At 37.0% G+C, this 60,948-nt stretch overlaps 5 protein-coding genes and 1 pseudogene across 6 annotated transcripts in view; all 6 read left to right on the top strand.

Annotated features, from left to right (window-relative positions):
- Positions 1-2,345: 2,345 nt before the first annotated feature.
- Positions 2,346-5,703, top strand: tnni4b.1 (troponin I4b, tandem duplicate 1). Its single transcript, XM_060885129.1, has 6 exons — positions 2,346-2,460; positions 2,749-2,790; positions 3,201-3,332; positions 3,415-3,504; positions 4,849-5,022; positions 5,101-5,703. Exons 3-6 carry the CDS (start codon positions 3,228-3,230, stop codon positions 5,185-5,187), a joined length of 456 nt encoding a protein of 151 aa, XP_060741112.1. The 5' UTR covers positions 2,346-2,460; positions 2,749-2,790; positions 3,201-3,227; the 3' UTR covers positions 5,188-5,703.
- Positions 5,704-5,978: 275 nt separating this feature from the next.
- LOC132855832 (troponin I, slow skeletal muscle-like) lies at positions 5,979-9,033 on the top strand (annotated as a pseudogene).
- A 4,360-nt stretch (positions 9,034-13,393) lies between these two features.
- On the top strand, positions 13,394-16,187 carry LOC132856156 (troponin I, slow skeletal muscle-like). Its single transcript, XM_060885610.1, has 6 exons — positions 13,394-13,530; positions 13,602-13,733; positions 13,842-13,931; positions 14,221-14,394; positions 15,374-15,463; positions 15,622-16,187. Exons 2-5 carry the CDS (start codon positions 13,608-13,610, stop codon positions 15,458-15,460), a joined length of 477 nt encoding a protein of 158 aa, XP_060741593.1. The 5' UTR covers positions 13,394-13,530; positions 13,602-13,607; the 3' UTR covers positions 15,461-15,463; positions 15,622-16,187.
- A 1,001-nt stretch (positions 16,188-17,188) lies between these two features.
- On the top strand, positions 17,189-20,347 carry LOC132856157 (troponin I, cardiac muscle-like). Its single transcript, XM_060885611.1, has 5 exons — positions 17,189-17,233; positions 18,912-19,043; positions 19,130-19,219; positions 19,680-19,853; positions 20,015-20,347. The coding sequence occupies exons 2-5, from the start codon at positions 19,014-19,016 to the stop codon at positions 20,102-20,104; spliced, it is 384 nt and encodes a 127-aa protein (XP_060741594.1). The 5' UTR covers positions 17,189-17,233; positions 18,912-19,013; the 3' UTR covers positions 20,105-20,347.
- A 1,876-nt stretch (positions 20,348-22,223) lies between these two features.
- bpgm (2,3-bisphosphoglycerate mutase) lies at positions 22,224-27,899 on the top strand. The gene is made up of 3 exons (XM_060885743.1): positions 22,224-22,332; positions 24,944-25,566; positions 26,733-27,899. The coding sequence occupies exons 2-3, from the start codon at positions 24,966-24,968 to the stop codon at positions 26,906-26,908; spliced, it is 777 nt and encodes a 258-aa protein (XP_060741726.1). The 5' UTR covers positions 22,224-22,332; positions 24,944-24,965; the 3' UTR covers positions 26,909-27,899.
- Positions 27,900-36,378: 8,479 nt separating this feature from the next.
- cald1b (caldesmon 1b) overlaps positions 36,379-60,948 on the top strand; it is a 28,959-nt gene continuing 4,389 nt past the window's right edge. For both annotated transcript variants that reach the window (XR_009649346.1, XM_060884550.1), the window contains exons 1-14: positions 36,379-36,532; positions 46,925-47,036; positions 52,492-52,629; positions 53,342-53,783; positions 53,987-54,727; positions 56,188-56,229; positions 56,457-56,524; positions 56,649-56,907; positions 57,107-57,241; positions 58,174-58,217; positions 58,328-58,403; positions 58,494-58,634; positions 58,725-59,036; positions 60,765-60,833. Coding sequence is in view for 1 of the 2 variants with exons in the window: in XM_060884550.1 (XP_060740533.1) it covers positions 46,963-47,036; positions 52,492-52,629; positions 53,342-53,783; positions 53,987-54,727; positions 56,188-56,229; positions 56,457-56,524; positions 56,649-56,907; positions 57,107-57,241; positions 58,174-58,217; positions 58,328-58,403; positions 58,494-58,634; positions 58,725-59,036; positions 60,765-60,833 (2,541 nt within the window). In the remaining variant the exon portion in view is untranslated. The remainder of the gene's footprint in view (positions 36,533-46,924; positions 47,037-52,491; positions 52,630-53,341; positions 53,784-53,986; positions 54,728-56,187; positions 56,230-56,456; positions 56,525-56,648; positions 56,908-57,106; positions 57,242-58,173; positions 58,218-58,327; positions 58,404-58,493; positions 58,635-58,724; positions 59,037-60,764; positions 60,834-60,948) is intronic.

Here is a 60,948-nt window from a genome sequence, read left to right as displayed (position 1 = left end):
AGTTTTGTGATAACTTTTTTACAGAATAATTAGTAAATATGTTCTCAATCCATGTTAAAGTCCACAAGTGAGCAGGTAAGGGTCCTTGAGCTATATCTTGAGCTATATCTATATCCTCACCCCATTTTTACAGCAATGCGGGGCACATACCAGCTGAATACCTTCAGAATTTATGGTCTTCAGAGGCTGATCATAACAGTCACCTCTTCATTCCTCAGTATTTACAAGGAGGTCATTCAATTTACAAGCTTTGGTGATAACGACTGCTAAGTATTGACATGGATTTGTGTTACGATAACAATATATAGTTATATGATTCGATCTTTTCTGCTTGAATGTTTACAAAATGTTAAACAGTAGATGTTTACAAGGATGGCCTTCTTTTTAAACATTTATGATGATTTTTATGTACATCCTGGAGTTAAATACCAAAGATGCCCTAGTCTATGTGTGTGTGTTTGTGTGTGTGTGTGTGTGTGTTTTAGTGTCCCATATGAATGCCACACTAAATGGAGGAGTCAGAGATGAAGGACACATGCTATGTGAAAGGGACACAAACGCATAACAGAAATAATTTAGGTGCTCTATTTTGGTGAGCCATTCACAAGACAACATTCAAATCATAAATCTCTCATCCAAAAATCATAAAATGCCTTTTCTTCTCTGGCCCGACCATCCAGCTCACTCTCCCTCTCTCTCGTCTACATCAAGGTAGGTTTGGATCATGACTTAGCTAATGAGGTAGACATGTCAAATAATATTAGCTGCCTGTTGATTGTGACTAAGTGACTGAACTTACAAAAAATTCGAAGACTTTTGGTGGATAATATAATTTGTCTTGAAACCTCACATTCTTAGAAAAATTAAGTACTAAACTGGATTGTTCACTGTTGTTGGGATGGTACTAGTATGTATTTACATATACAGTGTAGATAACTGGATTTCAAGGATGACTGAAATCTTTACTCTATAAATGTAATTCTAAAAACAAATTAACTTAACCATCCATGCTCCTTCTTAGATAAAAAATACATAATAAAGAAAAAAGTAATATTAAGGAAATGACAAGGAAAATTTCAGTTCCTGTATTTCTAAGAGTGTATGTATCAGTTGTACAAGGATTGTAAAGAACACATGAGACCTGATCAAACTGCTGAGGCTAATTTTTAAATGAAATGTTTTATTCAGTTCTAAAGGTAGTTTCTTCGGTGCTAGTCAGCAATCCTGAATTCAGGGATTGTAATTATAGATCCACACATGTGCTTAGTGTGAGGCGCAAACTGATGTTTAGGAACCGCTGTCAAATGGAAATGAGAGAACTAAAGAGGAAATGCACACTCATGGGAAAAAGATAAATGTGGTTACAAAGTGCAGTTAGTCCGTATAAGATGCTATCTAACGGAATATGCGCTCAACAAACGCCATTCATCTAATCAACTAATGAACTCTTATATATATATATATACGTGTATATATACTTGTATATAATGAACTCTCAGAACCAGGTTTGCTTGCATGTCCGGGATTCATGTATTTCTGTACAGTAAATGTCCATTGTTAAAACAAGTATAGAAATAATATTGAATTGAAATTAAACAAAATGAATGCTTGACCTCAGACCCAGTGCTGCTTTGGACGAGTGTCAACAGGAGACCTTGAGGAGTCACCTTAAAGCCCTTTATTAGCTCTGATTTTATGTGCTGGAATAATTACATAAATGTCACTCACTGAATGAAACGTGTTGGCACGGGGCCATTTTCTCTATATGCCTGACCAAGATTATGCAAGACTTGTGCTGGACTATTTAAAAAAAATAAAAGCCTTGTATGACAACCTTCTTGGGTGACAAGGACAAAATAAAGACAGGCGTGTATGCTGTTGTGTGGTTGCCTCAATGAAGATTTCAGTCCTGGCCAAGATTTTATGGGAGCCCTGGTTGCCATCAGGCAGCTTCAAGGCTGCAGCTGCTGGTGTATCTGGGAGAGAGAAAGGAACGGTAGCAATGTTCAAATATAGCCAGGAGCACTTATAGCACCACCTGACCTTCAATTAAGCAGCTACGATATAACATGTACTGTACAAATACACAGAACAGGACAGAGAACATCATGTACTAAATTACAGATCTATATCTATATACAGTCTGTTGGAATTCAGATAAAGGCATCGGTGTAAGGAAAGGTTTCCAAATGATTACCGACCGAGTTGGACACACTTTCCAACTATGTCAGGACTGAATTAATTAATTATTTATTTTTGTATTTATTTAGCATCAGTAACACTGTGCTTACCTGTTTTTTTTAAAGGGCACAAAGAGAACCATGTCGGAAGGGTAATGTGACAACCTCTTGCTGTTTATATAATAGTACAATTTAATGCTTATTAATCAAAGAGCGGTTTATTCAATTAATGTATATTTGCTGTGTTTTTTTCTTCTCCTGTATTTAACAACACAGACCGGTAAGTTGAACCATAATTTCTTCTCCTTCACTGTTTTTTTCACAATATACAATGCAATTCAACTCTAAAAATGGCTTTTAACCCCTTTAACTCCCAGGACCCCTTGAATTGTGGATCCAATTTTACTTTTAATTTCTCTCATAGCTGCATTTTATGCATTTTGTATTAGTTGAACTGCGGTTCATCGGTACTTCATGATAGGATAGTAATTCAGCTGGGAGGTTAATAATGAAATTCAGTTATGTTTCATTTTCAGTAATATACTTTATACTTTTTTTTCACTTTCAGAAAAAGAACAAAATCACGGCCACACGCCGGCTACAACTAAAAGTGAGCCCCATTCTTATATTACATCAGCGATAAAACTTGATGGGTTGTGCATGCTGTTAAATTGGTTTTCAAAACCAATACTTCATAAAGAGTTTTATTCATTTTATATCCCAGCAAATTGTCAACTAGTATAATTCTTAACATTATCGAATGGTGCATGATGCTTTTTATCCATTTATAGTTACATTTAATGTTGTCTCATTTAGTATTGTGTACATTATAACAGCTATAAACAGTCGTTCCCTCACCAACCCTTCTCTTTTCAATTATTATTATTATTTAGTGATGTTGTAACAGAAGGTTAATCAAGAGCTATATGACCAATCAGAATTGAGAATTCAGCCTGCCTGGTCTAGTGGAGCTCTTTTTGTTCAGTTTTACTGTCTCATTTTTGAATCCTTTCTCAAAAGGGCAAGCTGCTAAAGAAGGCAGCATCTATGCTTGTAGCTGAGAAAGAGCAGAACAAGCGTGACAGGGAAAGTGCCCTGAACGAGAGAGTCCCACCACTCAAACTCTCTGGACTGTCTGGACAGGAGCTGCAGGTAGAAAGTGAATCGCACTGCTGTGAGTAGTGTATGAGATGGACCTCTATAAGATAATAATTTCTCAAACATTTTATCACAGGAGCTCTGCAAAGAACTTCACCGCAAAATAGACACCACTGATGAAGCGCGATATGACCTTGAAGTTAAAGTGGCCAAAAATGAAACAGAGGTACTGTATTGTGCTCACATGTCAGTTTTTGCTAGCAGGACTAAACCCCTAGCAAATTTGCTAGCAGGACTAAACCCCTTTGTCTTTCAAAGATAGAAAGACACCAGCATAATGTTTCATATTGTCTTGAAATGGATTATTTTGGATTTTTGTCAGTCTAACGCAACAGCACCACCAAATGATTGTAAGACAATATACACAGAGTGGTATGAAGAAGCAAGTTGGGTCTGATTTCTTCCCAGCCCAGACTTTAGATTTACAGTATGAAGCCTGTCAGTGACAGACGTATCAGGTGATAACACTGAGTAAAACACTTCCTAACTTAAATCTGATCATCTGGGCTGATATTATACACAAGCCATAAATAGTGCATGAAAAGCACACATGAGTAAAATAGTCATGGGTGGAATGAAGGTGGATTATTTAGTCCATTTTTATTATAATCCCTTTATCCCCCCAAAAAAATAATTAAAAAAATTAAAAGTTTTTTATTTTTTTTTTGGTTTGTACTAAAGGAATATGAAAATCAAGGCATGATGCCAGTGTGGATTCAGATCACTTAAAATCATGAATTTAACTGCTTGTGCTCTAAATCATTCTAATAATACCTTCAATTAAATCTTGTGATGTAATATAATATATTGTTCAACACTAATAATTTCACTGTCAATCTGTTGATCTATATTAGATTTTAGCCTTCATTTAAATTCACCACCAGACATCAGTGTAGAAGACTAATGAATATAGAATGAATATATATATTAAATTATGGTTTGTTATGTTATGAAATATTGGAGTGTTTGCATTTTTGACATTTTATTCCTATATTTAAATCAAGAGTATATATATATATATATATATATATATATATATATATATATATATATATATATATATATATATATATATAGCAGATATAATATGTAAAATAGAAGTTTTCTTAACTTCATAGTTGTGTGTGCATGATGAAAGATGAAAGCAGATACACATTACATGTCTGATGATTACATGTCATTGACATTCTTGCAGACACTGACTGTAAAATCCTGCCATTGTATTATTTACAGTGAAGAAAACTAACACGTACGAGCAATACTAAGAAGGACACAGATGTGCTAGGCAATTAGATCATTCATTCAAAACAAAATTAACCCTTTAATATCCTAGGATACACTCAGTGGGTCTAAACACACACATCTCCACTCTTCTAATGACACACTGTTCCTAATATAGTCACTGTAATGAATAAATCATTTATAGTAGTTCTGAAATAATAAAATATCTGGTGGGATTTGTGTTAATGAGGTTTAGATCTTCAATTACACAAATGTCGTTTTACTGCAGATTCAATCACTGACACAGAAGATTGGAGAGATAAAGGGCACCATGAACAGAACCAAACTGAAGAGGGTAAAGAAATCTGCTGACGCTATGCTTGGTGCTCTGACTGAATCCAAAATGTCATCGAAGGCAGACTTTAAAGCCAACCTGAAGACAGTCAAGAAAGAGGAGGAGAAGGTAAGCTTCAAGGTGACGCTACATCAGGAGATCGCAGTTATGAGCATTCATTTCTCATGAAATGTTTTTTTTCCATAGAAGGAAGAGGTGACTGACTGGCGTAAGAACGTGGAGGCCATGTCTGGTATGGAAGGCAGAAAGAAGATCTTTAATGCCGGTCAATAAAAGGTTTAGATGCAGAATAGTCAGCTGGAAACATTGTGTGTAACATTCTGTCATAATTAAGCAACAATAATTAATTACAAATGCATAGATGGCATAATCGATAACATGGTGCCACAAGAGGAGTGGACATCTTTGTGGAAATGGAAAAAACATTCAAAAAATATTCATTTTGCTTTATCTGTGACCTTCCATGGATTCATGACTGTAGATAAACTGTTTGTGTCCCAAAGTTTTGTTGAGTTTCAGAACTCACTGAGCCTTGTGTCAAACCTGGCTGTTGTCAGCATCTAACTTTGTGTCTTTGTGTTTTGCATAGAAATACACTGTGTGTGTTGATCTGACCCACAGGTAAAATAAATCTGACTAGAGATGGATGAACTGTGATTGAACTTTTGTGGTGTAAACCATGTTACGTTGTATGATGGTAGATTCTGCAAATTTTTCTAGTCACTTGGAAATGCAACTTACAGTGTAACAGCATTCCACAATTAAATATGATGCAATGTTTTAAAGAAATATGCGTGTGTGTGATTGTTTCCATCCAATGTTGCTGTTTAGCTACTGAAATATAGCATAGTTTAATATACTAAAATATATAAGGGTTTGGCGTTCCATATGTTGTTTCACTAAGACACTATTTACATTCATCGAAATCAAACTATGCTTAGAAATCCAATGCAAGTTTAAAGCACAGGTTGTGATTTGCATGGTTGAATCACTTATTCATTCTGGCAGGCTTCACCCCTTGTAGGGTCAAACAATGAGAAAGTCGTTGACCGAGGTAGTGGGCAGGCTAAGTGAAGGGAGCTTCAAGGGGTCTAGTCTATTTTAGATCTCCACTCACAAGAGGCCACTGAAGCCATAAAATCTGAACCGGCATTGTTGCATTGTCACACACTCCTCACTCTCTTGAGCTTTTCCTGCACACATCAGGTATGATTCCACAACTTTATTGAATTATTTAATGAGTAAGAATCAAGTTTGGTGTATGAAATGAAATAATTTGACCAGTAGAATCTGAGCTTGTAGAGGTCTCATGTAAATGCTCTGCCAAGTTTAAGTTTAAGTTTAAAACTTTAAGTAAATTTCCATTTCAAAATTCTTACTTGGAGATGGAAGAAGGATACTGTATATCGCTTGTATTGAAGTCATAGAAGGGCATTTTTACTTGGAAAAGATAACAAATGTCTTGGACACAACCTTAAAATTGTTCTGTTCTCTAAAAAAACATTTTTAAATTCCATTAGAAATGATTACTGCTTAGTCACACAGAATTTTTATATATCTTTTTAACAGGAAGTCAAAATGTCTGAGGCGTAAGTACCTTTCAGTTATGTCAAATTTTTCCTCATGTATGTCATTCATTTTTGATCAACATTTGATCAGGTTCTTTTATTTTTCTCACCATTAATCTACATCTCAAGACCGGTAAGTGAGAAAAAACAATTGCTAAGAGACTTTAGTTGAATACAAAAGCAGTGAAGAATGCAGTATTAGTATGTTTAGTCCGCTAGTAATACTTTATTTATTCTATTACTATTACTAATACTAATAAGACAACTAATATTCTTTATTTAGCACAAAGAGAAAAGAAAATTAACTCCTTAAACTCCCTAAAACATATTTTCATTCCTTTCTATTAATTTTTTTCTATTAAATGCTCTACATCTACTGAATTGTTACTAGTGTAGTATTTGTAGTAGTTACTGAATACTAATTGAATAATATGGCAGGAGTTTAAGTGATTAATATATTTTACTAGTAAGAGTCTGTGCAAGTTCAAGAGCTATATGACCAATCAGAATCGAGAATTCGGCAATAATGAAGCCGTATTCCCATATTTTTAGAAACAGAAACCCAAGATTTCGGCATCCCGAAGGTTGTTCCTGAAGGTTTGTCTTTACATTCCTTACTTCCAGAAGTGGCAAGAATTTCCCACTGGTGCATCTTTGAACAAACTGACAGAAAATATGTTGCAGTAAAATTCGCAGTGATAGTAAGAGCTGCTTCTCTTTTCAGACTAAAATACTAAAGAAAGCAAGTTCACTCCTCGCAGCTGAGAAGGAAGAGAAACAGAGTGAGAGAGAAAGAGTCCTGAGTGAGAGAATTCCCCATCTGCAACTCTCAGGATTGTCCTTACAAGAGCTACAGGTTGGGTTTGAGGATCGATCATATGACAGCTTTTCTATCCTTGTGCTAATAATTAAAAAGCCACTTATTTTATGTGTAAATGTATTTCAGGTAAATAAAGATGTTTAGGATTCTTGCTGATGTTTGAAAATGATTTGAGATATCCTGTTTGTCTGCCTCCATAAAGAATTTTCATTTTCCTTAATGTTAATTCTGGCTGCAAGGAAAATCACGGACCGATGGAAGGAGTCTCCAGTACCAGTGCTTTGTAATCGTCTGTAGGTTTTCCATTATGGGAAAGTCTCCAGGAAAGAGAAGTCTAGACCTCTTTCTGGTTTCTTGGCAACATGACAAGCTGTGTATTTTAATCTTATTGACTATAAAAGATGGTGAGCTGGTGAGGGAACACTTACTGTCATTACAGATGCTTCACAAATGTTACAGATCATTATATGTAATTATAAATGATCAAAAAGTTATAATAAATAATATGTGCAGTTATTAGAAAATAATCCCACGGCTGAAAATATACAGTATATTTTTCTTAAATATAGTCCATTGTAAAAGCTTAATGACACAATCATGTATTTCTTTGTGATTGGTCCTCAGGCACTATGTAGAGAAATCCTTCAAAAGACTGACAGGATAGATGAAGAGCGATATGACATTGAAGTCAAAGTGGGCAAAAATGACAAAGAGGTACAAAGTATTATAAAGAGTTGAATCACACATCTGAACTTTCCATGTTCTTTAGTAGCACATTATTCATGTAATCAACATGCTTACATTTTCTTGTTAAAAAAAAAAAAAATTTCTTCAGATTGCAGAGCTGTCCCATAAAATCTCTGAACTCAAAGGGAAGATGAAGAGACCTGCCCTGAAGAGGGTAAAGATTTCAGCTGATGCTATGCTTGGTGCTCTTCTGGGAGCCAAAATCAGAGAGTCTGTTGACTTTAAGGCCAACCTCAAAACAGTCAAGAAAGAGGAAGAGAAGGTAAACTGCAGGAAAAGGGTCATACAACAATATAAATAATAAGTAAATGCAACTTACAGTAAGAGATTCTGCATAACACACCTAATAATCTAATAATTTTAGAAGATTATTTACTAAACCTTTGGGATTTTTACTGACTATTTGGTCAAAATGGTGCACAACTACATATACTTTATACTTAATATATACTGTACAGTAGATCGATGTGCAAAATTTCTGGGGGAAATTAATTAAGTTATATAAAAAGCAAATGTCAAATGAAATCATCTAAAAAAACTAACTAACTAACTAACTAACTAACTAACTAAATAAATAAATAAATAAATAAATCCTTAATGGAACACTCTCCAGGTCCCTCCTGACCAAATCCTCAGAAAACAGAAGAATAAAAATGATCATTTGAATTATCATTATCACTGAACGCTAGTCAGTCAGAGAAAAGATTGTTACTCACAAATCAGTAGACGTCAAATGACCTGTATCCTTTGACCATATTTGTGTTGGAAAGTGTAGGTATAATGATTCATTTCTGTCTGGTTTCAAGTATTCTTTCCTTTGCTTTCTTTTTTCTCTTTTAGAAAGAGGAGGTGACTGATTGGCGTAAAAATGTGGAGGCCATGTCTGGTATGGAGGGCAGAAAGAAACTGTTTGCCGCTTGACAATAAAACCTGTACTGCTGTGTTTCAGCATCGAAATAAATAAAAAGAGCAAATCAACACTGATGTTAATCATTTCTGTAATCATTTATTCACATGGCTGTATAAATTGACTCGATTGTCAATATTTATAATTAAAATGTGATCATGTAAACATGTTGGTCTATTTTCACTTTGGTTTCACACGGGAATTCATCATCACCTAAACAGAGCAATACAGCAGCACTTTAGTGAACTAGTCTGTAATCTCTCTCTATAAACAGGTCAATTTTCAAAGTTTCAAACTTCATGGTAATATGTCTGTCAACACCATTGTGCTCAGCAGCTCATAGATCACTAACCAGTGAAGTTGAATCCCTGCTTTAACTCCATTTTATAGTTCAATTCAATTCAATTCAATTCAATTCAATTCAATTCAATCTTTTTTGTATATCGCTTTTAACAATGGACTCATAGCAGTTTTACAGAACATAAGAAATATAAAACAAAAAGTTACTTACACAAAGATTAATATTATACAAAAGCTCATTATTAGACATAATTAATTGTATTGTATTTATATTTATCCCCAATGTGCACTGCTTTCTTAAACACTGAGCCCAGCATTTGCTTTTGTAATAAATATAACATTCACATTTTCTGGAAAACAGTAAGTGAGAAAAGAAGCTTGTTGTCTTTTGATTTTTGAAGCTACCTGGAAAAACGTGAATACTCCAAAAATTGACAGTTATCCTATATGTCTAAGTTACATTTTTTATCCTATCAAACTCCATTATCAATAATCAGCATTAACTAACCAATTAAATCCAGTCCAAACTCAAATTATTAAACCCATTGCAAATCAAAGATATATCCATATAAACATATTTATTGTGCTTCAGGGTGAAATTTACTACATCTACAGGTATGTTACTGCTAAGTTGTTACATCAAGGATGGCTTGTGGTGAGAAAAAAAATTAGGTCTCGAAATAGTCTCCTACTTCTCTAATGAGGCATGCTAGTCTGATCTTCACATGTTTGTGTCGTTTAATGAGAATGTTTTTAACAAATATTCGACACAATAATGCAATTGTATAGATACGTAAACCAAATGTGTGTTGTGAATCAGAAATATGTTCTGGTTGATGACTGATCAAACACACTGTGTATATTTCTGTGTCTGAAACCTTATAACAGAATTATTTGATACAACACCAAAGCTCATTAAAACCGCATGATCAGATTTAGGCCAACACAGCATATGAACATTGTATTGTTTGATATTTGAACCAGTGACATAAGGACAAAACCTCTGCTAGGATCCGCTGTCAGTTTGATAGTTTAACGAGATCACAGCACAAAGCCTTTTTAAGTAAAAGGACTTGTTGCATTTGTCCAAATGTTATCAGTGGACATTAGGACTAAAAATAAATCAGAGTCAAAAGGCTGGTGATAATTCTTGACACCTCTGTCATGGACACAGTCCACACAGTGAGCTCATGTTACAATAAGACAAAGTTTCCACCTGCTTCCAAACGTCTAAATAAACCTCAGTGATTTATTTTGATCCCAGATGAGCTGCTTGTCTGTGGTGCTTGGAAGTTCATGCGATTCTGAATAATTAGTCTAATTGGGGAGTTATTTCATGTAATCTCATTCAGGTTAGCCACTAAAACTCCAGATTTTGTCTGTTTATCTTTTTTCTGCATAATTAATTTGTTTACACTGAATTACTGTGTTATAAACTGAAAAGTTCAGAAAGAATTTGAATTTGAATTTGAAGAACTGAGCAGCACTTTGGATTGACTTTCCAAACCAGTTTCCTATCACTCAACAATGATATCTATCTGCAGAACGTGTGTAAAACATACAATTTTTCTCATCGTATGTATAGCATGTGTATAGCATGTGTATAGCATGTGTGTAACTTGCTGAGTTTGTCAGTGTATGAACCCTCATCATGCACCTCAATGAACCTAATTTTATCTCCTACCACCAACAGGCGGCGTCCAAACTCAACAACTGCTGCCTGTGCATGTTCCAAGGCCAATAAAAGTTGTTTTATTACACCACTTAACTTAGTGAATAGTGTTTGGAAGCTATTTGGAATGACCAGTAGAATGTCACAGGCAGAGGTCTATTTTAGTGAGGCACTCACATGGGCGTTAAAAACTATAAATCTGAACGATTTTCCTCTACCCACCTTCAGCCAGTTTGAACACTGCCTGAATTTTCTTCCTCAAAAAAAAGGTACGTCTCCTTTCAGGGATTATCTGGGGGTAAATTTCATTCTTACATGGTCTGATGCCAAATCCTATATGCTTTGAATAATTCTCAAGAGCGCTGCACTGAGGTTATTGGCACTTCTTTGTTGAAACCTTGTTCATCGTTACATTGCTGGACAACAGAGATGGACTCGACCAGAGATGGACTTCACTTATTCAGATGCCACTGAAATTGGTCGCAATCCATGCCAATTTTAAACTATGCTGAAACTCCAAAGTGCTATGTGCAGGAGCAGACGTCTTCCACTGAAGACAAAGACATTGATAAAATGTCACAACGGTTTAAATATCAAAATACAGTCCACAGTCATCTACAGTAATACATTCGAGGGTTTGAGTAATTTCTCATTTGGTAAAAGAGTTGTTTCATCATCATACAGCATTATTCTATACATGTGAAATTTAGTGAAATGTTGTTTGATGTGGAATTTCATCTCTCTTTGTTTTTCTGTCTAAAGTATGTGACTAGGATATTAGAAGAACTGCAACCTATCTATCTTCAGTTTACTTTCATCTGAATGACATAATGTGCTACAGTGCTTGACAACAACAGACATTTAATGCAGTATTGGCTTGTTTGTGATAAAAAAAATGTTTGTGATGTTTTAGCACCATGTGTTTTTAAAAAATGTCATTCAAATGCATTTAAAACTAAGAGGTTATTTACGTAAATTATTTTTCTTGCTTTGTTTAGAAACAGGACTCGCGAGGAGAAATGGCTGATGCGTAAGTGATGCTACAAATGAAACAAATATGAACTTATATCACAATTCTATCAAAATCGTTTTAACTTTTAAGTAACATCCTGCCTTCTTTCTTTATTTCCTCCTCACGCAGACCGGTAAGTTTTAAAATATTCAAATGACAGCAAATGAACCATGATGTCAATATTATGAGTTTCTATCTGGATTAAGATTGAACTTTATAATGCAAAGCTTAGAAAACGTATGTGTGTATTAGATGCGACATATAAAATATCATGCACGTGTTAAACATTGAAATTAACAGCTGTTTTTTTATAGTTACTCTTTCAGAGACACAAACATGTCAAAACAAAACAAAAACCTTAATGGAGTTAAGTTCTAATGGCGCTAAGTTCTTTTAACTTAATGTAAAATAAATCACATTAAATTAGTACTTTTCCAATACAGAGATAAAAATTCCTCAATTACAAGAAACATAGCAATGTGTCATGACGTTGGCAGGGCAGGGCAGACACGTGACGAGGAACGGAAACAGATGCACGTGGCCAAAGTCCGGGCTGAGTCCTGACACAAAGCCAGAATAAACACTTTTTTAATATAAAGAAATCAATTACTGAAAAAGGATTGAAGTTAGACTTGGAAACGTTGTTAACAACATTCCTCCTGGACATGCTTGTACATTGATACACTGATACACTGATACCATTACCTCTTAAAGATCCAAGGGAGGTAATGCATTGGATGAAGCATAAGTATGTGAAATCAAGACAAGATAACTTTAGTTATAGAAGACCTTTAACACAGCAGAAGATAAAAGATGTGTTATAAAGCAATAACAGTAAGAAACATACTACATGACAACAAAAACAGCAATAACAACAGTACAGAATTCATAAAAAAATGTATAAAAAATTATAGAATAATAATAAAGTCTGAATAATAGCTCTAAGAACGCTCGGTGTTAGAGCATCTGATGTTAAAAGGTACAGTAGGATACTTCATAGTTTATGGCTGCTACAGAAAAACATCATCTTAATTTTACAGCATGAACAAGAATGCATAAAAGAAGTTGACTACATGAACTCATCGTATATGGATGAAGAAGATACGGGGTAGTCAGGAGCCATGCAAGAACGGATGTAATACTCACTAACTCCTGAGCAACTAAAACTGCTAACTAGCATAAGGCGCTCAGCTGAAAAACTCATAGGAGCTCATTATGATAGTGTATTTATAGTTTGGTGACTTTAATATCAAGCAGTTGAATTAGCCAGTGCACAAAGCCTAAAAAACAAACATCACAACATCATCATCCATTTAATCAGGTCTATCCTAAGTGCTAACCTTAGCCACCATTGATTCTGGGCGGTGTGCCTTGGTGTACATGAACTGTAATAGGAGGCTGGTTCAGTAAGGTTCACTTTTGTTATACTTCATCAACTTGAGCAATAAAGAACCAGTCTTTACTAAACAGGTAAATGAGGTGGAAAGTTATTGTGACATTTCCTCACATTTAATATCATATTGACTTTGTGTTTTATGAATCCCTCAGAGGAAGTCCAAGATTTCATCAGGACGTCGGCTTGGGTTGAAGGTGAGAATAAATAGTTACACACACAGTCCGTTTACACTCGGTGGTTTTTACTGAATCTGATAATCTTATAGATCAAGATGCTAAACGTAGCGCAGGACATGCTCATGGCAGAGAAAGAAGAAAAGAAGAAAGAGAGGGAGGTCGCACTGAGTGAGAGGATTCCACCTTTAAAGCTCACGGGTCTGTCTGTGAAGGAACTGCAGGTAAACCTACAGTCATTGTAAAGCTCCAAAGTTGATCATCTCATAAAATTTTTTTTCTTCTTCCCTAAACACATGTGTGTGTTTGTTTGATTTTTTCTTTTGGTTCAGGATCTTTGCAGGGATTTGCATCACAAGATTGATGTAATTGATGAGGAGCGCTATGATATTGATGTTAAGGTGTCCAAGAATGAGAAAGAGGTACGAGTATGAGGAATTATTCATGTTGGTTCAGTATTGACCGTTTTATCCTTAGCTCTCAACTGAGAAGAGTTTTTTGATTTTGGAATGGAGAAATAAGATATTTTTCATAATAATAGCATATCCAGGTGGGAAAACAGTGCAGGATGGCAGTCCAGTTCCTGTAGTGAAACAGACGACAGGGAGAGCACATCTAATGGCTCCATCCATCAGTTTACTTTAACACTGCTGCTATCTTTTAAAATAAAAATAGCCTAAAAGTTCACATTTAGGGTGTTTTCTGGAACAGATCGAAGAAATGACCCGGAAAATTATCGAGTTGAAGGGCAAGATGAAGAGGCCTATTCTGAAGAGAGTGAAGATCTCAGCTGAGGCTATGCTCAGCGTCCTCCTGGGTTCCAAACACAAAGAGTCCATCGACTTCAAAGCCAATCTGAAGACAGTAAAGAAGGAGGAGGAGAAGGTAAGACCATTTAACTCTCTTACCTTCTAGTCTGTAATCTCTCTCTATAAACAGGTCAATTTTCAAAGTTTCAAACTTCATGGTAATATGTCTGTCAACACCATTGTGCTCAGCAGCTCACTACATTTCTATTACTAAGAACTATATTCTTAATCTGCACTGATGCCCTGCTAAGAAGCAGTGCCAATTCTGCCCCATGTTCCCAGGGTCTTGTATTTCAGCCCCATGTTGCCTTAATTCCATATTTCACTGAGGTGAGGAAGTCAGTAGCTGCACTGACTACTCCAGTCCATGGAGTGATTATCCTTTAACCTGCAGTTTTTTTTAACTTGCACTATAGCCACAGATTACATTTTTAAATGTATTACAAAAAGACAGTCATATTTTTTATCCATTTATAGATAAATCGAAGTAGTTTCTGGAATTACAGAATAAGAATATAGTCGAACACCCAGACGCCTCTCTTTTTCTCTCTCTGTCTTGAAGTTAATATAGCAAACAATTCAAAAATACAGTCATGAAGGTTGTCCTGTGTTTGAAAACGTATTGTTACAAATGTGCTGACAGTATAAACACTATGTATTCTATAAATGCTATGTACAGGTCTACGTACAGAAAGTTTCCTCATATCAACAATTACAGTTTTTTAGTTTGCTTATTATTAGCCCCATATTATGTGAAGTGTCCACCACATAAATCCCTGTGTTCGACTTTGTGTAAGTTTGTTGTTAACTCAGTTAACACAAAGCCGAGAATTGAGAACAGCAACATCTTCAACACCTTCTGACCAATCAGAATATAGAGCTCAAAATCATTGTAGGATAATCATAAAAGAAACAGCATTAGCCACAAAAGCTGTGAGGACATAGAAATCATGCAATAACAACAACCAGAAAAATACATTCAATAAAAATGAAATATAAAAAAAGGTTGAGACACTACAGGCATTTTTGTCACTGTACTGCTTTGGCTATATCAGAAAGAGGAGGTGACTGACTGGCGTAAGAACGTGGAGGCCATGTCTGGTATGGAGGGCAGGAAGAAGCTGTTTAATGCTAGTCACTAAAAGGTAAGTACTGATTAAGATCTGGTGTAAGAGGCTGAGAGGGGAATGTCTTCAGAGCTCATAATACATAAAAATATGAAAATTATGCCATTTAATTTGCTCCATTATAAAGATTCAGTCTGTTTTGTATGTTGGAGTCTTTTCATTTCTGCACTTTTCAGGTCATCTCAACAATGACCTGGATATTTAGTGAGAGCTGACCGAGAGCTACGTGAAGATGATGATAAAAAGACTAGATGAAAAGTTTGAAGACAGTGACGAGCTTAAGTACTGACTTCTATTGTGATGTGAAATAAAGTTATGAATATTTTCTTGTCTTATTTTTTAAGGCAGGCTTTGGTTGAGAATAGCACGCTTTTATAATTATTTGTGTACACATGCTGTATAATTAAGTGGAATTGGAATCCAGTATAGAGACCTCTTAAAAGTAGAAATTCATGTGTGTGCTGCTATTCTGTAGCATCTGATGTTCTCGTACTCTGTAAAAACTAGACACTGCAGTTCCAGTTTCAACCTAATGATGGTGGCCTAAACCCACTGAGTAAGTCCTGCAGCCTGTTAGAGTCTGAGGTCTATTACTGTTCTGTTAAGACGTTAAAATAATAGTAACTGAACAGTTTGAGCTTTACGTGTTAGAAATTGTAATACTTCTCATAACATTGATTGTAATGTTCAAGACTAAAGTGAACTGTGTAACTAACCATGCAATTAAAATCTCGTGCTTTTACATTTGTCCCCTACATTTTATTTACTCTTTAATATCTACAAACTCTGGTTATGTCTATCTATCTATCTATCTATCTACCTATACTGTGTGAAGATCTATGTTCTGATTAGTTGATTCAAGCTACTTTGCTGACCCTTCCTCCAGTGAACTACTGTCCAGGTCATTGTTCATGAGGCAGGACATTCACAGTCAAGGCGCTGCAGAATGTCTGAACTAGAACAGGAGGTACAAAGGCTATTTTAGTGGCCACTCACAAACACTTCAGACTCTATAAATATGCCTCCTTTCTTTGTTCGCCACACTGAAGTCATCCGTCTGTCCTCTGGAAGGTAAGTTTGATTTTATTTTCATGTCCCAGACAGATCTTAACTGCAGCAGGGTTAAGCATCTGCAATGTGATCTGTTATAAATGGCACTGTTTGCTTTCTGATTAATAAAAATTCTATGCTATATTCTGATAATACAGTAAATATACACTCAATAAATTTGATTATTATCCCCACATAAATACAAGTTGTTGTGGACCACAATTTTACCAACGAGATTTGATTAAACAGGATGTAAGGATGTCATGTGATTGAAGAGACACAGAATGTTAAATAAATAAATAAAATAAAGAAATAAATTTGTTTTAAAATGACCTGCTTTATATGTTGACAGTGAATTTAAAACGACAAGAGATAGACATCATGTCTGAGACTGGGTGAGTAAATCCAAATTAAAAACTTTTTATTTATTTTATTTATTTTTTATGTCTTTAAGTCATCTTTATTTATTTATTTATTTATTTGTTCATTCATGACTGTTCACATCAAATGGATTAAGAGTGGTGAGTATAAAATGCAATTAAAAAAATCATTATTATTCTCTGGATGCTTTTTAAACACAAACTTGACATTAGTTTGGTCACATATCTACATCTAAGACAGACAGAAAGTTTATTCAGAGTCTATCATTTTTTTATATGAATTACTTTTATACTGTATTCTTTATTTCAGAAGAAACAAAAGCCAAAGATTTCTGCATCACGGCGTTTATACTTAAAGGTTGGTATTATGTAACATTTCTAATGTAGCACACATTTAGGGATAGTTTGAAAACTGTATATCACTGTTATTAATATTAGTATATTAATATTAGTAGTGGAGGCAGTTATGGACCCCAAAATTCCCAGAAAATTCAATTTTTTTTGAAAGAAAGAACACATACTTGCAGTTTTGGCCACTAGGTAGCTTGACGTATGCTTACAATGTACACCAAGGCACACCGCCCAGATTCAACGGTTGCTACAGTGTTTTTCCCCCAGAGATTTTGGTGATTTTCTCATAGCAAATGTTATATAGCAAATAAAGAATTTGAATTAGAATAGAATTTGGGACATTTTTTTTCCTTGATCAAATTAGAGCATATTCACTACTCAGTGTCCAAAACAGAAAAAAACAAAAAACATTGGGCCAAACCTTTGATCTTTGTGTCATGTTCATTGAGAGTTTTTTTGCCCTCAGTTTGTTAATCAGCAATTAGTGCTTAGAAGTCTGATGACACTTTCAATTTCGTTGACAAAATGAAGCCACAAGAACGATAACCACATTGTTCCTGGTTTAAAAAAAACTAAACAACTCCTTGATTGACAACGCAAAGTACACAGGACAGGTGAATGATCCAGTTCTGACTGCACCTCCCCTCTGTTTTATATCCCTGATGTTTTCCCCCTAGACGAGTCAGAACCTATGTAAACCAGAGCTATACTTGGCAAACTAGAAAAACAAGGAACCGTAACTGAACAGGGTCACAGTGCTGAGAAATGCAATGCAATGCAACGACGTTAAAAATGACGACAGGGTTTTATATATACATGAGTAATGAGGCAGGGATTTACAGAACAAGACACACAGGAGACAAACTGGACGCAAGAGACATGTGCTAATATCTATCAAGTACTGTAGTGTGATATACAGAGCAGAAGCTCAAGAAAACAGGGAGGTGGATTATTAGGTGTGGTTGGATGTTTTGCATGCGTTAGTTGTATTATTATTTGTGGGCTGTGGATAGGATTACAATGTAGTGAGGTAAGAGGTGGAACTGTGTATTAGTAGAAATAAGTTATGGTAACTTGAGTAACTTCAACATAGACCATTTCTACTGTATTTGCTTGCTATGGTAGTGATTTTACTTTTTCCCAGTTGTTCTTATTGTCCTAATTATGACATTTAAATTGTACAATATTTATGTTTACAAAAACTTCAAGATTTTAAACCTGCTTCATTAAAAACGTTTTATGATTTGAATGTGTATATATAACGGTTTTATTTCACAACGGAATCTAAAGGGTTTGGTACGGTCAGATATTAAATTCAGGACTGGACTGGTTTCAACTAAATCCTGTCAACCTTGTTTGCCAACTCAGCTCTGACCTCAATCTCTAGTCTCTAGTGGTTGTGTATAATTTATGCAGGCTTACTGTGTCATACTGCACATTGATTTGAATTATCATAGTAGTTCTGTATGAAATCACCAGCATCCCTTAGGTTTTAGGAACCATACAGAGAAATAGAAGGAATATGTGAGAAATTAAAGAGAAAATTCATTCAGTCATTCATTCGTTTATGCTAATAAATTTTTGCACACACAAAATAATCTGATATTCTGGAAATTCAACTTATATTCCACCGCTAACTGTACACGGCGCTACCAACACTCATTTTGTTTTACTCTTTATTGCAGACCAAAATCCTGAAGAAAGCTAGCACTTTGCTGGACGAGGAAAAGAATGAGAAAAATATCGAGCGAGAAAGAACCCTCACTGAACGAGTGCCTCCTCTGTCGATGAGTGGCTTCCCACTGCAAGACTTACAGGTGCTTGTTGTTTTCAGTCATATAACCTCTAAATATATAAATCAAATCAATCTGTGTTATTTTAAGCTTCTGTGTTTATTTCGCAGAACCTGTGCAAAGAACTGCATCGCAAAATCGATGTTGTTGACGAGGAGCGCTATGACATTGCAGCTAAAGTTAATAAAAATGAAAAAGAGGTGATTACTGGTCTAACTTTACATTCTAATGCACAGAAGAAGATAGGACATCAATGGATATGTGTCTTATCATCATACACTAGACCCAATGACAAATAAAAGACAGACAGACAGATAAAGACTTCATTTACAGAAGTTTGGAAAACATTGCAGGTTTGGTGGTGACCTTATTGTGATGGACTGAAATTTAATAAACCTAATGCTGTGATACTTAAATTTCTAATGTTGCTGCACAGGTTTTATGCAGGGAATCATGACACTGTTATATAACACTGTTATATAATAATGTTAAAAATAATGTTAAAAATAATATAACACTGTTATATAATAATGTTAAATGTTACCTAAATGCACTAGAACAAATTTGACACAACATAATGACATTTCATAAAGCTTATTTTCTTAAAGGTTAGCTGGAAACTTGAAAATGTAATACACATTCACTTCACTTTTGCTCTAGATTGCAGAACTGAGCCACAAAATCTTCGAACTAAAGGGCAAAATGAAGAGACCCACCCTAAAGAGAGTGCGAGTGTCTGCAGATGCCATGCTCGGAGCTCTGTTCGGTTCCAAACACAAAGAGTCCATTGACTTCAAGGCCAACCTTAAGACAGTCAAGAAAGAAGAGGAGAAGGTAAAAGTACTTATTTTAGAAAGCGGTGGTCTACATGTTGGGCTATGCAATAGGCCCAAACTCAGAGGCTTCAGGAAATATCTGTCTAAATGTTACCGTATTACATTCAGGAGAGGTGGAGCAGGTACTGTGTTTTAAAGCAGTCCTTTACCTTTTTACAGAGAGAGGAGGTTACTGACTGGAGGAAGAACGTGGACGCCATGTCCGGGATGGAAGGCAGAAAGAAGATGTTTGCTGGAACAGCATCGTAGTACCGTGAAATATAAAACTGCAAATAACCGGACTTTCTAAGTTCTGGAAATAAATCTATTTTTGCTCCCAGTGTGAATTTCAACCTGTGACTAAAATAGCTTCTGTGGAAACACATAAAGAACACATTTTTTTTATAATACTTTATGATTATTATATTTTTATTGTATAATAATGATCATATTATAACAATATGTTGTTGTCTATGTGATATACGCCTTATAAAGTTGTTTTCTTAAATGTCACTTTGAAGATGCTTTGGAACATGTGAATAACTTGCATATGAGTTACTACCATTGACACCATTAGAGTATCTGAGTCTCTACCGTTGACACCATTAGAGTATCTGAGTCTCTACCGTTGACACCATTAGAGTATCTGAGTCTCTACCGTTGACACCATTAGAGTATCTGAGTAACTACCATTGACACCATTAGAGTATCTTAGTCTCTACCATTGACACCATTAGAGTATCTGAGTCTCTACCATTGACACCATTAGAGTATCTGAGTCTCTCTACCATTGACACCATTAGAGTATCTGAGTCTCTACCGTTGACACCATTAGAGTATCTGAGTAACTACCATTGACACCATTTGAGTATCTGAGTCTCTACCATTGACACCATTAGAGTATCTGAGTCTCTACCATTGACACCATTAGAGTATCTGAGTCTCTACCATTGACACCAATAGAGTATCTGAGTCTCTACCATTGACACCATTAGAGTATCTGAGTCTCTACCATTGACACCATTAGAGTATCTGAGTCTCTACCATTGACACCATTAGAGTATCTGAGTCTCTACCATTGACACCATTAGAGTATCTGAGTCTCTACCACTGACACCATTAGAGTATCTGAGTCTCTACCGTTGACACCATTAGAGTATCTGAGTCTCTACCATTGACACCATTAGAGTATCTGAGTCTCTACCGTTGACACCATTAGAGTATCTGAGTAACTACCATTGACACCATTAGAGTATCTGAGTCTCTACCGTTGACACCATTAGAGTATATGAGTCTCTACCATTGACACCATTAGAGTATCTGAGTCTCTACCGTTGACACCATTAGAGTATCTGAGTCTCTACCATTGACACCATTAGAGTATCTGAGTCTCTACCGTTGACACCATTAGAGTATCTGAGTAACTACCATTGACACCATTAGAGTATCTGAGTCTCTACCATTGACACCATTAGAGCATCTGAGTCTCTACCATTGACACCATTAGAGTATCTGAGTAACTACCATTGACACCATTAGAGTATCTGAGTCTCTACCATTGACACCATTAGAGTATCTGAGTCTCTACCACTGACACCATTAGAGTATCTGAGTCTCTACCATTGACACCATTAGAGTATCTGAGTCTCTACCACTGACACCATTAGAGTATCTGAGTCTCTACCGTTGACACCATTAGAGTATCTGAGTCTCTACCACTGACACCATTAGAGTATCTGAGTCTCTACCATTGACACCATTAGAGTATCTGAGTCTCTACCATTGACACCATTAGAGTATCTGAGTCTCTACCGTTGACACCATTAGAGTATCTGAGTCTCTACCATTGACACCATTAGAGTATCTGAGTCTCTACCATTGACACCATTAGAGTATCTGAGTCTCTACCGTTGACACCATTAGAGTATCTGAGTCTCTACCATAGAATATATTGACACTATTGAGCCTGACATTTAAAAACTGATCAGATGAACCAGGTGTCAATAAAATTGGTCTTCAAAAATACCAACTGCATCATGTTGAAGAAAACATGACTGTCTTTCTAGGTTTCAAATGACACGATACTAGGTTTAACTTAGATTTAAGCATATCGTTGTTTTTGATATCAGGATATTGGTCTTAATATTATTTGATATCAGTTGAGAAATCAGTTGTGTCTCCTGCACTATTTTGGCTGCTCTTTTATAAAACCGCGAATGTTTTTATTTTAATCTATCGGCCACCGTAGTGCATTAACGCTCGATGTGGTGGAAAGCAACCTTCTCATTGGCTGGAATATAAAGGAAGGGCGGGTCTTAAATAACGTTCCACTTTCTATATTAGTGCGCTAGCTTTTAATAATTGGTGTTTGCACCCTATGTAGTGTACTATATGAGTCATTTCTGCACATTAGGGATGAAACCCGGATGAGTTGCCAGATATTCCAGTTTAAACCGTATATGGTTGCTAGTCTCTTTAAACGCCAGCACTGTCCTGTGGTGAGTGACGAATAATTTTACAGCGATTTCATCAACCACAACCTTTTAATTGGTTAATTTAAAGAGCAAAATAAAATAAAATAAAACAATTTTTGCGTGTTATTATGTGATGTAGTTCGTATCATGTTAGCAATTCGGCTTTTAGACGCTATAGTTAATTACTGCACTACTGGTTTGGCAATCAGTCACATTATGATGAATGTTTCCGCATTTTATTTCCTTTCTCTCTCTAAAGAACTGTATGTTTCGTTTTAAAAACATATGATAAAGCTGTAGGAGTAGGAACGGGGCAGGAAAATATAGCTGGTCCATGACATTTAATCAGTGACCCCTAACCTTTACTGTTAGTATTTACCCTTTTTCTGACCCCAACCTTCAGTAGGTAAAGTTACATTTAGTGTTTGTGATATTCAGGTTTATTTTTCCATATTAAATGTATAGATTGTGGGTTGAGCTGGTTTAATATTTAGATCAGTCCTCATTCTGACTGAAAGTAAACAGAAGCTGATTCATCAGAGCTGAAAGTGAAATTCACTTCGGTTCAATTCAATTCAGTTCAATTTAGTTCAGTTCAGTTCAGTTTAGTTCAATTCAGTTCAATTCAGTACAGTTCATTTCAGTTCAGTTCAATTCAATTTGATTCAATTCAAATGTATTCCTATAGTACTTTTTACAGTCGACATTGTCTCAAAGCAGATTTACAGAACGTAAACGTAGAACAAAACGTTAATAAGATAAGATATGATATACCTTTATTCATCTGACGACAGGGAAATTTCTCTGTTACAGCAACAAAGAGAAAGAAATGCATATATATATATATATACTGTGTAACGTATATAATATATACATATATAAATAAATGACATAATATAATATACTGTACATAACAACACAAAGTGTAAATACAAAGAAGAAACAAAAGAGACCACGAGTATGTAGTTACGCTAAAAGATGAATTGCACACAGGAAATATTGCACGTTTTTCAAAATTTCTGTTATTGCAGGTGTTGAATAAAATACTTTGTCATTGTTATTACTGCAGTTAAAACAGTAATTCAAAACAGTAAAAGTGTGTAATTATGGTGACTGGTTCACTGGGAGCAGCTTTGGTTGTAAAGTCTAATAGCAGCAGGGAGAAAAGACCGTCTGTATCGCTTCAGACACTTAGGATGTAACAGTCTGTCACTGAGGGAGCTGCTCAGAGATGAAACTGTTTCATACAGGGGGTGAGAATCGTTCTCCAGCAATGATGATAGTTTTGCTACCATCCTCCCACCATTTCTCCCACCTCCTGTACAGTGTACAGAGGAATCCCCAGGACTGAGCTGGCCTTCCTGATCAGCTTGTCCAGTCTCTTCCTCTGCAGTAGAGATGCTGCTGCACCAGCATACCACACCATAAAATATGGCTGAGGTCACCACAGATTTAAAATATATAAAGATTAATAGAATACAAAAAAAAAATCAAGATTAATATTAGATATATTTAAACGTGTTTGTATTTATCAGCAATGAGCAAGTCTGAGGTGACTGAGGTGACTGTGGTGAGGAAAAAAAACCCTTAAATGGTAAAGGAAGAAACCTTGAGAGAAACCAGACTCAAAGGGGAACCTCATCCTCATATGGGTGACGCTGGAGGTTGTGATTATAAATATACAGTCTGACAAATGTTGTATTGATGAGGAGGTTGTTGTTGTCAAAGACCACGTGGAGTTGGCGTCTCTTCTTTAGTATCGCAGAGTCTAACTGGATCTGGTAAATCTAATAAAGCAGATTTTTGTTAACCAATTACGAAAAATAATCTTTTATATATACAAAATATTACGTGTAACTTGATTGTGCTCTCTATGTAAGGTGTTTTTAATACTATACAAAATATTACGTGTAACTCGTGTATTTTACATACAGAGCACAATCAAGTTACACATAAAACTGAACACATCAACCTGAAAACTGAAATCCACACTCATGAGGTAGAAATACAGTATAATGGTTTAAATGTACTCTCTGTTTCTGTCTCTATGACCACATTCAGGACATTAACTAACATTTGACTGTTTTGTTTTTTTGCTACTGGTAATAATGAAGCACTCGGTCTGTTTTGTTATACATTATGTCCTCGTAATCTTGTCCTCAAAGTACACAAACATTTGTATTTGACAGTATGTCTTTTAGATTTGTGCAGAACCTCAGCAGTAAGATTGAGAGTCATTGTTCCTGACTCTTTCTGACATGTCATGTAAAGGGAGAGAACACGGTTAAATTGTTACGCTCGCTGTAACCGTAAGACAAACTCCTCGTTCCATTTCAACTTTACTTCATTCAGTATTCAATATATTAATTTACAATATTTATTTTTCCACAAAGCTCCTCATCCATCATACAACTCACACTTCTAAACTACATTCTGGGCTAGAAAGAAATCAGCCTCAGTCTCACTTCTTCATAAGATTAGTTGTGTTTATTTTATAATGTTGCTTTCGGTTCCATGAAAAATCCAAAATGATCCTCCATAAAAGATTTGTTAGCAGCAAATATTCTGATGTGGAAGAGAAAAAGAAAACGTGTATAGATGCCTTGCTTGCCTGTTTAACGTTGAACTCTTTCAGGCTCAAGCCGCACATCTCCTCGATGTCGAAGCACAAGCTGTTCCTGCTGCGGCACGGCGAAGGAGCCTGGAACAAAGAGAACCGCTTCTGCAGCTGGGTTGACCAGAAGCTGAGCGAGAACGGAGTCTTGGAGGCTCAGGAGTGCGGTCGGATGCTGAAGCAGCACGGCTACCAGTTCGGCCATGTTTTCACCTCGATCCTCAGCCGCTCCATTCAGACAGCGTGGCTTGTACTGGAGGCCATGGGCCAAGAGTGGGTGCCGGTCACCAAGTCATGGCGGCTGAACGAACGCCACTACGGCGCTCTGATCGGTCTGAACCGGGCCGAGATGGCGCTGAACCACGGTGAGGAGCAGGTAAAGCTATGGAGGCGGGGATATGACATCACACCACCCCCCATCGATGAGTCCCATCCCTACTTTGCGGAGATTTACAGCGACCGGCGGTACAGCACGTGTGATGTGCCCAAAGAGGAGCTGCCCAAAACGGAGAGCCTGAAGGAGGTGCTGGACAGACTCCTGCCTTACTGGAATGATGTCATCGTTCCTGAAATTAAGAGTGGCCAAACTGTCCTCATTTCAGCTCATGGTAACAGCTGCAGAGCCTTGCTCAAGCATCTAGAAGGTAAGTGTGACCTGTGACACTCTTTTACAGTTTGAGCTGTATTCACAGAGAAGTTGAACGCTAAAGTAGCTCCTATCTGGGTCGTTATTACTGATTATAACTATAACTGATTGAGTTATTAGTAAATCAGTAAAAAAAAGAATAAAAAATTCTGGATAACCATAACTGCTTGTGCTCGACTGGAATATCCTAAATGATTAAAAACCATCAGGTTGCTTGTTACCAAGAAACTACAATGTGTAATTTCCATAAACTCTACTGTGGCAGAAAACTTCATCTTATAGCTTTCACTCTGTTACAAATTAATTTCTCTATACTGAAACCTTCACCACGTCCATTATTACAATAACCGGCTGCAAAGAGCACATTAATATAACCAAGATTCATGTTAATCATACTGCTGTTATAGACCACGATACAACACCTTTTGACAAATCAGATTCAGGAATACAAATAAGCACAAGTAAAGAGCCCTCAAATCAGAATCAGAATAGATCCGTTCACAATATAGGTCTGGAAATGTTTATATATCATCGCTGTCAGGCAGAATCCTCATATCTCCAAAACCGTTATTTTTCAGGAAATGAAAAAAACGCTGTACCTTAAGTGCAGTGCACAGGGTTTAGTCCGCGTTGCAGTGGATTGTCTTGCGCTAAATTCCTGTCCTCAGACGAGCACCAGAACTAGCGGGGGTCAAGATTTTTTTTTCTTTGAGCCCAGTGTTTTGAAGACATTTACCTCAGAAGACGTGTTGATTCGTTGCGACTCTTCTTGAGGAGAAATATGCCGCGAAGCTCTCCCACGGAGTGAGGAAGAGGTGGACAGTTGAAGTGTCCAATGGAGTTATGAGATTATATCTATATAGATTATCTATATAGATTATATATCAAGCTATTTTCAAGACTTTAGATTGGTTAATAACTTGTAAAAATAACAGACCCACGTGGGGACTGACAAATAGCATCGATATGTGAAAAAATATGAAATTGACCAAATTTGGACATACGAGGTTTCCGCCCGACAGCGACTATATATATATTCATATATATATATATATATATATATATATATATATAAATTCACTTTTCTAATTATACACTTGTAGCCAGGTTTATGGTCATTTTTTTTTTTTCATTTTAATTTTCATAATCATTATTTTACACCAGGTATATCTGATACCGACATTGTGAACGTCACTCTTCCCACTGGGGTGCCGGTTCTGCTGGAGTTGGATGAAAATCTCCGGCCGCTGAAGCCTCGAGAGCTGCTGGGAGATCAGGCCAAAATTCAGGCGGCCATCAAAAAGGTGGAAGATCAGGGAAAAGTTGTTGAAAGCAAATGAACAAACTGTTTGAAACGAAATGAAAGTACATGCTGATAAGTTATAGCTCGTTCTTATTTATATTGATGCACTGGACAGGAGAAAAGTTACACTAATGTACACCTATGTATGGATTGTTACTGGTTTTAGTTTTCGGTACAAAGCGGCGGCTATTTTACTCGGACAGGGCAAATAATCGTGTTTTATTCTGTTTGGTGAAATATTAAGAGAAGTGAATTACAGTGGATTTCTATACTGTATGACTCCAGTAAGAAGCCTGCACTTAAACTTGATTGCCGATGTGTTCTTTAGAGATTACTTGTCTAACTGGTCTGAATGGAAAGACCAGCTGTGCTTTTGTCTTAAGTAAAGGAGAGTCCAGGATCCACCCATGTTTACATCGTTTGCATTTAAGAAATGATCGTGTTGTCTTACTCTGATCCGTTAGCATGATGTAATGCTGTGGAAATTATTTGAAGGGTTTATGCACCTCAATGCAATATGTACCTCAACATTACTACTAGTCAGCGCAGTCCTGGTCCAAAAGTGGACCTTTTCTACGCCGATGGTCCCTGATGTCTGAGTTTCCTTTCTTTAGAGCTGTTTCCAGACTTTTTGCCAAGACAATTTGTATAAGGAATAAAACTCAACAGCGCATTCTGTTATAGAAAAATAATCAACAGGTGGAGTGATAAGACCTGATTCACCTTTTAAAGTGGTTTAGTTCTCTTATGTCACAGAAATTTGCAAACACCAACAATTTTTCTATTTATTAAACAAAGACTTGTTGTACTTATTTATGCAGTTATAGAAACATTTTATTTAAATGTTTATAACATTGATAATCTCTCTCTCTCTCCCTGTCTGTCGGTCCGTCTGTCCCTCTCTCCCTCATTATCATTCTCTCTCACTCTCTCTCTCTCTTTGTCTATCTCGCCCTCCCTGACACACACACACACCCCTCTCTCTCTCTCTCTCTCTCTCTCTCTCTCTCTCTCTCTCTCTCTCTCTCTCTCTCTCTCTCTCTCTCTCTCTCTAGTTGACATGTTAACAATAAACAGCACTGGTTTTAGATTTGTTTTTATTTTTTATTATAAAAACCAGCCGTCCTGTCCACCAGCCCCGAAGACTTTCCCATGTCAGAACGCTTACTCATCACTTAACATTTTTCCTTTTTCATTCTTAAATTAATTAGAATAATAATAATATTATTATTTATTGCTGTATTATTTATACACTTGTATGTCCTTATATGAAGTTTCAGAGACATCCACTTATATTCCTGCAAAATGCTGGAAAATTTAAAGTATGTGAACCCACCTGACCTTCACACACACATGCTTTGTTTAACATCGCATTTAAATTCTGTGGGCATTCATATAGAGATGTTTCCCCCTGTGCTTTCTCCCTGTAATAAGCTCCACTCTTCTGAGATGGAGGAGGTCTGGAGGTGCAGTCAGTGGTTCCAATTCATCCCAGACCTCTGTACAGGGCCTGGATTTGTGCACATGGGCATTGTCATGTTTAATAGTTTCACTGAGTGAAATTGTAATGTTACAGCATGCTCATATTACAATTATATGAACTTGATTTAGTTTCTCATTGCCATATTAAATCCTGTACATGTTCTGTTACGCTTTACGAATGAAAAAGCTCTTCCTGTCCTCTCTGGGCTTCAGTCCCATTGCCATTAGTCAACTACTGACTTGCTAATCATGGCTTTCAGTCTCACCGTATATGCTGTACATATGTCTGTTGGGGAAAATAAACTTTTTCTGTCTAGTCTTGGCAACAAGTTTGACAACAGCTGATGTTAATGAAGCTAATGAAAAGAAAATTCTCAGATGGTGTTGATTCATCAACAGCGAATTCTCCAACTCAGTCAGTAATCCATAACAAAGGCCGAGGCTTTGTAAGTGTTTGGATAGAAACATAGCCTCCTCCTGTGTTTTAATTAGAAGCAGAAGATTTCAGATGTTTCTGGCTTTTTAAACAATGACCCTTGTGTTCGTTTGTGTTACGTTTCGGAGGTTAGCTCTGCTCTGTGAAGCAGAAACCACTCTGTTTTAGTTACTGAGAAGTCTTGCACCTTATTTCAGCTAGTAGATACACACTCGGAGAAATCTCTCATTTTCTTAAGAGATTTATTTGAGGTTAAAGGATATTTTCGCTTTCTTTAGCTTCTTCTAACTTGAATCGAAAGTGAGGAATGTTGATGACTCCTGAAAACAAAGTACACACACACACAGCATACTGTTTAACCCCCTGTTTGTTTTAAAATGAAGAGATCATTATAAGCTTCACTGAGTTCTTTGTGTATTGTGTGCTTTGTTTTGTGTGTCTGTCACCTTGTCATAGATCTGTGGGAATTATAGTCTGAGGGCATGTTTTTCTTTTCTTTTTTAAATGTCATGACTACTTATGTACTACGTCTCTAATGCTGATGTACAAAGCTCTGTTTTCTCTGTTAAAAGAAGTGTAAGAAGAATTATAGTATAATTACAGAATTATATCTCTTGGAAGTGTTAATGGAAAAGTTGAATAAAGCTAGTTGTCCTAAATGTGTGTTTAATGTGTCATTGTGTATCATGAATCATTACCAGAAGGTGGCACTGCTTTGCTCTTAAGCATCATGAAATGAAATTGTGTGCATTGAAATGCACTGAAATGTAAATTTGATCTGTTTCCACCGAAAGCATTTACAGCACATGGAAAATGACATTATGTGTACACAAGCGAGTAGTATATCACATACTTGTTTTACTTGGCCTGTACCGTAATGGCCGTGATTCGTCATGTCTGGTGAGTTTATTCTCACATGTACGTGAACCATGTTGTATGAGATGACGTGTAAATCCTGCAGAGCTTTACTGTTCTGCATTTCTCTTCATGTTACTCTCCATAGCTACACATTTATCACATCCAGTCTTGATGACGCAAAGAATTATTAAGCTTATTAAAAATAAGTCTTTCAGGTGGATACGTTTGTTTCTTCCCCAGATCGTGATTTCATGTCATGAATCAGTAGGAAGGGTTGCCAGGTCTGTGCTCAGAAACGGCCCTGCGGATCGGTGAGAGAGAAATGTAGTAGCCATGTAACAGCCTGTAAGCCTTTTTTTTCCCATGGACTTGTATTTATACTCCTCGATATTTAAATTTATTTTCCTTTCAAATACACTAAACAGGGTTTTGTTTGTTTCCTGCAGAGAACAACACAATGTAATGCTGGAAAATATGAATGAAATAAATAACTGAAAATAATAAAATCATATAAAATAATGTAACCATCTGTAAATTCTGATCAGTTACAACAGCAAATTTCTAACCCAAAAGGATTGTATGGATAATATTGTATATATTATTTACTACACTAATACAGAAAAAGCTAACTTTAACTTCAAGTCCCTATTTTTTTTTTTTTACCAGTCTGTTGCTGGAATGGAAATGACCGGCGTATCAGATATTTTCAGTCAGGAAAAACAAACGAATCCTTTTTTGGTTAAAAGTCTGATATAAAATGAGTCAGGACTCTGTTGGCTTTCAGTTTGAGATCTGTGCTTTTCCCTCTGTTGATAACCTGACAGAGTTTTAGTGGCTGAAGATAAACGCCTTCAAATCTTAGCTGCTTATGAACATCTCAGAGAGCAGAAATGAGGCAGCGGTGGCTCTGAGTTGTTGATTAGAAGGTTGGGGTTCAAGAGCCAACATTGTCAAGCTGCCACTGTTGGGCAATTGAGAACAGCCCTTAACCCTCTCTGCTCCTGGGAAGCTGTATCATAGTTGCCCCTACACGCTGACCCCAGCCTCCTCCATTTGGATATGCGAGGAAAAGAATTCCCACTGTGCTGTACTGTATATGTGGTGATAATAAAGGCTTCTACTGTATGTCCCAATTTCATTGGTCATCTTTTACTTAGAAAAGTTTTTTTTTAAAACATGTTTTTTTCCACACGAATCTTCAATGAATGTATTGCCCCTAGTATGCGAGGTAAAAACAAACACAAATTCCTAAAGTGCTGAGTGTCCACCGTGGAATGACGAGACAAAGACATTCGACGCTAAACATGGACACAACAAACAGGCACCAATTCCATTTTTGACCTCTGATAAAAAAAAAAATAATAAAAAAAGTTCATCCAGGAAACTATAGTGTTAACTACAAAATGAACTAGCTAAGTCAGATTCTTAAAGCAGCCGTAAGCAATCCATTCACAAGCTCAGGAATGCAACAGAAAGGAGGGAAGTAATCAGTGACGTGGTTTTGTGATGAAGCTTGACCAGTGACTAAATACGGGTGGCTGTCATAAGAGGGAGTCAACAGTGAAGCCAAAATATCTCTGAGGCTATGTGGTGGCTGTGCATTACAATTTATAACCCTGCCCTTTCCCAGGTTAATGACCCAGGCCAAATTTCTATTTTAAAATTTACAGACCCATAAATCATTTATGGAATTTTTTTCTGTCAAATTTAGTCGACTTTAATATCTCCACTAATATTTTTCGCTAGGATAAATGCATTGTATTGGAGCACAGTACAAAAAGAAAAATTATGTTTATGGACATAACGTTATTAAACAGTAGACGTGTCCAGACTTCACATCCATCACCAAAGGCCTGGTGTGGATGCAACTTTTTATTCCAAGTAAGCAATAACCACACCTGAGAGTAGAGTGTAGGCCAAGTGCAACTGATTAAATCGGTGGAATCGGGCGGCTTCCACTTGCTCGGAAGGAAAACCTACAACAGCACCAGGTGCTTCCGGAAAACACTGGACACTCATGTTTTACAGTATGGAGAGAAAGTTTTAGTACGGAGGCCAAGTTGCTTAGTTTTACACTGTTTAGTGTGACATCATTTAGCTACCTGTGTCTAATACGTACAGGTCAGACATTCTTAGACCACACTAAAAATCTTGGAAATATTTTGTGTAATATTGAAAATAAACTGCAGGTTGTATCCTTTTTAAATATTTCAAACAAACAAAGTGAATGTTCAGTAGCGTGGATATTTAATGGTTAAGAGTATTCACTATTTCTTGGTCCCTCTTTAAATGAACGCAAATGTGTAATATTGACTGTTATGTGCTTTGTAAAAAAAAGGTCAGCCTGGACCTCAAATTTTCACAGCCCTGGACTACAGTAAAAAAATATAAATAAAGCACAATGCTTTACTGCCACCCCAAGTTGTTAATAAATTACTGTAATATTTACAGCATATTTTTTTACAGCCCAGGGCTAGGGTAAAATGTCTATTTTAACTCTGTCCTCAAATCACATCTCTACAAACTGCTGACTTAAATCATTGTAACTCTGTAGATATATATTTGACCAAATCCTTCCATGCATTATCAACTGTATAGCAGCTCTGAAACCAATACACTAATTGTCATTCATTTTTCACCCACATTCCCATGTGTAAAAACCTGGACATGTCACTGGTATTGCAACAGTGACTATTACCACACACACACACACACACACACACACACACACATTTCCATTCCCTGTTTGAAAATAGAGAGACTGTAAAATTCGTACACAAAGCGTTTACCATAAACCATTGGTGTTTACATGAACATTTTCTAACCTTAAACATGTACTGCAGTCCTCAGCAGGAGCCTGCGGCCTCACTCACTTACCAAATATGTCCCAGAGGCAACATTAAAGCTGTCTGATAAATCGAGGCTACGGTCTCACAGACGGTATAAACACACTGCTGCTCTGACAGAAACCTACAAATCATTAAAAAGGTTCTCAGAATGAAACACGATGAGAGCAGACTACGACTGCCAAAATATAAAATAAACTCATACATAAGTGACTTAATAAATGAAATTAATAAATAACCCACATGTTATATGGCTCAATTAAAACTGGAATTAGTCTTGTGTGGTGATATAATGGACGAAGTTTGTACTTACATGCTGGAGATTATTTTTGCTTGCATGATACATTGATTTGGTCTGAAATGTAGATTTTTCAAATGTACTACCCTCATTTATCGTCATTGATTTATCTTGGTTGTAATGGATCCAGATCACATCCCAAGAAAACAAGCAGAAATACACACTAAATGGGGATACCGGTCATTCACACCTAGGGCCAATTTAGCACAACTAATCCATCTATCGGCATGTTTTTGGGAGGTGAGAGGAAACCAGAACACCAGGAAACTAGAGGACCTTGCAGACATTCATGCTGTGAGGGAGCAACTCTACCTGCTGTACACACCATAGTACACTTGCCATCTCCGGTGTGTTCCCACCTGTAACTCACACTGTTCCAGGGACAGACCATGAAGGAGCAAGTACCAAAGCGAGGAACAATTTACATTTACTAATCACTATATGCCTGTATAAACACATTAAATGAAGTATGAAAAACAAACAACCCGACAAATAAATATATATATATATATAAATCCATAAATACACAGAATATAAGTATTGTAATATTTCTATCTATCTATCTATCTATCTATCTATCTATCTATCTATCTATCTATCTATCTGTCTGATTAGAGTTGTCATTTAAATATGCCACTGTGTCTTTGTTCAATAGCAGACTTAGACTGACTGTACATCACAAAAAATAAGACAATTCTAGCCCATATTTGCTATTTTACCTGACAAAAGAATAAATAACTGATTTTATCTTAAGTGAAAATATCTTGAATCCAGTCAGATTTACATTATTTAATTTTGTAAACTACAACAACAATAATAATAATAATAATAATAATAATAATAATACAATTGCATTATTTCTCCAGCATTAGATGAAGACATTACAAAGCCTGAAATTGATAAACACATAGCAATAAGCTTTATAACCTTATATTTTGTCAGAAAAATAGCCAGAATGTGTGGCCAAAATTAAGATAAAACCCAAACCAAATGCAGGGATAAAAAAACACTATTTATTAACAAAAAATAAAAGAACAGGCAGGGAAAAAAAATAAAATAATGAAAACTAGGAAAATGACACAGCAAAGACAAACACAGAAAATACCACGTGAGCAGACAGGAAAAGACGAGGACTCCACAAAGCCACATGCAATGCAGAGGAAATAAATATACATGATTATTAATTAACCAATAGAAACAGGTGAGAAAAGACAAAAACATGTGACAACAGAGAATGTCCAAGCAGAGTCCTGACAGTACTCCAATCCTGGATCCTGCCCGGAAATCCTGGAGAATCCTGATTATGCCGAGAACCAAGAAGGAGCGAAGAAATCACCGTGGATCAGAGGGAGAGCAAGGGTCATTTCAAGGACCAAGGGGGGAGTGAGGAGCATGTGGGAAAGCGTGGATTATGGCGAGGCACGGGGTGGATGAGCGAGGAACACGGCAACAAGGCCAAAGTGTCCCGAGCGATGTCCACCACCGAGCAACAGAGCTGAGAGGCATCTGCTCTGGATCCATCAGACATTAGTAACTACAGACTGATATCACTTCTCTCTTTTGTCAAACATTCTTCGCAAAAGAGAACGCATTGTGCATAATCAACAGATAATCTTAGATACCACAGATTCTGCTCTGATCTCAGCATGTCTTTCAGACATTTCATTGTTGCTGTCAGTCATTTCATTGTTGATGAGAGCTCATCAGTGGAAACTCAATCCCAGCAAAACTGAACTGCTGATCATCCCAGGTGATTCATCCCCAGGACAGGATCTTACAATATCCTTGCACAACGATCTGATCTCCCCTTTAGTCACAGCTTGCAACATTGGGGTAATCATGGACAATCAACTGTCCTTTTCCTTGCATGTTGCTAATGTGACATGCTCATGTCGGTTTCTTCTATACATAAGAAGGTTTCTGCCATTTTTTTGTCTGCACAAGCTGCCCAAATACTTGTTCAGTCTCGTCAAGTCTCTTGTCATATCAAGACTGGACTACTGCAACTCACTGCTGGCAGGTTTACCTACAGACGCAATTTGTCCACTTTTGTCCACTGCAAATGATCCAAAATGCAGCTGCATGACTTGTTTTCATCCTCTATGTTCTCACACTCCACCCCACTGCTGCGATCCCTCCACTGGCTTCCAGTAGCTGCACGCATCAGATTCAAAACACTGATGCTTGCCTACAAAGCCAAAAATGGACCAGCTCCTTTTATGTCAAAGCTCTTATCACTTCTCGCACTGCACCTTCCACCCTCAGATACCAGCATTGCTCAACTGGTCCCACCATCTCTCAAGGTAAGAGGTAGGTATACAGCAAGACTCTTTTACAGTATGTTCTGGTACCGAGGTGGTGGAACGAACTTCCCCTAGGGGTCCGGACATTTTCAGACGACGGGTGAAGACCAACTTCTTCCTGAAATACTAGCACTTTTCCCTTTGTTGTTTGTGTATATTTCTTAGAGAAAAAAACCTGAACAGAATTTTTTAGGTGGATGAAATCCTAAGCCTTTAACCAGTGAACCAGTGTTAATGTATTAATCCATTGAGACTGAAAAGCATTGTTGTACGTCCCACTTGATATGGGTGTTTACCATATACTGAAAATACCAACTGAGCAGACAGAAAAAGACTAGGACTATGCAAAGCTATGCAAAGCGAAGGAAATAAATAGACATGATAATTATTAACCAGTTAGAAACATGTGAGTAAAGCAGAGTCCTGCCAATTTGTTTTATGGGTATCTTACTAATAAGAATTACCATATATATATATATATATATATATATATATATATATATATATATATATATATATATATATATGTCTATATCCAAGATATTTTCAGATGCTAAGTTTTTTCCTCAGTAAGAAGCACTTCTCTGAGTGTTAAGCTGGGAACAAATGTTACTCCTCTGGTCTTTTATGTACTTTAGAGAAAAGGCGCAAGAACTGCACAAGATCCACGTACATTTACTGGAAATTTGCAAATGTGGTTAGACATTATGCGTCTCATATACTGGTCATATACTGTAAGTGTTATTTTTTATACCCCACATTGTTATTTTAACATTTTCCATATTGTGCATGTGGTGGATATATGATGTGCCTTTCCCCATTATAAAGCTTTTATAAAGTGCGTTCATTTTCACGTCATATTTTTGAGATGAGATGCACTTAAACAGGACTTTTTCATCGAAATTCGACTTATTCCACAGATTTACATATGAACCAAAATGTTCCCTTATCCAGAGTGAGTTACAGTTTTTAATTTCAATTTATACAACTGAGCGTTAAGAGCCTACTGTAGCTCAGGGGCCCAGCAGTGGCAGCTTGGTGGACCTGGGATTCGAACTCATGACCTTCCGATCAGTAGTCCAACACCTTTATCATTAGGGAACCACATCCAAAATGCGGTTTATATATATATAAATATATATATATATATATATATTTTTTCTTTTTAGATGGTCTGATCTGGTCTTGCAGGTTGCTTGGCAGAGTCACAGGCTTTTACAGTTTAGAATTAAGAAGAAAGCTGAGAAGAGGAGTCGCGGGAGGAGGAGAAAGAGGAGGAGAGGTTGCTAATAGTGACGAATAGCGGTATGCAGGACAGATAGCGGGAAGGTGGGGCTTCACCAGTGCGCTTTATTTAGCGGGATTTGGGGAAAATGCGCGGATGATCGCGTTCCTTATTAGCGCGCGGCTCTGCGTTCATCAGACTACACTTTCTCAGGTAAGAGTCTCTCTCTCACAAGGGTTTATCTGCACACTAAACATCCCCACTGATCAATTAGCTCAATAATAACACTCAGCTCTTAACTTTCATTTAACTTTATTTGGATAATTAGATTTTTTTTCTTTTTAATATGCATAACACATAAAAAAAAAAAAAAAAAAAACACTGCTAATGCCTAATATGATATACTATGATAAAATATGAGAACAAAGACCTCTTCAATATCTAAAATAAATGATATATTTGCTGTACATATTTCTGACATAATATCTCCTAGGAGAACATCTGTTAGAAACATCTGCTTGACCTATTGTATAAAGTTATACTGCAAACAAGAAACTTGTACATTTCAATTATCCATAATGTTTTGCATGTTCTGTTGATTAACTGCTAATTTGCTCATATCTTATGAGGCAGTTTCTTCTTTTCTTCATTTTCAATAAATTTGGTGTATTTACATAGTAAATAGTAAAATAGTTTGGTGTATTTAAATAGTAGAGAATACTACTCTAATATTTCCTGCAGAAAGGTTTCAGATGCAGTGTCTGTAGGAACAGTGAGCAGCAGATACACTGAGGTCAGATGTAGCGTTGAGGTTGGTTCGGAGGCAGGAAGTTATAAGGTTGACACTGACAGCTATAACACAGAGAGACAGTGTTGGGAAGTGCTGGGTGCAGTGTGTGGGATCAGTGACTGAAGCTGTGCACTCTTACATATGACCATAAGGTGTCTGAAACCTAGTGCATTTAGTGTAGAATTAAAAAAAACAACTGTATCTGGACTTTAATAACTAATGTACCTTGGAACATAAATGGACTTGTACAGTAGGTTTTAACTGGCAGTGTGAATAAATAAAGTTAAGCTGTAGCACACAATTTACTCTTCAGTTTAATAAAATAGGGATGTGAATTTGTTGTAGTTGCAGTGAGAGTATTTGAGACTAACTGATAGACAAATTGGTCTTGCTCAAATAGTATTGGACCAAATGGATTGAACATATTTGCCATCTTTATCACCATCACCTTCATGTAATGTTATGAATGGTTGATTAATATTAAAAAATGTTCTTAAATTGTTGAACTACCTTTTGAAATGACATTTTAACTTTACATACACATTTTACATGTTCCGTAAAGCCGCTTTGAGACAATGTCCATTGTTAAAAGTGCTGTACAAATAAAATTGAATTGAATTGAATTGAATTGAACTGCTGGAAATTAATATTTAAAACATCCATACTGTCATTTTTGACATTTTCTGCAGACTTTGGCACATGCAGACTTATTTTATACAATACATATACAGCACAAAGCTGCATTTACAGGACTACATACACTATAGAGTTGTGTATTAGCGTAAAAATCACAGCTACAATTTTATAGTTCTACTGCTGTTTTAACACTTTTAGAAATATACACTGTAAACACATTAAAGAATTAAAAATCCTAACAAAATTCTCAAATTTTTTTTAGTTTAGATACTATTTGATTTTTGGATGTTTTTGAGCAGCTAGCACTTCAACTTTGCTAGCTAAGTAGTAAAAGAGTGTTATTTAGCTAATTATATTAACACCACTGAGTTGTTAGTTGTTATGGTTTCAGAGCAGATATAAATAATATTCTAGCTTATTATCAGGCAGTTTTCAAGTCAATGCTTATAATTATTTATAATTTATATATTTTAGACGTTGCCAGCAGCCGATTATTTATTTAAGCTAGTAAAGAGATAGGTTGTGAAAAAAATGACAGCTCAGGAAAGTCAGCAGAGTTTAGAAATATACATATAGTATAAAATATCAAAATCTGACCATATAAAGGTGTTTCTCAGGATACCGGACATACATCAGGTTATAACTATACAGTAAGATGTAGTGATCTGCCTGGAGTGAATTAAATATTTTTATGTAGAAATGACATTGATCCGTTGCACTGGGTGATTATACTGTTTGCTTGTGCCAAGCAAGGACCAAGTTAATGAATAATCTTCCATAATTAATTTAATTTGAGATGTTTAAAGTGCAGGACCTCTGCATAGTGCAGCCTAATTAGAGAAGATAAAGAGCTGCCACTTTTAACGTTCCTCAATTATGAGCTCAAAACAACTGATGCGCTGAAACCATCTTCTTTTTGGGTTGTTTTATCAAGAAAACTGCAGATGTTCTTTGATTAATAAAAAATCCTCTTTGAGGTTTAGTCCTTGAACTGTTCCATGCTAGCATGCTGTTTATCATACACTAAGCAGGCGTCTTACAGTGGAAAACCTTTGGAGCTGGAGTACTGTCATGCCAAGTCAGGTCCTTTTCCTTAGATGGTATAAGCCACAAGACTGGAGGACTTCTGCAGCAGAGTGCATGAGCATGTGTCTGGCCCTGATCGATGCTTTGTCTCCCAGGATACAGGGAATGTGTTTCATTGCAATTAGACTCTCTTATAAAAGGATCCTGGTGCTTTTGGGGAAAATCTGTAAACTCTCTGTGTAAATGATCCTATATGAGACAATTACTGGCACACTGAACACTGACAGACTTTCCTGGGTCTTCCCAATTAGGAATCATGATGTCCTTCAAAAAGAAAAAGAAACATTTCACAAAGCTAACACACTATAACATTGACTTCAGGAACTCTGTAATTTAACGTAGGGCTCATGGAGAAAATGTGGATTTGATGTACAACCTTGATCTATTTATGAGGCAGAAGCAAGTTTTCTATCTATGCCAGATTGTTTACGGTCATATTAGACAGCATCAAAATCAAAAGCATGAACATATGATATAGTGGTTCTACAAAAACACACTGAGATGTAAATAGATTCATGACAAAACATTTAGGATAATTTGCATGATATTGAATCATTGAGGGAGCATGTACAAGTTTCTGAGAGCAAAGTGTTGAATATTCCGAAGGAGTAAATTTTCATGTAGTAACTTAAACATGGTCACACTGGCATTCTAAATTCCAGATTAGAGGACACAATTTAGACTTATCAGAAACAGTTGTCCATATATGACCATCCATCCAATTTCTGTAGCAATTATCATACACAGGGTCACAGGGAACCTGGAGTCTATCTCAGGGGACACGGGGCACAAGGTGGTGGACACCCTGGACGGGGTGCCAACATATCACAGGGAAGAATCACACCCACTCACAAACCCATTCACACACTACAGACAATTTAGAGATGACAGCAAGCCTACAATGCATGTCTTTGGATTGGAGAGAAAACTGGAGTAAGGAAGAGGAAACCCCTAAAGCACTGGGAGAACATGAGGTGGGAGTCAAACCCCAACACAATTAAGCCATGTACTTGTATTAGTCTGATGATGATACCAGCATGTTGGTACTTAGCTCCACTTGACCTATATAATTGTTACTAGTTTAGCTAAAGTTGTTTTCTAAAATGTTCAGCTGTTAGTGTCATTTGCAAGTGTTTGTGAAGCGTGCTGCAATTAAAATGTGTCAAACGATAGAAATGCCAGTGTGTGATTTTAAACAGTTTTTGATTTCTGCCCTCTGAGAAACATGAGAAGCCTTAGGCAGTGGCAATAAATCGAAGCAAGTCTGGGAAATATTCACCATGTCACTACAGCGTGTGCCATTTCTGATGAAATATTACAGACTGGTAATGTTTTGTCCTGGGAATATTTTGCGCTGTAGGCTTTGAGTGCCAGAGAGCCACCGTTGGGCTTAACAGTGATCTACACAGCTATATATTTAATTTCCACACTACATCAATCCTCTTCATTTGTACTGAGGTGGAATTTTATGAAAATTTAACTTCTGTGGGATAAAATAAAATGGGTTTAATAATCAGAGTTAACTAGTGAAAGATATCCAGCGTCTTCGTTTAGCTCTTTAGAACCAAAGTTTATCCTTTACACCAGACATGAGGTGGGAATACAGCACAATGTGGATGGAACGACTGTCTATCACAAGGCACATGAGAGATTTAGTTCTAATAATGCACTAGGCTGTACAGTATTTAATGTAGTGACATTGCTGGTGTCCCCTTGCAGGCACTCTGTTGTTTAAAGCCACCATCACCACTGAGATTTTATTATCTCATTAACTGGCCGTTAGCCAAGTATCTAAATATTGAATGAACAGATACAAATATAGATATGAAAAAAAGGCTCACTATTCTGTCCTTTTGCTGTTTGTTTTAGTGTCAAGATTGCTGATGAGACAAAAATCGTAGATCAAGATCCTCAAAAAAGTGGAAACAGGAAAGCGTTCCTTCTTGAGTAGCTGCCTGGTTAGAAAATTGCAGCTACTTGCTTCAATTAAGACAAATACTTTTGTTAGAAATGAAAGGCACGTTCAAACAATACTGATCAGAATTATTATACAACATTCCCTTTTAACAACAACCCTGATGCCCCTCACTGCTAGTATTTCTATCTCTAGGATTTACCCCAGGGAATTTTTTTTAACATTAGTTTAAGTTCATACGCAGTTTAAGCTTGAATCAGAATGCAGGTAATGATACTTATACTTTGGAAAGCTAAATAGATCCATATATGTTGTGTTATACTCCAACTAACCATGGATAAATGTCTTTGGCAAATAAATGTATGTGTAATGATTGTTGAAAAGCAGGAACGGTAAACAGAAATGTGCATGAAACCTAATGCACATACAGTACACATGGGTATATTTGTTTGTATAAGATGGAGCTTCTTTATTCGAAGACATGCAAGTCATCTAGTTCATGGTCCAGTTACACATTAAATAGTGAAGCTTCTGTACAGAACCCCAGTACATATTGGTAAATTAGGTACAGACCCTTCTGCAACGGATAAGGCGCTTAAAAACGTATTGTGTGCAATGCTGTCTATTCTATCTGTTCTTTATTCTCATATAATTACTAAATGTATTATCCAGCTACTTCATATCAAAATGATCTTTAGAAGCAGATAGCAGCTTGCTTGTATTTATCATGACTATTAAGATAAACTGACTGCGTCTGTACTATCGCCTCGCTAATATTGACAAGTGTAAACCAAACTCTTGTGCAAACACATTGTAACCCAGCTCCCGTTGTTGTGACCTTATATGGAGGAGGAAAGCTATCTTTCAAGATATTCCTTAGCAAATATCAAGCATTAACCACTTTATCAAATATCTGATTAAATGCTTTAGTTATGATCACATACACTACTTAAATTATGACAGGTCCCATAGATCACTCTGATTACATGCTGGATCTTTAGGACTGTGTAACTATTTCGAGAGAAGATGCACTTTAAGAGCAGTGTACAGTATCACAGCACATCAGTGTTTTTTACCATGTTTGGTTATGCTTGTACACACTGGAGAGCAACAGACCAAACTAAACCCCTCCTGACTTACTCCACTTTACTGCATGTCATGGAGCACGAGCACTGTCATATTCTAGACCCGTGACTGTTGATTCTATATTTTTTTTGATGCGGAAGTCTAGGAGTGGACATCAGAAGACAGAGGAAGATGGTTTTCAGATGCTCCAATACTTATTGTTCCAAGTATACTTAAGAGGTCGAAGACGAAATAACAGGTGTTAAATGGAGTTGATGCTAATTTCAGATAAACGGCCTGTGATGGACTGGGATAAGCTGCGGACCTTCTCTGAGCCTGACCAGAATAAATCTGTCATGAATCAATTACTCAGTTGCTCTCAATGTGCATCTTAGACCCTTTAGATAGACTCTTTATAGAATCATTTAATAATGAACAGCCTGCTCACAATATCATTTCATGTGGGGGAAAAAACGACTGACTTTGTTGATCTTCAGTGATAAATCAGTGCTTAATTGAACTGGTTTTGAGAGATGGACCATCGTCTGAGCATGCAGCAGCTTTAATTTTCACTCTCATGTGGTGTTAACAGATCCTCTGTAGTCACCTGATGGGAAACCTATCTAACCTTCAACCTGCTCAGTCTTCTTACCGCAGAAGTACATGTGTAGTCTAACATTTGCTTCATTTTGCTGTTTAACAGTTTATAGGAATGAGAAGAATCTTCTCTCATGAAAGAAACCTGTGGGCTTTTCACTTAAAAAATGTAATCACAAGCACTAAATCTGTCAGCACACGACTGCATTTCGATTAGCCGTGAATTTAGAAGCAGAGTGTATTCTTCCCGGTGCACATGCTTCCACGGTTTGTTCACCAGGATACACTCCCTGACCTCAGTAGGACATTCCTGACTCTTGGAAGATGATGACTTCTGGGCTATCCCTCCAGTTATGATTTCTGAAATGATTTTATATAAACCTAGCCATGCCTCCCAGGTATTTGTTTAAGCCTGAGGCGGTTCATTTACACTGGAGTAGGACATTGAAGGAATGGAATTTTGACTCAAACTTTTTTGGAATTTCAAGACCACAAGAGAGAGGAGTCTGGCGAGGGCAATCTGGCCGGCAACTGTAATCAGTGGCAGATGTGTAAATTACAGTATGTCTTCAGCTTGTGTCATGTGGAAATGATTTATGGGTCTGATTCCACCTTGTGGTTCAAAGACAGAGAGCCTGGGAAATCTATAACAAACCCAGAACAGCTCTTCTTTTTTGTAGCGAAATAAAGAAGGCTATATGACTACGGTGGAAAAACTCAAATATAGGGTGCTAATTTGCAAATGCAGTCTGATAAATGGCAAACTTTAAGTGGCTCTGATGCAAGTATTAAGTCATAATTAATCCAAAATAAAAATTTGCTTATTTAAGACTGGAGAAGCCCTGCGATGGGTTGGCACTCCGTCCGGGGTGTATCCTGCCTTGATGCCCGATGACGCCTGAGATAGGCACAGGCTCCTCGTGACCCGAGGTAGTTCGGATAAGCGGTAGAAGATGAATGGATGAATGAATGAATGAAGACTGGAGAAGTTGAAATATAACAGTGATTTTGTTTGAAGTGGAAACAGGCTTACACAAATTTCACTGGTCTTGGGTTGTATGGATTTAGACACATAATTGTTATAATCAATCTATATTCTGGACCTTTATTTACAAATGACCAAATCCTCCAAAGAGGGCACGGTGGCTTAGTGGTTAGCAAGTTCGCCTCACACCTCCAGGGTCGGGGTTCGATTCCCACCTCCACCTTGTGTGTGTGTGGAGTTTGCATGTTCTCCTTGTGCCTCCGGGATTTCCTCCGGGTAGTTCGGATAAGCAGTAGAAAATGAATGAAATCCTCCAAAGATTCTGTGAGTAATGATTTTTGCATGTATTATCAAGCAAGTTTTCACAAATTAGGGAGGACCTTAATCTTTCCTCGCCCAATCATTAAACTCTGTGAGAGCTACACTGTATATTTCTGTGTATTCTACTATTTTAAAGATGCATAAAATTTCATTTTCTGTCTGTGAACACACATCCTACACACATCCTACTCTCTCTTTCCCTGCTGAATAGCTTTTAAAAGAACGGTTCATCAGGTCAGAAAGGCAGAACAGCTCGACGTGTGCACACATTTACTCTTTGGAGCAGAGCTGCAAAGTCAAAGCTGTTTTCTGGAAATCAAACAGCTCCAATGTGGGAAACTGAGCGAAGTGTCCGTCAAGTCCACTTATATCTCCAGCAGACTACACATGTCACCTCAGGCTGAATCGTTCCTTCATAATGGAGGATGAAGGTGGACTGTTAGAACATTCCAGAAAGTTCTCCAGTCGGCTGCAGTTAGATGTTTTAGATAGAGTTATGGTGAAAAATATGTTAATGTGTTAATAGCGTTTCTATTCAATACTTCTATACTATTATATTTAGTGTTCTTTTCCAACATTTACAAATATATTATCGAAAATTTTAATAACCAATATGTTAACAGTGAGTATCATGCAGTATAAGTATCACAAAGGAACGCCAAGCTGCCACAGTTGGGTCCTTGAGCAATGCCTTTAACTTTCAGTTTGTCAGTCTAAATGAGCTAAATGTAAGTCACACTGGATAAAGGCATCTGTCAAATGCCCTAAATGTTTACTGACACCTGGTGCAACAATAATAATCTAATAACTATAGATGATAGAATGTATAAATGAGTTAATAGAGGCTTTTGGGATAGATTTATTTTTATATCACATAGCACATGAGCTGTATGACTACATGATATTGATATTGTAATATAATAACATCATTACATAGTAATGATTGTCAGTGTTAAGAATTGTCAGGTGTCAGTGTTTTTATAATGTTTTTATTAATGACTAAATGTGTAAAACTGTATAAAGACTGTATAATCACTATATAAAAAAAAGTATAATGGACTGCACATGTTTTTGTATTTTTGCTTTGCTTTTGTTAACAAAACTTCAGAATCTATTGAATGATACGTAGTTTTATACTTTCAGCTTGTCTTGTCACTGGTTTGTCTCCTGATTGTGTTTACCTGTTCTGTGTTAATCCTCGTTTAATTTGTCTGTGTACTCTGTTGTTTCAGTGTATTTTTGTTTTGTATTGTTAAGTTTGAGCCTCAGACACCTGGCCATAGATTAGATAGATATCTGATCTCCTAACGACATGACACGCTTCTGTTATGCCACTCAGTTGCCTATGCCAATGTGATGTATTTGTGTTATGATGCAATATTTTTCACCATTACTAAAACCCCTTCCCCAGTCCTAGAGATGAGTGTTAGCGAGTGTAGTTTAAAAAATGTTCCTTATCTAAAATCACTGTTTCAATGTGTTTGAGTTGTAATGAAGTGGAATTCAGGAGCAAGAAAGGAGTCTTAGAGTAATAAAACAGTCAGTATGTAATTGACATCAATTTCCAACAGTGGATTTCAAATGAATCTAGTTTTGGTCTTGAATTAATCAGTAAAAGCAGTTGAGATGATCTCAAAGTCTCTTAAACTGGTTTTCATCAATTTTCCTCTCCCCAAGCTCCTGATACGAAGGTACCAGATATAAACTGTACTTGTTTGCCTTGTTTAGGTTCATTAAGAAAAAGATTGCAAAACTCTGGCTCGTCTTGTTTTCCGGAGAACCCCAGGTTTGGGAAACTCAAACTCAAGAAAAAAAATTAGTTCCTTAACCTCAAGACTGAATCGGGGCTCTCTGGATCTATTAGTGTATGCATCATGAGCATCTTCACAGATCCACCTTCAACAAGCTGGCATATGTGAAGAAAATAACTTTACTGTGCTGTAACCTATATGTGACAAATAAAGTCTTCTTCTTCTTCTTCTTCTTCTTCTTCTTCTTCTTCTTCTTCTTCTTCTTCTTCTTAGTAGACTTATTTTGCAGTTTGATTATGATTCCATCTATACATAAAGTCCTTAATGTTCGGGTCACAGAAACCACAAAACGTACAATTCCATTAGCATATATCTGGTTTTGGTTTAGCGTACTTTCGGTTGAATTATCATTCATTATTTTAAGGAATGAAAGCAAAAATTACTCTATTGTTTAACTAAAGTGTCCATGCAGCTGAATTGTTCATTAGCCAGAATGTCTGGAAGTGGCATGTTTTCGATGGGATCTCTTATTTCTTCTTTGGCTGACCCAGAAAGAAGTCAAATATTGTATTTCCCGCGTCATGTGTTTTGCATTCTGCCATTTCTGCTAGGCCGTGCTGTCCTAAAGATCTTACTTATCCTCCGAGCAACCTTAAAATTGACATTAAAGCTGATCCCAGCTTGCAGGAAACAACATTCGCTCATTTGATAGCTGTCCTGAGAGACCTTCACACTGTACTGGTCAGGTTTTCACAACATTTCAGCTCGTGAATTGGGAAAAACGGTTACCTAGTGCAGAGAATATTCCATCTGAGAAAACAGGTGCGGCGATAGACGGTGATGAAGTGTGTAGCAAGATTATGAAGGAACATGGAGAGAATGTTTTATAGTTCTTGCATCATTACACTGTATCTGAGATTCATAAAGAACGGTTTTAAATGCTTCTGGTGGCTTAAAAGCTAATATTGTACACAATGAACTGTCTGTCATCTTTAAAGCTCTAGTACTACAGATTGTAGAGCTTGATATATCAAAACCCCCGAGCACACACAGCTTTCTGTTTTAATGTGGTAAAGTACATTGTTTTTTATTGTATTTTTACAATATTATTATTATTAGTAGTATTAGTAATGGTGGTGTAGTAGAAGTAGAAGTAGAATACTTTTATTCCCTTTTAGCGCTTTACTATAAAAAACTCTATTGCATTATTACATTTACATCTTGATTCTGTTATTGTTGTTGTCATTGTTATTTACCAAGAAAGGTAGAAGACACAGAGGAAGAAAGAAAGGTAGAGCGAAAGATGACTGGATGTGTAGGGCAATGCATCTTATCAGTATTTCTGCTATTTGTCAAAGAGGAAAAATGTGAACAGGGATGGGATTGTGTTGGACAGGGAGGACATAATGCGATTTTCATGTACATTAATAACCCCTGTGTTGTCTATTGTGTCTCTCAGTGACAGGAGACACGAGAGGATTTTCCACACCAGACATCATGGATGAGGACTTTGAACGCCGTAGGGAGCTTCGGAGACAAAAGCGAGAAGAGATGCAAAAAGAAGCAGAAATGTAAAACACACAAACATACACACACTCACACACACACACACACACACACACACACACACACACAAACACACAGGCTCATTCTTTCACATTCATATGTAAGGAATAAAGCACTTTGGGCCAATTAGTAGTGGGTGGTATGATGCAAGAAGGAGCATGGTGGCTTAGTGGTGTGTATGCTTGCCTCTGGGGTTGGGGATTTGATTCCCACCTCCATCCTGTGTGAGGAGAGTTTCTGTGCTTCAGTGGTTTCTTCCAGGTACACCAGTTTCCTCACCAGTCAAAGACATGAATTGTGGATTTCTGAATTGTTTCTCTTAATTGTCCCTAGTGGATGAGTGTGTGATTTTGCCCTGTGATGGGTTGGGACCTGGGTGTTCCCCGCTTTGTGCCCCTAGACTCCTGGGTCACTTTGGTCTCTTTGGCTGTTTTGTAATTACACTTGGAACACAAAAGCACAGCCTCTTATCACTTATAATATAGCAGCTATTAGTTCCCTCACTTAAACACAGCTTGTCGTATTTCAGAGAAACCGTAAATCTATCCATCCTGGAGACTTTCTATTGTTGGAAAATGTAAAGATACAAAATTCTGACACTGAAACCTCCATCCATAAAGGCTAAATGAATGTTTCCTCACAGAAATCTTCACTATAACAACAAATAATTCTGCTATACAGTTGCTGTATCATCATATCATCAGGGGTCAAAGCATCTAATTCTCCACTCTGAAATTTCACTCTATCGGTTAAAAAAGTAGATGTCAATACTTCTTTTGTACCAATTTATACTTTTAGGTTGTTTTGCTTGTTAAATATTTTAAATAATGTTTTTAATATGATCAATATTAAGATTCAGAAATTTTTCATCATATTATGAAGGTTTTCCGAACTTGTGTTAGCACAATATCTGATTATAATTTATTGTGTATCAATACAATAGGTGACATAATATAGCAATATGATATTTTCATTATATTCCACACCCATATGTATTTTAATGTATTTTTTACTCTCTCTCTCTCTCTCTCTCTCTCTCTCTCTCTCTCTCTCTCTCTCTCTCTCTCTCTCTCTCTCTCTCTCTCTCTCTGTTTGACTTTAAAGCCAAGTTGGAAAGGCCCCGAGTTTCCCAATCTAAACAGCAGTCTCTCAGCTTGCTTCTCTATTCCTTATAAAGCTTGTAGCATCTGTAAATCTTCCTCTGTTGCTCTGTTGGAGTATTTACAGTCCAGTAGCTATGATATTTAACTGTAAGCAAAAAAAAAACAGTATGATCTACAAACACAGCATCGGTTCTAGGGGAGGTATTTGTGACATTAGACAGTGAGACAAATATGTATATTTTCTCTGGTCTTATTTAAATCAGATCAGAGCCAAACCTGTCAGTGATCATTTGCGCTCATTCCATTTCATTGAAAAATTATAGATGGCAAATTACTTGACCATTTATCAGCCGATGCTTGCATGTTTGTTATAATCTAATTAGGACAAACCCTGAACAGCCCACAAGCTGTTAATTTTTGTATTTATTTTCTAGCATGTTTACTCTGTAAATCGATTTTGCTTAACTTCTGATTTTTTTTATTTTGCCTTATAAGGTCTGGCAGGCAGTTGTGTACGGTTGAGGATGACAGACATTCTCATGCAGCATGTCAATGTGTTTCATGTCTGGAGGCCGAAAAACTAACGTCTGCATATAAGGGTGCATATGTTTATATAATCATTTGGAGGCTTGGGAAAACCCTTTACATCCTAATATTCTTACATTTTCTACTATATATAAACTTGAAAACTTACATGAACTAGAATGTATTTCTCCCCTGCATGTATTTCAAAGGTTAAATGAAAATGTTACAATAGAAATGAATTTACATATTGATTATCCGCATCATTTGCATCAATCATCGCATGAATTCACTGAATTCTATTCTGGTGGCTACATTTCTTTTCTTTTACATATTTTTGTTAGTTCATGTATGCATATTGAAACTGTGTGCACTGTCACTCTTCTTGGTTTTGATGATGATGATGATGATGATGACTGCACAGTAGCACGATGGACATTTTGACAGCCAGCATCAATTAATCTCAATTCAATTTAAATGTATTTGTATAGCGTTTTTAACAATGGACATTGTCTCAAAGCAGATTTACAGAACATAAGAAACATAATACAAAAAAAATGAAGATTAATATAATACAAAAATAATACAACATTTATTGACTTAGTTTTTATGTGTGATCGATTTTATCCTATAATCAAACTTTTAATATAAGAATAAATCTCTAATGATGAGAGAGGTATTTTCTAGGATGACTCTGCCCCATCCAGTGGGCTCACTAAAAGTTTTCATGAAATTAGTGGACATTAGTACTGTAGACACTTGAAACATTTTAAATTTGCAGTGTTTTATTAGTATTTCTGTTTTTATTTAGCTTACTAGGGGCAATATTTTCACAGAAAAGTTAAAAAACGTCTTACTAAAAGATTTATTTTGTTAACTTGCTAAGCTAGGACCTCATGCTCTCACCATTAAGGCCCAAATTCAGTTTCTACTACAGGGAACCAAACCAGTCATTTCATCCCCTGTCCCAGATCTGCTTAAAAACAGGAGGAGTGTCAATAAGGGAATCTGGTGTAAGAATTGTGCAAATCAAATATGTAAATCATCAATCCACTGTAGCAAACATTAACAAGAGCAAGTGAAAAAAAGTAGTAAGCAATCAACTGCAGTACTCAGTGATTCTGAAGTGTTTGTCACAGATCCGTATTTGTTCCGAGGTCAATACATGGTTCCAATCTTCCCTCCTGGTTGTATGTCAAGCAGTGTGCTACAAGAACTGTTTTATTATGCAACTACCTTTGGAAGAAAGCAAACATCAAAGCTAATTATAACTAGAGACTAGAGAATATACTTTATTCAAAGCAAATAAAGAATGTCAGCGATATGCGGATAGCTGACACGTAGTCTGAAATAATATAGCAACACATGATATTAGTTACATGTGGAACATTGGCCAGGTTAACAAATTATGAGTTATATTTCATAGAACACATCCAAGTCTTTTTTTCTGCCATATAATGCACCATTGTGAAAGAAAACTATGATTGTTCTAATGTAGTGTGACGATCTGTATGCTATGAGTGTTTAAACAGGAGGTCAGGACTTTTACTGAAACGTTCTCACACTCCACTGATGCTGATAAACAGTGGAAAGAAAGAAAGAAAGAAAGAAAGAAAGAAAGAAAGAAAGAAAGAAAGAAAGAAAGAAAGAATTGATCATTTTTGATAATTGATTGTAGCTAAATAAAAAATGAAATCCTGAAAGTTTCTTTTGGGCTGCAGTCCAACAACCAGATCAAGAAATCATGAGTAAGTTAATGAGAAGAAAATCTCTTGATAAATAAAAATTAAAGAAACTCCACATTCATGCAAGTTCTTGAGAGTTCAAGCTTTAATAAGATTCACTCAGATGCTTCTTCTCTCAGCCCATCTGATTTGTGTTACTGTGCATATTTGATGGTTATATATCATGCATGGACAGGATGATACCTTGCGAATCATTCTTTTGAAAAAATGCAGATGTGCACATCCATGTGACTGTCTCTTTAAATGACCTTTCCAGTTTGGAAATCCCTGACCTAAGGAATGGGATCGGAAAGAATATACAGACTTGTTGTCTCTGTTTTGGATCTTTTCACCATCCGCAACATCTGTAAATCATCGGCAAGAGGGAAGTCGAGAGGAGAAGGAGGAAATAATCCCCATCCTCTATCAATGGGCCATTTCAAACATGCTCTGTCTGTTAAACACTGGCATGCTGTGGCAAACTGAGGCCAGACCCCATTGCTTAAATTGTGGAAGTCAGATTAAATGGCTTGTTCTCTGATCTGCACTGGTGCAATGAGTTTGAGGAACAGAAACAGCCCAAGGCAGGGCAGGGCAGTGCAGAACAAGGCTGTTTGGGCAAAATCTGGCTCATTTCTTGGCTGAACAGTTATGTAAAACAACATTAGCATGCAAAAGGCACTTTCCATTCTGACTACACAAATTGCTTTCTGCCTGTTTCTCTTTCATCAGGCTTAGCAACAGGAATGGCTTTGTGTCTGGTTGGGCTGGATTTTATCCACTACTGCTTGGTGAATACGTTAAATGTGACTTCATACTAATCATCATCACCACCATCATCATCATATTTAGAAATACAAAAAAAAATACTGAGAGTTAAACACAAACAGAATAAGTTCCATGTTCTTATGTGCTGTGCTATAAAATGTGAGATGTATTATATTTTCAGTAGATATTGAATAAGTCAGATCCCTTAATATGTCATATATGCCGTATGTGTAAAATAACAACATACTGGAATATTCTATAATCTTCTGGTTATAGAGAAACAGGAAGTCATGAATGTCTGCATTTGGCATTTGGCAGATGCTCTTATCCAGAGTGACTTACAGAGGTGCTTCTGAAGTCTCTCAATAAATACATCAGTACTTGTTTTCTAGATCACAGAGTAAGAATGTTGTCCATCTAAAACTGGGAGGGAATGCAGTAAGAAGAACACACAGCCTTTTTTTGAAAAAATAAGCAATTTCCAATTTAAGTATTTCAGGAAGAATAGTTGTTCACATGTTGTGACACTGCTGTTCTCACATTGATGCAAAAGCTCATTGCAACACCTTTGTTCCAGAGCAGAGAAGAGTCTTAATTTGTTCTCTAATAGTTAAAATAAATTAAAATAGGAACATGCTTGTTTTTTGGTTTATAAAAATTTCTTGAGCCACTAATAAGTGTGTGCCATGATATATATTATTTTGTGGTTGTTTTAGGGATTTTTTATAGTTTAGATTTTTAAGTGTTAGATCATTCAGTGTGAGATAATGAATCCATTTTTATTTTTTTATCTTTTTTTTTGCTAGTAATTCTGGAGATGACTCTATAGAACCTGGTGAAATGTTTCTAAAGTATTAAAATAACTGTATTGACTAGCTAAATAAAAACAGAGTTCGAGCTTAATTTTAAAACTGCGCTAATCTTTTCTGTACACTGCCTTGTGCTTTATAAGGAAAATGGCACGTTGGTTGTTTTAGGAAAACTTTCCAGACAGTCTTAATGATGTTTTTATCAGAATAAAAACATGATCTATTATGAATATGGTTAATTTTATGTAGCATGTTTAAAATAGTTGTAAATGTAAGGAGCCGAATGTTTTTTGCACAGTAATCACTTAAACTCACTTTGGTAATGATGTTTGTATTCATTCAAAACACCAGCACACATTCACAGCTGTACCTAAATGTGTGTGTGTGTGTGTGTGTGTGTGTGTGTGTGTGTGTGTGTGTGTGTGTGTGTGTGTTAGCATTAATTAAGCATTAAGCTTATGACTTATCTTCTTCCATGTCTTTGTAATATCTAAATAAAATAAGCCAACATGGATACATGTATCTTGCTATCAGGGCAAGCCATCAAAATCTTGAAGATGATGATGAAGAAGCTGCTCGAGAGAGAAGGAGGCGAGCCCGACAGGAAAGGCTGCGCAACATGGAGAACGAGGAGATGACCAACACTGCCAAAGAACTCAACAGCACTGCCAGGTACAGAGTGGTAAGATTTAACACCGCTAACAGGTACAGTTTCATACAATGCTAACAGGTACAGTCTCATACAATGCTAACAGGTACAGTTTCATACAATGCTAACAGGTACAGTTTCATACAATGCTAACAGGTACAGTCTCATACAATGCTGACAGGTACAGTCTTATACAATGCTAACAGGTACAGTCTCATACAATGCTAACAGGTACAGTCTTATACAATGCTAACAGGTACAGTCTTATACAATGCTAACAGGTACAGTCTCATACAATGCTAACAGGTACAGTCTCATACAATGCTAACAGGTACAGTCTTATACAATGCTAACAGGTACAGTCTCATACAATGCTAACAGGTACAGTCTTATACAATGCTAACAGGTACAGTCTCATACAATGCTAACAGGTACAGTCTTATACAATGCTAACAGGTACAGTCTTATACAATGCTAACAGGTACAGTCTTATACAATGCTAACAGGTACAGTCTTATACAATGCTAACAGGTACAGTCTTATACAATGCTAACAGGTACAGTCTCATACAATGCTAACAGGTACAGTCTCATACAATGCTAACAGGTACTGTTAACCTGATGTTTGATGGTGATGTTAACTGAAGCACTTAATTACAGTATGTAATTTTTAGCACAACTCTGATTACTGTAATTTATAATTATTACATCATTTTTGTACATATCTCTTAACCAGTGTAACAGACACATGCTCATCAGCACTGATAACCGCTAGCGATGATGACCAGGCTCTTCTGGAGCGGCTGGCCAAGCGTGAGGAGCGCAGACAGAGGAGGATGAGGGAAGCTCTGGAGAGACAAAAGGAGTTTGACCCCACCATCACTGATGGGGAAGCCACTGTCACCACCACCACCACTGAGGACCGGCCAAGCCGCAGGAGCCATCTCAGGGATGCAGAAGAGGAAATGAACAAAAACGAGGTTCTGTCCTCAGAGACCAACTCCTGGACAGGGAAGGAAGAAAATAACCAGGACCTGAATGTAGAGGAGTCAAAGGTGGAGGTTCAGGAGACCTCCTTCCCTGTGAAAGAGGAACCTGTGTCAGAACCTGCACCAGAGGAGAAGAAAGATGAAGAGGGGGAAGCAGAGAGGCCCTGGAGATCCTTCCACAGAGAACAGGTTATTTCCTCAATATATATATTAATATTTAACAAAAGTTGTTTTTTTTTATTTGTATGAATTGAGAATGTAAATAGTGAAAATGTTGTGGATTTTTTTTATGTTGTGGTTGTGCTAACTTTTGATTTTTGTATGCCTTTTGGGGGGGAAACTCATTGAAAGCATTATGAATAAATGTGTAAATGATTTGCTATATTTTGTAGGAAAAGGGTGAAGAGCAATCTGTCAGTACAAACAGTGTGGCAGAGGAGGAAACAGACACAGTTTTAGACAGTACAGATTTAGAAAAGAGAGAGATTAAAGATGAAAGTTTCTTATCAAAGGAAGAGAATCAGGTCGAAACTGCGAAAGAAGAAGAAAAAGTTGAGGAACCTGTAATATCTAAGACGGAAGAGGAAGAAAAGTCTGTGGAGGAGAAAAAACCGTCAGAAACACTAGTTCAGGATGACAAGGATTCTCTGGAGAACAAGGATATGGAGAAAACTCAAAAAGAAGTATTTGAACCTTCAGTGAAGAAGAAGGAAATAGAGGAAGCTCAGAAAGAAACATCTGAGCCTGTGTTGGAGAAGACAGTAGTAGAACCACTAAAAGACTCAATTGAGCCTACAGCAGAGAAGAAAGAGTTGGAAAGAGTAAAGGAAGATATCCATGAAGCACCACTAGGGAAGAAGGTGGTGTTTAAATTGAGGCAAGAAGAAGAGAAACCACAGATGCTGGAGAGGACAAAGAGGGAGGTTGAGGTGAAGGTTGAACTTCCAAAGCAACAAGTTGAGGAGAAGCCTCCTGTGAAGGTTAAAGTAGAGGAGAAAAAAGTGCCACCAAAGATGATTGAAGAGAAACAAGCAGGTTTAAAAAACAAGGAGGTTGAAGACAAACCAAAATGGAAGAAGGAGGCAGAAGAAAAATCCAAAACAAAAATTCAGGACAAAGTTAAACCTAAGGAGGTATTGAGCTTCCAGCTTTGGGTGAAGCTCTGCAGATCACAGCATGTGCCTCACGCTGAACGGTTTTCTGTATATGGTGTGATCACAAGTTTGTTATGAACACAGCGGCACATATTTACTCACCTTCTGCTTCTCTTTTTTTTTTGCTTTATGATTCTTTTAAAGGTAAAATTCACCCTGAAACAGTGTTTATCTCTTCTTGTGCTGTAGTTTGGTTGTTCCTGTGACATGTTATCTGTTGTCTGCTCTGCTGATGTCACATTTCTAGGAGAAACAGTTAAAGATAACACTTGTGTGTCACTATTAGCTCTTAAAAAAGTGTAGTTGTTCTGATTAACCAATCAGATGATATTAATCAAGTGATTAAACATGATGAGGACAGCAGGACATTTTGCAAGATAGTGATCTATAAGCTGATGAATGGAGTAGCATGAAATGAAAGTTTATGCTTTGGTTAGCTGATGTGATGAATAGGACTAAAGGACTAAAGTGTCACTTTAGTTTCACTTGGTAACCGAATGGCATTCTGGGTAAAGGAGGAAACCGTTAACCAGAGTGAATTTAGACATGTTGGGATCAGATGAAACTAAAAAAAATCAACTCTGAATTTCACGATAAAATAAAGTCTTCTTTTCAGGGAACGGTGGATTAGTAGTTAGCTCTTTTGCCTCACACCTCCAAGGTTGATTCTCTCCTCTGTTCTGTGTGTATGTGGAGTTTGTATGTTCTGTCTGGTCTTGAGGTTTCCTCTGGGTTCTCTGATTTCCTCCCCGAGTCCCCCATGTGTTGTAGGCTGATTAGCATCTTTAAATTGTCTGGATGTGTGAGTGTGTGTTTGTGCCTGTGATAGGTTCACACAGTGTTCAGATTAATCCCTGCCTTGTGCCCTGAATCCCCTGGTACTGTATATACTCCAGGTTCCTCACAATCCTGCATAGGATAAGAAAATGGATGGATAGATGGGTGGATAGATGGATGGATGGGTGGATGGATGGAAAATTCTTTTTCACAATAGAAGATGTCTTTAATTATACGCAAATTATTCAGGGTGGATTTCTCCTTTAAAACCGGCTTGCTGCTGTGTAATGTAAACAGAATTTGGGGTCACAAGAAGGCACACACACACACACACACATACTCACACACATACACAGTGTGCTGTCTGCAGTGTACATATGTGATATTGCAGTTTCGGTGCTTGTCTACTATATGTACTGTATGTAAGCATGCTTTCATCACGCATGCTAATCCTAGTGAGGAACGGCAACAAGCAGGTCTGTTGTTAATGAAGTCATAAATAATTAAATAATCTTAAATAATCACTTAAATAATCTTCTAAACTAAATTACTTAAAAGGTCATTTTAGGCCCATATCCATAGACCACAGCCTTGTTTGCCAATTCCTGACTGGATTGCCTTTTAATTTTATCAATACTAATGTGTGCTTTTTTTACTTGCAGGTTGTGGAGGAAAAACCTAAAGCATTCTTTTTACGTGACAAAGTAAGCTGCGTCTGGTTTATATAATAAACTGGGTTATATTAATGTGTGTTAAACTGTGTATGTATTATATTTATAAGTTGTGTCTGGTTTATATCAATACCATTATATCATTATATCAGTAAGTCGTTTGTATCAATTAATCATCATTATATTTATGTTCATTAAGATTCTTAAACATAAACAACATTTTCCTCTTTGTGTGTTTTGCGGTAACTTGATTTGGGCAGAATGAATCAGTGAGGCAGCAGAATGAGGAGGACGTCTCTAAATTCAAGAAACAAGAGAAGCCATTTGGGTATGAGTTACTGAGTAATGATGTTCTGCTCCACGTCAAATTTTGAGACTGGTGTGATATTCAAAATGTTGACTTGTTTTAAATGTGTGTGTGTACATGCATGTGTGTGTGCATCTGTGTGTAGCCGTGCGGGGCTGCGCTCTCCCGAGATCGAAAAGCCGGACCCTGTTGCGAAGCAGGAGGCAGAGAAGAAGCTTGTGGAATTGAAGCGCCGGAGGAACGAGACGGAGAGTGAGGAGTTTGAGAAGATGAAGCAGAAACAGCAGATGGCTGAGGCTGAGCTTGAGGAACTGAAGAAGAAGAGAGAGGAGAGGCGGAAGATCCTAGAGGAAGAGGAGAAGCGGAAAAAACAGAAGGAGGATGAAAAGAAAGCCAAGGAGGAGGTATAGGCTGTAGAGACACACTGGTAAAAAAAAAAAAAAAACATACAGAGGAAAGTTCAAATTCAATTCAGTTTATTTTAATTTATCTGTATAGCGCTTTTAACAACGGACATTGTCATTGTGAACAATGTGAACATTTAGTCCTTAGAATAAACACCATAGTATAGCGTTTACTTACACTATTCTCATTTTATTTCAGCAAGAGAGGCAGAAGATGAAGGAGGAGATCGAGCGCAGGAGGGCCGAGGCAGCTGAGAAGAAACGGCAGAAAGAGGAATCTGCTGAAGAAAAATCGCCATTCAAATGTCTGTCTCCGAAAGGAGCTTCAACAAAGGTGACATTTTCCCAAAGTGAAAAAAAAAAGACACTCGGGCATGTGCTGTCATAGGAAAATAATCATCCATTGTGTGCTTATATGTAGTGAACTCTTGATGCATTTTATTTCTCTTATACTACAGCACAATGTCATTATTATAATACGTTATATCAGCTATAAACTGTCATGGCTTCAACACTTTCTCTTAAAACCTGACTGTTACTGTCACTCTTTCTGACACTAGAGACTCATTCCATAAATCATCTCTCTCACTCTCACTCATTTTCTACCGCTTATCCGAACTACCTCGGGTCACGGGGAGCCTGTGCCTATCTCAGGCGTCATCGGGCATCAAGGCAGGATACACCCTGGACGGAGTGCCAACCCATCGCAGGGCACACACACACTCTCATTCACTCACGCAATCACACACTACGGACAATTTTCCAGAGATGCCAATCAACCTACCATGCATGTCTTTGGACCGGGGGAGGAAACCGGAGTACCCGGAGGAAACCCCCGAGGCACGGGGAGAACATGCAAACTCCACACACACAAGGTGGAGGCGGGAATCGAACCCCCAACCCTGGAGGTGTGAGGCGAACGTGCTAACCACTAAGCCACCGTGCCCCCCCCATAAAACACCTCCTTACAGAAAACTTCAGGTTGTCATGGACTCTATGCTTTTCTTTCTTCTATTCATTATTAGACAGGTTATATGGAATGTTGGCTCTCTGTGGTAGATGAATAATAGAATCGATGATGAATTAAAACATTCTCATTCGTTCATTTAAACCTGTGATTTGAATCGAGAATTCACCAGCACTTTTTAGTATTTATTTTTTAGCATTTGTTGGGTATAAAACTTAGTTAGACATTAGTAAGGACATTGAGAAAGAACACCACATGGTCCAGTTTAACCAGTTTGTATTTCTCACTGGTTCATACAGATTGGCGTGAAAGCAGAATTTCTGAGCAAGTCAGCCCAAAAAACGTATGTTACGTTATTTTAACATTATAATTTGCTTTAATAGCTGAATACAGAATATCTGGTGTCCTTAGAAACTGAGAGTCTGACATTTTGTTCTGGAAAATTCTTTTTAGACCGGTGAAGGTTCCACACACACCAATAATGTGTAAGATAGGTAACAGACTGGAGCAGTACACCTCAGCCATCCAGGTACCAGGAAAGACCTTAAACACACACTAATATGATTGATTTGTTTGTAGTCTGTATATAATTTTGGTATCTGATATGTCAATTGTCTAGACTAAGGACGTGAAGTCACCTAAGTCTCCTAAGGACCTTCCTGCGGCAGAAGGAATGCGCAGCATCAAGAACATGTGGGAAAAAGGTAACGTGCAGAACCCTGATGCTCCCGTGCCTGCCGGTCCTGTCACCGTCAACAAGGTATACATGTGCACAAAATAACGCACTTAGAAAGTCAAATACCTGCCGTGCTGATCTGTCAGTGGAAATAAGAAGAACCTGTCTACACAGGAAACAGCTGGATTGAACACAGGAGTGTCAGGTCGTATCAACAGCTGGAAGACCAAGTCTCCAGAAACGAAGACTCCCGAAACCAAGCTGGCAGAAACAAAGACCCTCGAAACAAAGGGCGCGAAACCTACTGAGACGAAGACGATCGAGACGAAGACACCAGAAACGAAAAGCACGAAAGCAGTAGAGCCGAAAAAGATAGAGGCAAAGCCCGATCCGAAGAGCTTGAAACCCAGTGAGATGAAGACGAGTGAGAAAAAGACCCCAGAGATGAAGACTCTAGCAGTAGGAAAGCCTGCAGGAGGCAAAGCTGTGAGTATTTCTTTTACTCACGTACTGTTTGTCAGCAGTCTGGTTGAGTTTGCTCCTTATGTGGGTTTTCTCTGGGGTGTCTGGTTTTCTCCAAACGCCCAAAAGGCAAAATGGATTGGCTTTGGTAAGTTGACCGAGTGAGTGAGTGAGTGTGTGTGTGTGTGTGTGTGTGTGTGTGTGTGTGTGTGTGTGTGTGTGTGTGTGCGTGTGTGTGGTTCTCTGCGATGAAGGAAAAACATTTGTATAATTTGTATAACAAGACTAAATAGAAGTAAAAACATGAATCATGGTTACGTATCACCACCTTGTGGGCACGATGAAATCTTAGTCCTAGTCCTAGTCCTATTCCTTTCTTGATAAAAGCCTAGAGAAAAGGTAACAATCTTATAAAAGACTTTAGAATCTTAATAAAAATTTTAATCTGTAATCTTTATCTAAAAAACACTTTTCATTTTAATCTTTAATATAGGTCAGAGTCCAGGCTCAAGTGCAGTGCACTAAAATGAAGATAGATGACAGTGTGTGTGGAAGTCAGTCACAGGTCATGAACTTGGAGCTTTTCCCTGGTCCTGTGGCAGAGATCCAATATTTCTCCTAGGAGTGTCTCCCTAGCTAAGTCATACTCGGGTCCTATTTATTTTAAGCCGCTCTTAGGAGATGTGGGATCAGGCCTGAAGAAGCACTTACGCTGTAACTTCTCGAATATCAAAAATACTTCTAAACTGAAGGATCTGTAGCCTGTAGCACAGCAGCATTGCTCACAACGACAGAGTCTGGACACACTGGACATCTTCATGAGGATGGAGCTTCAGTCTGAACCGACACATGTGCTCTGAATGAACTGTACAGTATAATAAAATATAAACCTTATAATCTCCAGGGGAAAATTCCTTTTAAATAACCCTGATATTAATAAGCTTGCCAGATGTAGATGCTACATTTAGCTGAAATTGCCATGAAATTCAATGAATGGATACACTAAGAACTAGCTCAGTCTAATCCGCTGTTGTTTAAACCCATATAGCTTTTTAATATGAGTATAGGACGTATAAAATTATGTTGCCCTCTTGATGTGACCTGCAGTCTACATAATGCAGCAGGTCCCTCTAATGGCTTGTGCATGTATTACACTACAGCTCTCAGTCCTGAGAAGGAAACACTTCAGTCACATATGAGGAAATAAATAAACTAATAAAATATATTTATGATAAAATATAACAGGCGCTATAACATCTGTTATTGACTATCATGACTTTCAGTATTATTAAAAATCATTTTCGTTGTTTTCCACCTGATTATAAACCGAACCCTAACACAGGATATAATAAACAGAAATCATATCTAAATACTGTTTAAATTCTCCCCTGCGGTATGAAGCAGTGGCTCTAACGTCGCATCTATACACAATTCTGGCCTTACTACTACTAATCATTACTTTTAGTATCATATAACACAGCTCATGGGGCTTTGAATGGATCTATTCTTTGTTTCACGGAAATAAACACAAAATCAAGCAAACTATGATATTTAGAGGACCTAGCAATTAAAATTCAAAATTCCCAGAAGCTTTTTAACAGATTTGGACCAAGATGTGTCATGTGAAATTGTTTCCTGTATTTATACACACATCCTGTATAATTGCATGGATGTCTTCATCATAATGAAATCTTTACACTGTAATTTTTAATATATGCTTATTATATTCGACTTATTGCGTGTCCTCTGTAGGAACCAAAGCCCACCGACGTGTCTAAAACCCGCGGCCTGTGGGAAACCAAGGGCTCCACCTCGTCCAAGGTAATCCCAGCTGTGCATGTGTATACCTCCTGCTGCATGCCACACAGTCATATACAAAAATGGAGATCCCATTTTTGGTTTCTGTCTGCGTTTCTTTTAATGCTGATTCCTTTTG

This window comes from Tachysurus vachellii, chromosome 13 (assembly GCF_030014155.1).
Source record: "Tachysurus vachellii isolate PV-2020 chromosome 13, HZAU_Pvac_v1, whole genome shotgun sequence".
In the NCBI taxonomy this organism is placed as follows: domain Eukaryota; kingdom Metazoa; phylum Chordata; class Actinopteri; order Siluriformes; family Bagridae; genus Tachysurus; species Tachysurus vachellii.
This window is presented reverse-complemented; position numbering and strand designations above follow the sequence as displayed.

What these genes read in the sequence shown, in the direction of transcription:
- LOC132856156 (XM_060885610.1), top strand. Translation starts at nt 13,608, where the DNA reads ATGCTAAACGTAGCGCAGGACATGCTCATGGCAGAGAAAGAAGAAAAG. An exon ending in TGTCCAAGAATGAGAAAGAG is followed by an intron (nt 13,932 to 14,220) that starts GTACGAGTATGA and finishes TTTCTGGAACAG; the next exon opens with ATCGAAGAAATGACCCGGAA. An exon ending in TAAAGAAGGAGGAGGAGAAG is followed by an intron (nt 14,395 to 15,373) that starts GTAAGACCATTT and finishes TGGCTATATCAG; the next exon opens with AAAGAGGAGGTGACTGACTG.
- bpgm (XM_060885743.1), top strand. Translation starts at nt 24,966, where the DNA reads ATGTCGAAGCACAAGCTGTTCCTGCTGCGGCACGGCGAAGGAGCCTGG. An exon ending in CTTGCTCAAGCATCTAGAAG is followed by an intron (nt 25,567 to 26,732) that starts GTAAGTGTGACC and finishes ATTTTACACCAG; the next exon opens with GTATATCTGATACCGACATT.
- LOC132856157 (XM_060885611.1), top strand. Translation starts at nt 19,014, where the DNA reads ATGAGTGGCTTCCCACTGCAAGACTTACAG. An exon ending in TCCCACTGCAAGACTTACAG is followed by an intron (nt 19,044 to 19,129) that starts GTGCTTGTTGTT and finishes TTTATTTCGCAG; the next exon opens with AACCTGTGCAAAGAACTGCA. An exon ending in TCAAGAAAGAAGAGGAGAAG is followed by an intron (nt 19,854 to 20,014) that starts GTAAAAGTACTT and finishes ACCTTTTTACAG; the next exon opens with AGAGAGGAGGTTACTGACTG.
- tnni4b.1 (XM_060885129.1), top strand. Translation starts at nt 3,228, where the DNA reads ATGCTTGTAGCTGAGAAAGAGCAGAACAAGCGTGACAGGGAAAGTGCC. An exon ending in TGGCCAAAAATGAAACAGAG is followed by an intron (nt 3,505 to 4,848) that starts GTACTGTATTGT and finishes GTTTTACTGCAG; the next exon opens with ATTCAATCACTGACACAGAA. An exon ending in TCAAGAAAGAGGAGGAGAAG is followed by an intron (nt 5,023 to 5,100) that starts GTAAGCTTCAAG and finishes TTTTTTCCATAG; the next exon opens with AAGGAAGAGGTGACTGACTG.